The 72,089-nt window shown below is 42.2% G+C and overlaps 1 protein-coding gene and 1 pseudogene across 1 annotated transcript; one reads left to right on the forward strand and one right to left on the reverse strand.

Moving 5' to 3' along the window:
• The first annotated feature begins 20,746 nt into the window (after window positions 1-20,746).
• Window positions 20,747-21,407, forward strand: LOC118851708 (annotated as a pseudogene).
• Window positions 21,408-32,678: 11,271 nt separating this feature from the next.
• On the reverse strand, window positions 32,679-55,565 carry LOC118851634 (diacylglycerol kinase beta-like). The gene is made up of 3 exons (XM_036761143.1): window positions 55,449-55,565; window positions 52,183-52,243; window positions 32,679-34,366 (listed from the first exon to the last, which is right to left on the reverse strand). Exons 1-3 carry the CDS (start codon window positions 55,523-55,525, stop codon window positions 34,259-34,261), a joined length of 246 nt encoding a protein of 81 aa, XP_036617038.1. The 5' UTR covers window positions 55,526-55,565; the 3' UTR covers window positions 32,679-34,258.
• Window positions 55,566-72,089: the final 16,524 nt, after the last annotated feature.

Here is a 72,089-nt window from a genome sequence, read left to right on the forward strand (position 1 = left end):
TGGTCCCATCTGGGCTTCTTCTCTGTTCCTTCTCCTTGGGGACTTTGAAGACTCAAGAACAGTTTCTGTCAGAGATGCTCTTCAGGGCTTTCCTCTGTTAGGTTCTAAAAGCCCATTTCCCTTTAAGGTCCCAATCTATCTTTCCCTCTTCTTTTACATTACTTTCTTTCATGAATGCTAAAGCCTAGCCATACTGGTTTTCTTGTTCTACCTCGTACACGATGCTTTTTCTCCCATCTTCTGAACTTTACAAGGTTTGTTTCTCGTATCTAGAATGACAAATTGTAATCTCCTCAAGGGAAGGGACAGTTTAATTTTTGTCTGTGTATTCCACAGACGTCACAGAGTTCCTGATATGTATGAGGTGCTTAATAAATACTTCTCAATTCATTGATTCATTGGCAAAGGCCTTGTAAAATAGAGGCCAAGTAACAGTATCTAAAATCTGTATCTAAAACCTATAGCTCTAGCTTTTTAAAGGATTTTCTCCCTGTGATTTATGAGGCTGTTTCTCCAGTTATTATTTATTATCTCCATTTTGCAGAAACAGAAATGGAGGCTCAGGATGTAGAAGTGACTTCTTGCCCATAGCTAACAGCTAAAGAAGGACCTGAAGAGGACTTCGAATCCAGTTCTTCTGCCACTGAGTCCAGGAGCCAGTCCAGGGTGGATGGAAGCCTTGAAAGTCTGGTTCCCATTGTTGCCATCCTGACTGCACCTGGGTGGATGCCTGGACCTGTTATTGTGGTACTTGATGTGTAAAATGAAAGTGATTTGAAAAGAGTTTCCAAGGATACTGTTTTTTTCCTTTTATTTTTCTTCCTCAGAACATTTGCTTTTCCTTACAGAGAAATCTTGGAAGCTTCCTATCTAGTCAGAGTTCATCATCTGAGCCATCCTGTATTGTAAAAAGAATATTAGATTCATTGATTTCCTGTGCCCAGCTAGCTATGAGCCTGGAGCATAGTAGGTGTTTAATCAATGCTTGGTGATTGATCTTGCTTCAGATCTTGACAGGAATACTTCATCCCAGACTGTGGCATTCTTATTTAGTATATACACATGGCTCTTTAAAAATGCTATGTTTTCTCCCATTTTATTTGCTAGTGGTAGCGTTTACCATATTAGAGAGTGATTATCAGAGACCAGCAGAGCCAATATCTCTCCCAACAAATCCCTTTCCTTGGGGAGCAGTATAAGAGAAGAGAAGCCTGGAGAATTTATGCCATAAGGAAAATAGTCAAGATAATTGAACAGGGGAAAATCGGTGGAGATCACATCAGTTCTCTGCTGGACACAATAACCAGAGCTTCTATCTACCAAATCTTAAGATCTAAGTATCTCCACCTTAGTATGTAGGTACTTTCTTATTCTGACACACTGTCCATAGAAGGTATACCTATTGACTTCTAAGAAATAGAGGGATAAGTGCCCAGAACATAAACTAAATTGGCTCTGATGAATTTACTGGGGATCCATTCAGTCCTGGTCGCCAAACACAAATGGCCCCTCCCAGGAGGGGTATATAAAGATGTCTGCCCATTTCTCATTTATTGTAGGTGAAGTTTGGCTTCCAGTGTGGTCATTTGATTTAGGTTGCATATCAAAAGGAAAAAGAAAGGTATTTATTAACTCCAATTTTCCATTTACTCATTGTACATTTACATTGCACTCCTGATAAACTTGCTTTCCCAAATATCCTCTAAGGGCAACAGAAATTAATAATAGTGAGAGTGTTTAGAAAGAAATGGGTCTGTGATCATCCCGGCTCTCTTTGAGCTGCAGTAATGGTTCGGCTGCTTTTATTTTAGGATACTGTGCTTAGGCAAGATGCTGAGTGCAGCGAGGAGGTTTTCACTAAAATAAACTTATTGAATTTTGGTGAGCCTTGGGGACACAAATGGAAAGACAATGGCCCATAAAATGCAGAATTGTTATCTTTTGGCTAAGAGGAACAGTAGGTGTCTGAAGCTTTTGAGCAATAAACACTTACGTTTTTAACTTCATTTGTACACCTGCCAAATCTTCTGAGCAGCTGTCACCATTAAGGAGCATGGAAGGCACACGTGGACTGGGAAATATTAACTTCGACTTAACTGAAACACCCAAGCTATCAGAAAGGCTCTCAGATCATTCACTGGGCAGATTTGGTTGGTGTGGACAGTATTCAGCGGGTTGGAAGTTGAATTCTTAAGTCTTTAGGGTCATTCAAAACCAGACTCTATGAAAATATGCATATATGATAAATGAGGATGGGGGGAGTTCAGGAATTACTAGGTCCTTGCTTCCTGGTTCTCGTCATTGTGTGTACTTCCTCCAGCGGTGGAGATGGCAGCCCTTCCTCACCTCCTCATCTTCTACATTTCTTTTGTGTTTCCACGAAAGAGTTACTCAGCACATTGGAGTCCTCCTCAGAGTACTTCATACCTACCAGTGCAGCCCCTAGGCTTAACGTCTCTGATCCCTCCCTCTCGTGCACAATCATGACACCATCTTTTCTCATCACACAGCAACATAGAATAGGCCTCAATCTCCTTATTTATTTCTAGTCCTAGCTGAGCGTCACCTACTCTATGATGGTGGCAGTGCTGATGATTACTGCTACTACTTTGTGCCACTGTTTGCATTTAAGTGATTGATGTGAATAGGTCAAGTCTGCTTGAAGTGAAGACTGCCTTCCCATTGGCCTTGGACTTTGTTTTCTGAGACAGTATTGCTCCAGGATTTGCAGCTGCGTACCATATTGGGGAGAATGTGGGCAGTAAAAAAGAGGAGCTTTAGTGCTCAGGAGAGCCTGGAAAGAGATGTGAACTATTCCCCAAATGCCTGCCTACTCCTCCTGGTCAGTTCTGAACTGAGATCCTCGTCTATTTTCAATGACTACGCAAGAGATCACCCCCTCTGTCTTTGTCTCTTTCTCTTTCTTTCTCTATATTATCTTGATTTTCTATCTATCTATCTATCTATCTATCTATCTATCTATCTATCTATCTATATGTGCATGCACATACAAACATGCATATATACATATGTAAACACACATATATTACATATATACATACATATACATATGTCCCATATAGTCAGCAGCCAATGCAGTTATAAGGCATCTACTATGTTTCATAGTAGATGTATAGACAGGGCTAGCACCTTTGGTGTGAGGTCTTCCTCATACACTTTTGGTGTCCACCTTCACCCAATCTCACTTGTGGATCCAAGAAGCTGTAGCATATGTAGTGGCCACACCCCCTGTAAAGTGTCTTAGCAGACCAGTTAAATCAGGTTGAGGGTAACCAACAGGCCTCAAACCCATCAGTGAGTTAGGGGGATGTCTACCCCTGCATGTGAAAACATCCCCCAGCAGAATGGATAGATGAGAACAATGTCTTTCCCCCAATGGCCATGAAGGCACCTAAAGCAGGTGCTGTGGAACGCTTAGAGCTTGGTCAGACATTGAAAACAACAAGGTCGTCCACTGCATCCCAGTCCATCACCAGTCTCATTGACTTTTGTCCTGCCACTGGACTTTGATGATTCTGGAAGAGAGAGTAAAGCTGATGACTTTTTGAAACTGCCTCATTAAATCCATCCCTGTGATGCCACCGATTTTCTTTGAAAATGAAGGATAAACAACAAAAAACAACTCTGTGCCAAGCACTGTGTTAAGTTCTGGGGCTACAGAAAGAGGAGAAAGACTGTTAAGCCTTTAAATAACTCACAATCTGGGGCAGCTAGGTGGCGCAGTCAGTAGAGCACCGGCCCTGGAGTCAGGAGGACCTGGGTTCAAATCCAGCCTCAGACACTTGACACATGTACTAGCTGTGTGACCTTGGGCAAGTCACTTAACCCCAATTGCCCTGCCAAAAAGCAAAAAAAAAAAAAAAAACTCGCAATCTAATAGGAGAGAGCGTAAGCAAAGAAATGAAAAAAAATAATTAATGAGGGAAGGCATCAGAATGAAGGGGATTGGGAAAAACTTCCCATGATATGTCAAATTTTAGTTGTGATTTGAAGGCAGCCAGAGAAGCTGAGAGTTGACAAAGAAAACAATTCCCACCATGAAGATAGCTAAAAGAAATTCCCAGAGCCAAGAGATGGAGTGTCTTCTTTGTGGAACAGCAATAAGGTCGGTGTCACTGAATCAAAGAGTACGTGGGTGAAGGAGAGGTAGAAGGTGGAAGAAGAGTAGAAAGGTGGGAGGGGACTGGGTTATGAAGGACTTTGAATGTCAAATAGAAGATTTTGTATTTGATCCTAGAAGAAATGGGGAACCACTTGAGTTTATTGAATAGAGGAGCAGGATGAAATGGTCAGACCCGTGCTTTAGGAAAATCACATGCACACACGCACATACATATACATACAAATATATTCACTTTTCTCTCTCTCTCTCTCTCTCTCTCTCTCTCTCTCTCTCTCTCCCTATATATATATATATATAATCTATCTATAGATGATATAGATATATATCTGTCTCTCTCTGCCTGTCCCTGTCCACACACACACTCACACACACACGTGCATGTACACACACACACATGTACATGCACACATGCGCATGCATACATGTACACACACAGACACTGCACACACGTGTGAGACAGAATGTATCTTAGGACAAGAAATGACGGGCTGCCTGTTATGGTTATTATTCAGAAACTGATCTCTCTGGGGAAAACAAGGAAGAATGGCAAGTGAGCCATATCCCAGGTGCAGTCCCCTCAACCACACCAGACAATAGATATTAAGAGCCCAGATGCAGGAAATACACCAACAAAAAAAATAGAAAAATGTGAAAACCCTTCCACATGATCATTTTTCAAAATAAATTTATTCTTTATTTTTAATATTCTTTTCTATTTAAATTTTGAATTCCAAATTCTCTCCTTCCCTCCCACCCACTGAGAAGGCAAGCAGAGTTATATCAACTATACATGTGAAATCACATAAAACTTATTTCCATGTTAGGCATATCACAAAGGGAGGCAAAAAATAAAGCAAGAAAGTTACAGTTCTATCAGCACTCCAAGCTCATCAGTCCTCCCTTTGGACACATTTTTTCTTCATGCCATAGATCCCGGTATTGACCAGAGTAGTCACATCTTTCACAGTTGATCATCGTTATAACATTACGGTTACTGTGCACGCTGATCTCCCTGTTCTTCTCACTTCACTTGCATCAGTTCAGATTGGTCTTGTCATGTTTATTTTGCTCCTGAAACCTCACCCCCCCATCATTTCTTGTAGCACAATAGTGTTCTACCATAATCCGTTCAGCCATTCCCCAGTCGAGGAGCATCCCCTCAGCTTCCAAATCTTTGCCACCACAAACAGAGCTGCTACAAATATTTTTGCACATATAGGTCCTTTTCCTTTTCCTTTCATCTCTTTGAGGTAAAGACCTAATTGTGGTATTGCTGGGTCAAAGGATCTGCACAGTTTTGTAGCCCTTTGGCAATGGTTCCACATTGTTCTCCAGAATGGCTGGACCAGTTCACAATACAGCAACAGTTTATCAGTGTACTTCCCTTCATCCCCTCCAGCATTTGCCATTTCTGATAGGTGTAAGGTGGTATCTCAGAGTGGTTTTAATTTGCGTTTCTCTAATCATAGTGATTTAGAACATTTTTTTCATATGATTATAGATAGCTTTTGGGGGCATCTAGTTACTGCACACAAACACACACACAGAGCACCAGGCCTGGAGTCAGGAAGACCTGAGTTCAAATCCAGCCTTAGACACTTACTAGCTTAAACCTGCCTGCCTCAGTTTCCTTATCTGTAAAATAAACTGGAGTAGGAAATGGAAAACCACTCCATTACCTTTGTCAAGCTCAAATGGGGTCACAAAGAGTCAGACAGGACTGAAGAACCCTAAGAACAACAAAAACCAAAGCAGAGCTAGTTTTGATTCTTCTTCTGAAAGCTGACATGTCCATGTCCTCTGACCATTTGTCAATTGGGGAATGGCTCTTATTTTCATAATTTTATCTCAGGTCCTTTTATACTTAAGAAATGAGGCCTTTATCAGGGAAAATGGCTGTACTTTGTTTGATGTTATTTCATTGTCTATGATATCTTTTAGAAAAATGTAGCTTCCTTAATTATCTCTTTTAATTAGGTCTCCTTTTGTTTTTGCTTTGTCTGAGATTTTTTCATCCATGGTAGCTTAGCCAAATATTCACAATATGTGTCCAAAATAGAAAGAAGTTGTCCCATGGACTCTTGGATCAATCATAAGTAGCCACAGGGGCCCAGGTAGACAGCTGTTTTATCTGCTCTCCTTTCTAATAACCAGAGGAATATTTTGACTATCATGGCACAGCTTGCTTCCTCTGAAATCAGAGGACCTATGGACAAATCATCCTCCTTCCCCCTGTGAGCTATATCACCTCCAAGAAGACATTGTACCTCTGGGACTCAGTTTCCTCATTTGTAAAATGAAGGAATTAGACTAGATGAATTTAGAGGTCTGTTCCAATTCTCAATCCATGACATTGCTATACCCTGGACAAGTCACTCTGTTTTTCTGATGCTCAATCATCTTATCTGTAAAATGGGTTAATAGCAACAGGGGTTATAAGGCTCAAAGAGATAACATCCATAAAGTGCTTTCCAAAGTAGGGAGTGCCATTTACATGTCAGCTATTATTCAGACCAATTCTAAAGGCACCATCCACATCGACAATGTTTGCACCCTGCCCTCCTTTCCTCCGCGCCTATTAATATAATGAATTTTTAATGCCCATTTTATATACTCTCTAAGAAAATGAGAGTAGCCCCCAGCAATAGTGCCTAAGAAAAATGTCTGTTTGATCAGCCATTAGGCATTGTACATTTAATATTCGTCCTCTGGAGGTTACAAGCGTGCTTCAAGTAGGTATTGTGAGAATTCTTTTGTTTAAAATTAGAGGGCAAAGAGAGTGGTTTCATATTTTGTGCTGTATTAGGGAAACATTAGCAAATCAAATAAACGTGATTTGGGGCTTTCTAGCACTTAGGAGCAGATTTCTTTTTGAACTCTAAATTATTTATGCCCCAGTAGGAGACACTTGGTAAATAACAGGAAAGGTACACAAATCAAGTGCAGATTGTGGGATTGCTTGCTAACTTAACACTTGAATCAACAAAACTTATGAGTGACACTAAGTTGTGGAGTCTCATGGACCTCTGGGGGGGGAGTCCTCCGGGGAGAGAGACAGACAGAGAAAGATGGAGAGAGAGAGAGAGAGAGAGAAAGTGAGAGAGAGAGAGAGACAGAGAGACACAGAGAGAGACAGAGAGAGAGAGAGACAGAGAGAGAGAGAGACAGAGAGACACAGAGAGAGACAGAGAGAGACAGACAGGCAGAGAGACACAGAGAGAGACAGAGAGAGACAGACAGGCAGAGAGACACAGAGAGAGACAGAGAGAGACAGACAGGCAGAGAGACAGAGAGAGAGAGAGAGAGACAGAGACAGAGACAGAGACAGAGACAGAGACAGACAGAGAGAGACAAAGCAGGGAGTAAGAGAGGAAGAGAGAGAGAGACCAAGATGTAGAAAGAGAAGCAAAGGTGGCAGACAGAGACAGAGGCATAGCCTTTGCTGAGGTGAGGCAACAGAGGTCAGATGGCTGGCCTGAGTGAGTGGTCTTTCTTAAGGCCAATGATAGCTCCATGTCATCCCGTATCTCTACAGGTTCCCTTGGGCAAACCTCTGTCCATCCCAGCCCTGGTGAGTGCTGACCTGTCTGGACACAGTATCTGGCTCTGTAGAACTCAGAGGATTGTACCCATCATTGCAGGTAAAGATGCACCCCCTCCCCAAGGAGAGAACAGGAAGAGCCTCAGGCAGGGGTTAACTTGACCAGAGGCGATGGCCTACACTGCTCACCTCAGCTTTCACTGTTTTTGGTGTCTACCCTAACTTTACATTCTGTGTGGATGTCTTAAGAGTTGGCATCAAGAGGGATAAATGCTACATCGCCAATGACTCCTGGCTACATTTTCAAGAATTAGGAAATGTCAGTGAATGGAGGAAGCCATTTCTACTACACAGCATGTGTGATGTGCCCAATGGTTAGAGTGCTAATCTTAGAATCAGGAAGAGCTCGGCTGGAATCCCATCTCAAATACTTGTGTCTGGGCTAGTTAGTCACTTAATCACTCTCAGATTCAATTTTCTTCTGTGTAAAATGGGGCTATGCCTAGCCTTGCCTGCACAGATCTGTCGTGAGTCTTGATCGAGACAATCCACACAAAGTAATCGGCCAACTTTTCAGCGCTGTTCCAACAGCCACTGTTAATCTCTCTCCCCACACAAACTTTGGACCTAGACTAGCAGTTCCTATTTCTGACTGCTGCTGCCTCCTTCCCCTGATTACTAACCCCCCCCCAAATTTACCTCGACTTTATTTTGCATGGACTTATTTAAAGGCGGGGTGATTGAGTAAATCAATGATGTGACCGCACCCAAGTTAAAGTAAATGATCAGATGTCCAATCAATCCATCTCAATCAAAGGCTTTAGACTAAGTGCTGAAAGGACTTGGAAGTGGACTGACATTGCCCAGGAAAGATTCAGACTCTTGGACACACCCCAGGGTTCATCCATAAAATATCAAGGTAGTTTAGAACTGGAGTCATTCCAGACACAGATAGGCATGAGCATGGAGCTCTAACTCCTCCCTCCTCCACAAGGAACCACTAGGGGTTTGGGGGTGGGAGATAAGGCCTAATCCTGGACTCCGCCCAATTCTCTTTCCACCATCTTTTTGCTGGGGAGGACTTGGCAAACTTCAGAGGGTCTGGAGGGTGTTGGACATCCCTTATGCCCTTTGGTGTCTTAGCAGCATGCTCAGGTCAGCTGGGGGCAGTGCCTGCTTTGAGAGCCAAGGAGAGACAATGGGTATTTGTAGCCCACAAGAGGCTCAGCAAAGAAAATGTGCCATGTCAAAAGGAGATGTTGAGCACTGCCAAAAGATGACAAATGGACTTCCAACTATGGTGAGTTGTGAGGAGGCTCTTCGCTCCATGAGCTTTCTAAGTTTGAACCCACTTTCCCCTGGTCTCTATGCTCTATGCATTGGTGGGAAGGTGTAACATAGACTTCTTTTTTTTTGGGTGGGGGGTGGTGAGGAAGGTTTTATATCAATGCTTCTTATTGTATGACGCATTTCTAAATACACTGCTCTGAAATTTATATAAGGCTGACTGGGCAAATGATTCTCAAATGATTATACTGGGGAGAAATACACTTACTGATGCTTGGAATAATAGTGTCATAAAATCATCTTCATCTCCTGATGAACTCCTAGAACTCCTGCGGGAGATGTAGTCTTATATATTATATATAGACCTGATACATATATCTATATATCTATATATAGACATATTTATATATATACACATATATATTATATATATATATATAGAGAGAGAGATCTATACACACACACATATATATACACACATATATAATTATTTTATATATATAATATATAATTATATATAAACACACATATACACACATATATACATATCTATATATACACACATATATGTATGTATATATGCCTGTGTATGTATTTGTATATTTATGCGTGTGTGTATAGATAGATCTCTCTCCTTCTACAGCCAGCCAGCCAGCCAGCTATCTATCTGTCTGTCTGTCTATCTACCTATCCCTCTATACACATACATACATACATACATACATACACACACAGGGTGTTCTCTAAGTCTTAGGGCAGCCTGAAGCCTTGAAGCCTTCCATTGCATCTCTGTATAGAATGCCAGCTCTCTGAGGCAGGGACTCTTACTGTTGTCTTTGTGTACTCACTACCAGCACAATGCCTGGATTTGAAAAGTTTAATAAATATGTTTTCATTGGCTAATTGATGAATTGGTCTTTCTTTCTCATTCCCTACTGTTTCTGCCTCTCCCATTGCTTTCAAATAGACATCCTGCCTTTTCTCAGAGTGTTTCTCCCAACTTGTCTCCAGGGTCTCATTTCTTCAAATCAACAGTTGCCCTTCATTGGAAGCATTATCTTAGAACTTTTATGCAAAGAAGTTGCCCTGCTTCCTTTTACGAGTCAAAGCACATTGTCACAAACATAAATTTTAATTTACTTGAGGACACAGACTCTTTTTCATCTGTCTTTGTATCCTGGGTGCCTAGCAAAACATTTCCCACATACTAGTCCTTAAGAAATGTATGTTGGATTTGAGAGAAAGAGAATGATTGACAAGAGAAGGCATCCTCGTCACCTTTCATTTGGAACATCGCGACTGCCTTCCTCCTTGCTTCCTTTCTCCCAGCTCCAATCCATCTTCCACAGAACCACCAAAGAGATTTTCCCAAAGTACAAGTCTGACCACATCACCCTCCTTTTCAATAAACTAAATTGTCTTGAGCATCAAATATTAGCTCCTCTATTTGATCTTCCAAGCCCTTCACAAATTTGTGCCAATTTACCTTTCCACCTTCATCAAACATGACTTTCCTCCCAACACTGCAGGACCCAGACAAACTGGCCTTCTCTCTGTTCCTCACACATGGGTCTGTCTACACCTCCCATCTCTTTTCCTGGATACTGTTTTTCTCCCATGCATGGAATGCATTGCCTTCTCATATTCTTCAAGCACCATCTTCTATGTGAAAACTTTCTTGATCCCTTTATAACTATCTTATATTCATTCTGTTTTAATAGACTTAGGTAGATGTGGACATTTCTCTCCCAATAGAATATTAGCTCCTTGAGGTCAGAGTCGGCACTTTGATCTTTGAATCCCCAGTGGTTAGCACAGTGACCAGAAAATACACGGTGCTGAAAATAATCTGGATCTCATCAAATCTAGGGGTCCCTCCCATGATGTGGATTGCAACCCCCCATGTCTGCCTATTCTGTGCATCTCTTGTCCATGTTCTCCCTACAAGGTCACCACAGGAAGCCCACCCAATGTGCTAGGACACTTCCTCACTTCCTTCTGATTTCATAAGGATACTTAGGGAAGCACTGTGGCTGCTTACCTGTCATTCCTCACTCCCAAAACATGGCCATCCCACCTCTTCTTTCTGGCCCACAGCTCCCTGATTAGCGCCTTGGCTGACATTCTTCTTCAGAGCTCCCCATTGGCTCCATACTGCAGCTGTTCATGTGCACCCCATGCCTTTTCTTGCCCTCTCTGTATTGCCCATCTTCAGTTTTTCAGAGGCAGTGGAGTTTCATGTCCCAGTGACATACAGTAACACTGGTCAAATGTTTGCTTTGGAAAGATTGGTCTTTGTTGCTATGAGAAGCTTGGAGCCAGTAAAAGAGTCTTGTAATTTTTCCAAAGCAGCTCAGCCCCTTTTTATCCTTCTTTTTCACTCTGAGCCCAGCAGTATCACCCATTTCTTCTGTCTTGTCCCATTTACTGTTGGACTAGAACTATAGGGTGTCCATTCAGCTGCATGTTTGAATCTGGGCAAGGCAGATTTCTTATGTACTTGCTGTTTCCCGGGTGGATGGATGGGCCAAACTCTTGGAGTTTTCTCAGATCTTTCAGGAGCCTCTGCAATGTCCTGGGGCTCAATCAATACAATGCCATCTAAACAGAAGCATGTGGAGGACCTCACCTTTGAGAAGAGATCTCTCCTTGAGCTGAAAAATGCCTTGAATCATCTCCATTACATGGGAGAGTAACTTTGGGGAGCAGACACCAAACTCTTCAATGCCTTGCCTGATGATTATTTTTGGAAGATAATGGAATGGAGCTATTTCTTTTGTGACATGTTCCAAGGAATTCAGAATGACATTGATATAAGGATGGAAGACCCCTTATTTCAAGAGCCTGTAAAGGGGAGCTCTTTGTGTTACTGCATCAGATGCTTTTTCGTTGTCAATCAACAAACCAAAACACAATAGGATTTTATATTCTTTACATCCAAATGTCAATTGCAAAGTGTTGCATAGGTGGTCCATTTTTGAATATTATTTGTGAAAACCTGTTTGCTTACTCCTAATAGACTTACTGAGTATGCCTTCAAATCACGTATAAACAGATCTTATGATGCTGGCACAAAGTAGATGCTTAATAAATGCCTACCACTTGATGGAGGACAAGCTCCTAGGGCAGATGGGAGGGAGTAATTATGGTCCCATGTAGAGAAATTGGCTTTGACAAGACTTTAAGACTTTAAGAACTGAGGGCTGCCTCTGTGTCAGAGGAGGCAAGAAAGGAAGAGAAAATGTGGGAGGATGATGAAGGACTTTGAGGTATGAGTTAGGGAGAAGAAGGAATTTATATCATAGGGTCTCTCTTCAGTAAAGTAAAAGAAAGCAAGTGGCGTAGGGTGCTTTGGGAGGCATTTTTGTCATGGACTTGGACAAAAGCATTTGTAAGAAGCTCATCAAGTTTGGCAAGGCCATGGTTCTGGGAGGGCTCTACTCCAAATGAGAGTTTGATTTGAGAGAGAGAGAGAGAGAGAGAGAGAGAGAGAGAGAGAGTGAGTGACAGACAGAGACAGAGAGATCTTGTCAGGTTCGAACATTGGAACATTGGGCTAAATCTAACAAGACTGAATTCAACAGAGATGAATGTAAAGACTTACCCATTGGGTACAAAGACAACAGCTACATGTGTATGATGGCAGAAGTCATTTGTTCTCACAAAGATCTGGTGTTTTGTGAGCCATGAAAGCTCCTTCTGAGTCAGACATGGAATGTGGCAGGCAACAATACTCTAGTAAACTTGGACTGCACCAAGAGGGGTCAAAAGACAGCATCTAGGAGTAGGGAGGTGATAGTCTCCAGCACACTGCCCTTGTTATGGCTCATCTGGAGTTTTGTGTTTAGTTGTCAACATCTTGGTTTAAGAAAGGCATTGATAAGAGTAGGGCAACCAAAATGTTCAAGGACCATTTAAGGGTCAGATTAAGGAGCTGAGCATTTTAGCCTGGAGAAGAGAAGATTGGAGGGGTGTGTGTGTGTGTGTGTGTGTGTGTGTGTGTGTGTGTGTGATTTCAGCTTTCTGCAGGAGTTTGAAATGCTTCTCATGTGAAAGAGGGATTCAGCTTGTTCAATTTGGCCCTAGAGGGAATAAGCAGGAACAAAGAGTAAATGCTAAAAAAGCCAAAATAAAAGAAAAAGAGCTATAAAGAGGCACATCAGGAAGTATCCCACATGACTGCAGGTCTCCTGGTGGTGTGGGCTGCTTCAAGGCTGAGAGCTCCACCCCTCCTTGGAGGGCTTCAGGCAGAGGCTGGAAGCCCACTTGTGGAGGGTGTTATAGTATTAGTTTGTTTCTGAGGTAGAGTAAATGGCCAGCACTTACCCACAAACACACATATCACAGAATCCACACTAGGGAGAACATCTAAAAGACATGACCGAAATGTAACAGGAAGGAGGGCTACTAGATGGATAGCTCCTTTGGGTGATTGATTCCTACGAAATTCATGATACAGTTTCCTAACACATTAAGAGCACCCCCTGGGTTTGATTTCTTGGAGGTAGAGAAGAAGGTTTCTGTGGGCTACAAATTGTACCTTCAGAGAAAGAGCTCTCATAGATAAGATCACAGACTCACTGAAGAATGAAAGTTAGGGGAGAAAGAACATAGACAGACACGTCATGAAATGAACTATAAGGAATCTATAAGGATGGAACAAAGAGCTTCCTTTGAATTCCACTCTCTCAGTGATAATGTGGGAGGGAGCAATTCTACCTAGGGAGGAAGTGTGTGGAAGTGGGAAGGTTTTGGAAACAGAAGACAGGTTTTTGTTGTTGTTTTTATTTCTCTTAAAATGTCTAGGGAATGGAAATAAATACATGTTCATCTAGGGCTCATTGGATACCAATTTGTAAAATTCAGAACTCACAATTCACTCACTGTAAAAAGATGGATGTCATATTTTTCACCTTAGTTCTCTAAAGCACACACTCTAAAGAAAACAAGATGTCACTCAGCTTCCAATGGGCTCTCCCAGCTCTCTCATTTGGGATTTCCCACCCAACTCTTGGGCTTATCTCCCCTTCTTATTGTCCTTCTGCCTCTTACCTTACACTCTCCAAAAGCCATTTCTTCTCTGACACTCTTTCTTCTCTCACATACAGACTTTGAAGAACAAAGCTTGACTTAGCTGTTCTCACTGAGGTCCTTTCTCAAGCTAAACTGCCAAGCATTCAAACTACTGCGGAGAGCACAATTGTGATGAGCTGGCCACATTATTCGAATGCCAAATGTACACTTCCCTAAAAGACTATTTTAGAGAGAACTCATGTAAGGAAAGAGTTCACATGATGGTCAGAAGAAGCAATGCAAGGACACTCTCAAGGTCTTTTTGAAGAACTTTGGAATTGATTGACATTGGAGATGCTAGCAAAAGACCACCTGGCACAGTATGGCATGCCCACATCAGAGAAGGTTTCATGCTCTATGAGCAAAGCAGAAGTGTAGTAGCTCAAAAGAAATGTGAGATGTGCAAATTTAGAGATGTCTCCACTCCAAATGTTTACACAGACCATGTGTGCCTGATCTGTGTTACAGCCTTCCAAACTCACATTGGTGTGATCTGCCTCAGTTGGACACACGTTTTCCTGACTCCAACATAAAGATGGTATTTTGGTCCTCTTCAAGAATGAAAGACAACAACCAGCTCTTGTCCATGACCTCCGGAGGTGGTCTGCTCAGTGTCTAGAGGCATCTTCTAGATGTCCTCACCTTATATAAATATCAGTGTAGCTTTGGAGCTGTCCACTGGTCATCTCTTGCTCTTACTAAATGTTTATCTGCTCTCACATTACTTTATGTATGTAATTCATTCTTGATAATAAGTTCATATGTATGCCCACTGTGGGCCTTTCCATTTCCCTTTGAGCAACCTATCATTTCGATTTGTTGCACATTGTTATATTCGTTGATTTGTGGCAATCCAGCCTTATATAGGAAGCATGCTGCTGTTAAAAAGATAGAATTCTCTTTCAAAGAGAACTTGGGGTCATTAAAATCCCGGCACAATTTCCAAAATTGAAAATCAAGAGACTTTCATTTGGATTGTACAAGGGTCTGGTTCCAAGATTTTCTGTGTTTCAGGTATTTGCTGGAAGTTATACATGGATTTGCCCTAAAATATTTCACAAAATGCTCAGTAAAGTTTTTAAAAATAAGTTCAAGAAATGGTAAAATTAAAAACTAAATGTTTTCTCCCAATAGATCCTATGTTAGGGATTGGAAATAATGGTGTTCCAGAACAATGATTCTGTCTTGGGACTATATACATGCCCCGAGACTGAAGAAAAACAAGTAAGAGTTTAAAAAACAAAGGCAACATTTAGTGGGAAATATCACTTTTGTATTTAGTATAAAAATGCTAATTGTATTAAAATACAGCTATATATGCACATATACATGCATCTACATGGATTGTATGTGCATGCATACACAGGTGTGTGTGCAGATACACGCGCCTGTGCAAACATGGATACATGTGTGTGTATGTGTGGGTGTGGGTATGGGCATGTATGTGGCTTATGTTCATAGACCCCAGGTTCAGGACCCTGTAGCTGAAGTGAGGCCACTTTCAGCTGTATGTCCCCGGAAGTCCTGAAATACTGAAATCAGTGCCTTTAAATGATGGGTTTAGCATTTGAAAAAAGACAAGATATAACTGAGAGGCCGTTCATTCTCCCATGAGGAAGAGGAGAGACAGATAGTAAAGACAGACAGAGGCAGAGAGAGATACAGAGAGAGACAGAGACAGAGACACAGAGAGACAGAGATACAGAGACACAGAGAAAGAATGGGCAGAGGGGAGGAGAGAGAAGAGGAGAGGAGAGTGGAGGGGAGGGGAGGGGAGGAGAGGAGAGGAGAGGAGAGGACAGGACAGGACAGGACAGGACAGGCCAGGACAGGACAGGACAGGAGAGGAGAGGGGACGAGAGGACAGGAGAGGACAGGAGAGGAGAGGAGAGGAGAGGAGAGGACAGGACAGGACAAGACAGGACAGGACAGGACAGGACAGGACAGGAGAGGAGAGGAGAGGAGAGGGGACGAGAGGACAGGAGAGGACAGGAGAGGAGAGGAGAGGACAGGAGAGGACAGGACAGGACAGGACAGGACAGGAGAGGAGAGGGGACGAGAGGACAGGAGAGGAGAAGAAGGGAGGGGAGGAGAGGAAGGGAGAGGAGGAGAGGGGAGGAGAGGAGAGACAAAGCCCCAGAGCACTATGTGTCTCTCTGGAAAATCACACTCACACATTCCATTTTGGAAAACCTCTCCCTGCTATAACCACTTTTAAACAAATGCCAGATATTTAGAGCTACATATGTGAAGGTAATCTAAAATATTATAAGCCAAAACACAACGAATTCTTCCCGGATATGAAAATAGAACTCCCAGCATGGAGTTACTAAAGAGCAGAGGAAAAGTTACCAATGTGTATCAACATTTTGCAAACATGATTTTGCCCATCTGCAGCTTTTAAATTCTAAATTCACTTTATTCTTTCTTTCTTGCAGCAGTCCTGCAATATAAGCTGCTATTATCATTTTAGTAGGACTTTGTGAAAGAAGTCCATTCATCCCATGCCTGAGTTTTCTTCTACAAGCCTGTGGGGGTGGCATTTATCACTGATATGGTCCCTAAACCTGTAGGAGAGGGTTGAGGATGGGGTGATGGTGGTTTTGGGGGTGGTGTGTGTGTGTGCTTTGAGAGACCTTTGCATGACTTGGGTAGCCTTGAGTAAAGTAGGAGAAGCTGCCTTCTGGAAATCTAATCATTCTTTCAAGAAATATTGAATAAGTAGCTGCCTGCAGAGCTCTGGGGAAGATACACAATTCGAATAAGAGAAGACCATTGTCATCTCTTCTCTTCTTTCTTCTCCTCTTTTCCCCTTCCCTCCCTTTCCCTCCCTTCCCCTCCATCACTCTGAGCCCAGGAAAGGATGAGAGGGGAAGACTGGGAGCCCAGAGCAAATGGAGGAAATCAGAGAAAGGAGGAGACTTGCCTAGGGTTACATAGGCTAAAACTGTCCATGCTCTAAATGTGCAAATAATTATTTACATAAGATATGCATACAGAATAAATTGGAGGGAATCTCAGAGAGAAGGCACTAATGGTGGGAGAGACCTCTTAGAGAGCATAGAATCTGAACTGTCTTAAGTTTCTTCATTTGCAAAATTGAGATAATAATACGTGTGGAAGCTACATTGTGTGTTGGTAAGCAAAATGGGCTCTTAGCACTTAGTTCAACCAAGTGCCCTTGAATAGTTTGGCTTTTGTTTCCTTTAAGTAATTCAGTGTATTTCATTGAGTCTTACTAGGTGCTAAGCCCTAGGCCCAAACCCCTATTAAATGTAAAACCTATGTGGGTGTGGATTGGTAACTAAGGTGGGGCCCAAGGTGGGGCTAACTAAGGGGAGGTGCTAACTCCAGAGCCAATCATAGGAGCCTAAGTTCTGGTCATTCAGATGATGTTTGATGATGTCTGAAATGCTTTAAGAAGAGAAGACAGAGCCATTTGCGAAGGGCTCTCACTCGCAGTGGTGCTGATTCCGAGACGCCAGTCAGCTGTAGCTAAGAGCCCTCCAGCTTGTAACCCATATGCTGAGACTTTGTTAAACTCCGCTAACTATGTATTGGGATTTGAATCAGACAAGGTCTGTCTGTTGATGTTTGTAGTTTGTTTGTATTTGTTCTGAGCTGGCTTTTCCCCCTGAACTAAGTGAATGATATTTGTGTGATGAATTAAAGTAAGCTTGTGAACCTCTTCACCTTGCTTTCCTTAGTTAAGCAGATCAAAAGAACCTGTGCTTTCGCAGCGTGCTGGTAGCGTTCTTGTTGCTGGGCTTGTGTTGGTCTTTCACCTCCACAACAGCTGCTAGCCAGATTGTTGAAACACCCGTGTGAGAAACAAAAGAGTCAAAACGAACACTTTTCAAACTTTAAAGCAAAATAGCAACGGGAGCTTTTTATAGTGGTGCATGGTCTGGGTTTTCTTTTCCAGACCCCACCTTCATTGGTGAGCTGGTTTCCAGAGAAAGGCTCCTATATCTTAGAGCTCATGAACCCCTGCCAGTTTTCTGCCCTTTGCCGTGATTATTAGTTGATATCAACTAGTGAGCCAGACGATTAGCTTTTATAAATGGCTAGAGCTGGTTCTATATGTGAATACACACACACATATATACACATATATGTGTGTTTCTATACTCATATACAGAAATTCACATGTACACATAATATACATACACACATATACACATACACACAGCATGCATGCATATGCATATATGTACACACACACACACACACACACACACACACACACAAAGTTCCTCAACCAACCCCAACAGACTTCCTGCTTCAACTAGTTACAATACCTAAGATGTCCATGCTTTTTTCCAGTGCTAGTCAACACCTTTCATTAATTGACTGAATAGCTATGTGTTTTCACCTGATAAAGTTGCCAGGGTTAAGTGGGATTGGATTAGTAGATTGTTGGCTCCACCCTTCTGAATTTATTGTTACCATTCTTCTCATTTTTTTTTATTCAATGGAGTTTAGACAGAAACAAAACGATCCAGGGATAACTCACCATCTTCCTGTTGTTATTTTATAATTAATCTTTGGAAGCCTGTTGACTATATGTATAATGGGATTTTTTCCCATTGTTTTTGTTGAATAAAAGTGTTGCGATGTCAGTGTATCCCTCATGGCTCTCTGAAAGCTTCCCTGGCACCATTCCTGGAGCAGACGAGATGACATGGAGCTCACTTTCTTCCCACGTAGTTTCAATTTCTTCTACAACCTATATGTTTTTAGAGCTTTTCATTTCATGTAGTTTGGAAGTTACAAGTATTAGTCATGGAAGCATTGATTAAAATATTGTTCTTAAATGCATATGTGTCAATGTTATATCCAAGTGATTCTGGGCAACACTTGTGGCTATTACAATGCTCTGGGTTCAGTTCAGGGATATTGGGGGGTGTCACATTTCTTGTTTGGATATATATGTCTTTTGTTAGTCTATGAAGGACAATAATCTTATGGTGACTAATTATGACCAACTAATGGTGTCTTACTATGTATTCAGTAGGAGCTAAATTTTTGCAACCTCCAGTGATACATTGTACAGACTCTGCCATTTTCTTGCAAATCCATATCGATTCATCAGTCTAGGCTCCTTAAAAATGAACTTTCTCTTATTTCTGGTGTATCACAACTCAAAGCTCCTCTGTTTCTGTAAACAAAGCTGTATGACCTAGTCATTTGCTCAAGGCTTTGTCGACACACTGTTAGCTAAATTCTTATCTTCATTATCCAGTTGATGCAGCCACAAATACTTCTTCAGGTCAACTAGATTCTCTGCTTATTAGTAATGGGAGCTGACTAAGCAGCATAATAGAGCCTGGAGTCAGGACAGCCCTCAGCCCCAGACAATTGCTAGCTGTGTGACCCTGAGCAAGTTACATAACTCTGCCTACCTTAGTTTCTTCTACTTTAAAATGGGGATAATAATAGAACCTATATCCCAGGGTGGTTGTGAGAATAAAGTGTGACAATATATTTAAATCACTTCATGCCATTTTAAGGTTTTATCTCCTAGAGAAAGGGTCAGTCTGTGACATTTCCAGCCCATGGAAAACTTCAGTAAGGTGAATGGCCCTTTCTACAATTTCTATTGGAGCCCTGCACTAACTGCTGTGGTGTGGAACTTTAACCTGATTGAATGACCATCACTAGGGCTGCAGTCACATTTTGTTTTCACACTAAATTAAATAGAAATCAGTGCTGGAAAAATATACTTGTAGAAAAACATGGCCGCGTGGACTGATCTAGAGAGCGCCATTGTGCATTTCCAGGGAGATGTGGGGAAATTCAGGGATTCTTCTCCTTTTCTTTGATGTCAAGCCTTTTACAACCGGATGGGTGAGTTCACTGGTAAGTTTTCTTGATTATTTAATATGGTCACAGACTTTCTAATATGTAACAATATTAGGGAAAAGCAATAAATATTGAGTGATATTAGTGAGGAAAAAAACAAAAATTATGGTCTGGGTGTCTGACTTTCATTTCTGGCACAACTTAATAGTGACTTACTAAAAGGATGGTTTGTGAGAATGTAGAAAGGGACGCTGTGATCACTAGGAACCAGCATGGCTTCATCAAGTACAAATCTTTTTGACAGACAATTTCTTTGAATAGGCTTACTAGACTAGGTTTCCTGAGGGGTTGGCAGAAAATACTTGGGTTTTCACAAAGAATTTGCTCCTGACTTTAATGATACCCACTTGTTAAGTTTGTTGTCTTGAATTCATTTTTTAGTTATGATTAGACTATGTGGAGCCTGAGATCCCTTATAATTCGGACATTCAAAGATACCCATGAGCAAGCTGGGAAAGTAATGACTAAGTGAGAGGCTGTCACGTAGAGGCAGAAAACGATGTGTTATGGAACCCAGGGCAAAGGTATAGACCTAGAAGGAAGTCTCTAGTGGAGGGCCATAGGTCTTTTACCTTGATTAAGTTCCATTCTGCTTTTGTGTAAAGGCTAGATGGCATAGCTAGCATGTTTGTAGCTGACATAAGTCAAGACGGGACAGGTGTCATGCCAGATGGCAACAATCAAAAGACCTTCAGCTACTTCCTAGAAAATGTTGGATAGTAAGCTCAGCATAATTCAACAATGCAATATGGTAGCTAAGACCACTCATGCCACAATAGCCACATTAAGAAATAAAAACCGCTCTTTATAGCAAGTCCAGAGCCAGACCATGCGAGATGGGCCGAGCGATCCGTGGTCAGAGGAAGGGTGCAGGCTCCATCTTCCACGCTCATGTGAAAGCACAGGAAAGGGGCTGCCAAGCTCCAAGCAGTTGACTTCGCCGAGAGGCATGGCTACATTAAGGGTATTGTAAAGGACATAATCCATGATCCAGGCCGAGTGGCTCCTCTTGCAAAAGTAGTTTTCTGGGATCCTTGCCGATTTAAAAAGAGGACAGAGTTCATTGCTGCTGAAGGCATCCATACCGGCCAGTTTGTGTACTGTGGTAAGAAAGCTCAGCTCAACATTGGCAATGTCCTCCCCGTTGGCACTGTGCCTGAAGGGACCATAGTGTGCTGTCTTGAAGGACCGGGATAAGCTTGCCCGTGCACCTGGAAACTGCCACGGTGATTTCTCACAATCCTGAAACCAAGAAGACACAGGTAAAGCTACCTTCAGGCTCTAAGAAAGTGATGTCTGCCAACAGAGCTGTGGTTGGTGTTGTTGCTGGAGGAGGTCATATTGATAAACCCATCCTTAAGGCAGGCCATGCCTACCACAAATACAAGGCCAAAAAAAAACTGCTGGTCTCATGTCCGGGGTGTGGCCATGAATCCTGTGGAACATCCCTTCGGAGGAGGTAATCACCAGCATATTGGAATACCATCCACTATTTGAAGAGAGCCCCAGCTGGATGAAAGTTTGGTCTCATTGCTGCCAGGGGTACTGGTTGACTTCAGGGTACCAAGACTGTACAGGAGAAGGAGAACCAAAGTACAGAATCCTGACATTAAAATTATTTTGGAAATTGTATTAAAAAAAACAGTGTGTGTGTGTGTGTGTGTGTGTGTGTGTGTGCATGCGTGCGTGCGTGTGTGTGTGTGTGTGTGTGTGTGTGATATAAGCCTGTAATCAATCCCTGTTACCAGGAAGGCAGAGGTTGAGGTATTTCGAGCTCAGTAGTTCTGAGCTGCAGTGGGCTAAATTGATCAGGTGTCTGCACTATTTTGCATGGATACGCTGATCCCCTACAATTACTGGGATTCCAACAAAAGGACAAACAGGCCCAGGTTCACCCTGGAGCAGATCAGAACTCCTAAGACCCTCTGGCCTGGAAAAATTGAGGAGATCCAGGCTGGGGTAGGATCTGAGAGGCCCAGTAGCCTCTGTCCAGGTCCAGCCCCACCTGGCATCTGGTGGCCAGTTCTGGGAAGCCCATTTTGGAAAGGCCATTGGTAAACTGTAGGATGTCCAGAGTAGGGTAACCAACCACGCGGATGTGAGGACTATTGACTGTGTCATTTATCAAAGGAACTGGGGCTGTTTGACTTGGAGAAGCAGTAGCCTGGGATGGGGGAGGGAATGAGTACGTCTTCAAATTCTTGAAAGACTTCTGGGAGAAGAGGTGTTAACTCTTGGTCCCACTGAGATAAACCAGGCATGATCAATCAATCCATATTTATTAAGCATCTCTACCACCTGCTAGGTGCTGTGCAAGGTACTGGATAATGAGGTGTGGAAGTTGCAAATAGACCAGTTTACAGTGGAAGGGGAGGAGGTTCTTTTCAGTGAGAATTGTCCCCAAATAGAATGAGCTGCTTTGTGAAATGGTGGGTCCCCCTCCATTTTCCCCCCACTGGACAGCTTTAAACAGAGGCTAGATGGTCACTTGTAAGGGACAGCACCACTTAGGCACATGTGGGAGTGGCTATCCCTGAGGCCCCTCCCACCCTGACATGCTGTAATGTGTGGTGGCTCTCTAAGGAGGTGACCTGCCTCCTGCCTGGAAAACACTGATCTCTCAGGAGACCGCAGGTTTAGAAAGTCCATTTACACTTGAAAATGTTTGCAAAGTGCTTAATTCCCCCCTCCCCCAAACACCTAGTAATTCACACATGAGCCAGTTTACAGCTATTAGCATCTGACAAGCACACCCCTTTTCAAATGCCTTCCTAGTTTGCCTTATTAGCATACCAGACTCACATGGCTGTCTCTGAAATGGAACTTTGAGGTGTCTCCCAAGAAGAAGTGGGGAACCAGAGAAGAGCTGAGAAAATGCATCTGCCTTCATTGCAAAAGTGGGGTAACAGTGGGGATTAGGTAATATACTGCAAGACTCAACGAGCTGGCTGATTTTCATCAGTCAGTCAATAGGTCAGTCAATTAGCATTTATTAAGGGACTACTATGTACTAGGTATTGTACTGAGAATTGGGAATACAAACGGAGGCCAAAAAGAAGGCTGCTCATAGTCAAACGGGGGATACAATGTGCAAACGCCTATGTATAAATAAGACACATGTATGTGAACACACATGTGTGTATACATAAACACGTACATATATGTTTATGTATACATTTCCATGTATATATACATACTTAGGTGGCGCAGTGGATAGGGTACCATGCCCGGAGTCAGAAAGACCTGAGTTCAGATCTGGCAAGTCACTTAACCTCTTTGCCTCAGTTTCCTCATTTATAAAATGAGCTAGAGAAGGAAATGCTACTACTTCAATATCTTTGCCAAGAAGACCCCAAAAGTGGTTATGAAGAGTAAGACACAACTGATAATTGAACAACAACATGTGCACATGTACACGTAGACTATATATGTATATATAATAAAATACATCATATGCATTGTGTACACATAAATACACAGTGTGTATTTATGCACATATACACTAAATTGAGGGTGGTCTCAGAGGGAAAGCACTAAGAATAAGGAGACTGGGAAAGTCATCTTGCAGAAGGCAGAACTTTAACTGAGATTTGAAGGAAACTAGGGAAGCCAGGACATGGAGGTGATGAGGAAGCACATTCCAGGAATGAATGAGAGCCAGTAACAATCCCCAGAGAAGAGATCGGAGAGTATCACGTGCAAGGAAGATGAAGGAGGCCAACGTCACTGGATCAGAAATAAAGTGTAACAAGACTGAAAAAGGAAGAAAGAGTGCTAAAAGTCAAACAGAATTTTACATTTGATCCTGGGGGTGATTGAATAGGAGGGTGATATGGCCATACATGCAACTTAAAACTATCAATTTGTTGACTAAGTAGAAGGTAGATTAGAATAGGAAGAGATTTGAGGTGGAGAGACAGATGGGCGTCTTACTGCGATAGTCCAGGTGTGAGATGATGATGGCCTAGACCAGGGTGGTGGCAATATCAGAGCTAAAAAAGGGAATGTATAGCAAAGGTACTTGACAATCGATCGCATATGGGAGGGAGGAAGGAATGCACACACAAACACACTCAGAGAGATAGTCAGAGAGAGACAGAGATAGAGACAGTTAGAAAGAGACAGATAGACACAGAGACAGAGAGACAGAAAGACAGAGGAGGAGAAGAAAGAGGAGGAGAAAAAGGAAGAGAGAGAGAGAGAAAGAAAGAAAGAAAGAAAGAAAGAAAGAAAGAAAGAAAGAAAGAAAGAGAAAGAAAGAAAGAAAAAAGGAAAAGGAGGAGGAGTTTAGGATGACATTTCAGTTGTGATTGTGAACCTATATGACTAGGAGGATAATAGTACCCTTTATAGATATAGGAAAATGCAAAGTAGGGGAAGATGATGAATTAAGTTTTGGATTTGTTGAGTTTAAGATGTCTATGGGAAATCTAATTTGAGATATCTAATAGGCAGTTGGGGATGTAAGACTGGAGGACATGAGAGGGGTTAGGGCTGGGCAAATAAATATGAAAGTCATCTGCATGAAAATGATAATTAAAACCATGGGAGCTGATGAGATCACAAAATGAAATAGTATTTGAGGGAGAAGAGAAGAGGACACAAGATAGAGCCTTTGGGGATATCCACAGTTAGCAGAGGTAACATGGATGAAGATCCAGCAAAGGAGATTGAGAAGGAGCAGTCAGAGAGGCACAAGGAGAGCCAGGAGAGAGCAAGGTCATGACAGTACAGGGAGAAGAGAGCATCATGGAGAAGAATGAGCTCGATGATGGCAAAGGCTACATTGAGGAGAGCAAGGTTTGAGGAAAGACTTCTATTTGGCGATTAAGAGATCACTGATAACTTTGGAGAGAACAGATTCATTTGAATGAAGTTGGAATCCAGACTCCAGTTAAGAAGAGAATGAAAGGAAAGGAAGTGGAGGCACGTATTTATCATCATCCTTCTCAAAGAGATTCACCAAAAACCATAAGAGAGATATAGGAAATAGAAGGTACTAGATGGAAGGATCAGGTGATTTTTTTGGAGCTTTGAGGAAATGTGGGAAAGTTTGTAGTCAGCATGAAGGCAGGTAGATGACTGTGGGGTGAGGACTGGAGATTAGTGAGAGAGTGTGGAGGATAGAAGACATGATATGATGCAACAAGATTCCTTTTGTATGTAGAGGGGTTTGCTTTGGAAAGGAGATGGCCACCTTGTTATGTGAGTTAGAGATAAAGGAGGAGTTTGTGGCAAAAGCCATGTATCTGAGTGAGAGATGTGGAGGAGCAGAGAAGAGAAAGCTTCCACAAATGACCTTACTTTTTCAGTACAATATGAGGTAAGGTTCTTAGCTGAGAGAGTGAGGGGGAATGGGAGCCATGAGAGCTTGGAAGAGGGATGAGAGAGTTTGGAAAAGCCCCTGTGGTAAACTGCTTGGTTACTCCACTGGGAAGTATAGAAGTGATGCTTTGATGCAGTGAGGGCCCGGTTGAGAATCTGTAGCCTAAACTTGTCATGGATCAATATGGGTTTTGGAATTTTCTCTAGTTTCATTTATCTGTAAGTGAGCAGGAGTCAAAGCAGTAGATGGTGGGAGGGATCCAAGGCTGGTGTTTGGTGAGGGATGATCTCCATGAGGTAAAGCTACAAGAGACTTAGAGAAGGGCACACTATATATACAACAACTTCCTTCCTCTAAATAAATATTAAATAAACAATGGTCCTTAATTAGGCAGGCAGCTATCTTCTTCACATGTGGCTAGTTAATACAAAGACAAATGCAGGAAAAAAAAACCCAATAACTTCTTTAGATTCTGGTGTAATTGATTCTTTTGTAGGTAGAAGTCCGACCTACTTATTCCTCTGCTCCAAAACCTTCATTTTCTCCCTATGTCTATTGAATAAAGCTCAGATTTCTTGACCTGGCATTCAAGACCCTAAGCACAGCACTTCACACACACTGAAATACTCAGCCTAAAAAGAAGCAAACAACAAAAAAACTTCTATACTATATTTATTTGATTTTCTCTCTACCAGAATGTGAGTTCCATGGAGGCAAGGACTGAGCCTCATCTAATCTTTCTATCTCTTCACTCTAGCTCCACATTCTGCTCAGAGTAAGGACCCAATGAATGGTGGCTGCACTGTGGTTGAGTGGTTAAAGGTAGGAGCTGGGAACGTACCTCATGGGCTGTAAGGTCATAGCCAGTGAATTTTTCTTGTTGGCTACAGTGGGGATAGTAGCTAAGGATGGATGCCTTCTTAGTTGATGCTAGGATTCTAGATTCATACTGCTCTCTCTCCCATTGGTCACATCAGAGAACTGATGGCATGATTTCTTTTTTTGTATGTTCTTAATAAATATTTATTGATTGCTTGAACTTGGATGATTGTAATGAGTAACCATGAATCTCAAAGACTTATAAGAAAGTCTAATCCTCACTCCCTGACGGGGAGGTGATGGACTCGGGGTACAAAATGTGATGTATATTTTTGGATGTGGCCAACTCATCATGGATGTGTTTTGCATGATTGGCTATATTTGCTTAAGGTTTTTTTTTAACCTGGGGAAGGAAATATGGAAGGAAGTAGTGATAAGTTTCCCGAATGGAAAAGGAAAGAAAAGAAGGTCATTGAAACTTTTTTTTTCAATGCAGAGAACAGAAGAAAATGCAAGCAAGCAGGCAAACTTTGAATTCATAATATTTATATATATATATATATATATATATATATATATTTTATGTATTGATACATCATTTGATGTTGTATGATATAATACAATATTATGCTATATATACATATATACATATACATAAATGTAAAGTTATACATGTGTTAATTATGCAAAACATTTCCATAATGCTCATATTGCGAAAGACTAACTGTATTTCCTTCCATCCTATTCCACCCCTCATTTATTCTATTTTCCCCTTTCACTCTGTCCGTTTTCAAAATTGTTTGCTTCTGATTACCTCCTCCACCAATCTGCCATCCCTTCTATTATTCCCCCCTCTTAAACCCTTCCCCCCTACTTTCCTGTAGGGTAAGGTACCCAATTGATTATTTATGTTATTCCCTCCTTAAGCCAAATCTGATGAGAGTAAGGTTGATTCATTCCCTTTCACTTCCCCCCTCTTCCCCTCCATTGTAACAGCTTTTTCTTGCCTCTTTTATGTGAGATAATTTACCCTATTCTATCTCTACCTTTCTCCTTCTCCCAATATATTCCTCTCTTACCCCTTAATTTTATTTTTTAGATGTCATCCTGAAGGCATGATTCCTTTAAGATCTGCTGACTTCCCAGATTTAGCTAAGGTGGTGTTGCAGGAGGACAGGAAACAGTGACCTATAATTTCTGCTGTGAATTCCTCAGTGATCAAATGAGTCCCTTTAATGCATTAATAAAGGTAAACTGGAAGAGCACTGGGGTCATTTGGTGAAGGGAGTACATCTTTATTTTGGAAAGACAGAAGGACATCAGGGTTGGGGTAAGACTTCATCAGTGCCTCTGCCCTTTGCCTTTATGGCTAAGAAAGTCCTATCTTTTGGTCCCAAATCAAATGATCCTTCCTTTATGAAACCCCTTAAGTTTGACCTCCCCCTTGAAGGTCACAGCTCCTCTTCCCCTTTGTTATTTTTTGCTGTTCCTTAATGAAATCAGCTTGTAATATTCCAAGCTATAGTTATGGGGTTGGTGTCTCATCTCTCTACCAGACTGTAAGCTGCATGAAGACAGGGACTCTCTCATTGAATATTTTCTTCCATGCCTAACAGGAGTTCTGTGCATAGTTAGTATATGTTTGTTGAATGAACAAATGAATGAGTTAGAAGAGGCTGACAGTGAACAGATAAGGCAAGCATAATGGAGTGGACAGACCATATTTACAGAGTGACCAGAGCAGCAGAGAGCAGGACAGTCAACTCTGTGGGAGCTGGTCACTCCAACAACATCCCAATATGACAAGATTTTCAGGTAGGGACCTGGAGCAGCTGCAGCTGCTGTGGATTGCCTGCTACAGCACAGATCCTTTCTGCTGAAAGTCAGGCTGTTGGGCTCAGCCCACCAGCCTATTGGAAGGTGACAATGTATTATTACCAAAGAAGTGTTGGGCTCCAATCAGGGGTCTGGGACTTGAGTCATGTTCTGCCAGGATTAGCATCCTGACTATGGGGGAATAACTCAATAGCCTTGGGTGCCTGGTCTGCCCCAGAAACCAAGAGAATAGTGGGGCTCCCCCAAGAAAATGAAGTGGACCCTTCCTACTCCAGCAGGTTTCCCAGTGGCTATAAATGGCCCTCTTCAAAGAAAGAGTCACAGGCCACTTGATCAAAATTTCTGCTGGCTCATATGAGACAGGCAAGCAACCTCCTCACCAGACCAGTGGACCAGAGCTGTACCTCTAAGCTTGCCATGATCAGATCAGCCACAACATCAGGACAGAGAGACTAAGGAAGCCAGTGGGTCATTTTAGGGCATGAACTCCCTCTTAGCAGGATAAATAATGAGATGCAGAATGGGGTATAATGGGAAGGTTTAGGGCTTGAGATTCAGAAGGCCTGGCTTCAAATACTGCTTCTGCCTATGTGACATTGCTCAAGTCTCTTCATCCCCAGGGCCTCCATTTCCTCATATGTGAAATGAGGGACTAGATGTCTTCTGAGATCCCTTCCAAATTGAAATCTATGATTTGAAATCGAGTTCCTGAAAATAGAAAGGTCCTGTTTATTAAGAATTTCATATCTCATTTCTCATACCTGCCTATTCTTCCCCTCAGTGTGTTTTAATGTATCAGAAAAGGTTCAAGTTTGGCATTCTGTTCCAAGAATCATAACCAGACTTCCTGGCCCTGGGAAAAATAATGATCACCACTACTAAAATATAATAATAAATAGCAATAACATATTTATTTAGCACATTAAGGTTTACAGAACACTTTACATATGTTATCTTGCTTATCAACATATTGCAAGGTAGGTGCTTTTATTATCTCCATTTTACAGATGAGGATGCTGAGGCAAAGAAAGATCAAGTGACTTGCTCACAGTCCTACAACTACTAGGCATCTGAAGTAGAATTTGAACTCAGGTCTTCTGGACTCCAAGTTAGGTGCTCTATCCACAGTGTACACTTCATTGGGTAAATGGAGACCTTGGGGAAGAGCCCTCTGACCTGGGGACCCTTGTGTGTATGGTTTTTGTATCACCTGCCAGATGAAATGGTACCTGTTGAGGACAGGGACTGTTTCTTCTTGGTCTTTCTTTCCCCAGTGCACAGCACAGTGCTTAGCATCTAAGAAAGATACAAAGTCAGTGCCTGCAGAACCACTGCGGGGGCAGATGGATCACTCGATTGGGACACTGCCTGAGGTGAGAGATAGAATGAAGAAGCACCGACTGCTTATTCTGTACTGAGCACTGGGCTCAGGCTACATAATGAAGGCAGCCCCTGAAATCAGAGAGACACACCACAACACAGAGCCTTCGCAGCCATGGAGGAGAGTTTGGGACTGAGACATACAGGAGTGAAGACTGGGGCCATAGGGGCCTGGACTGATGCACCATTTCCAGCTGTAATAGCAGTATTGGTTTGGATCCAATGCCAAAGCTCCAGAACAGTGGGGGAGGGGGCACTCACCTGTCAGCTGGGTAAATGCACAAAGATGATCAAGATGGAAAAGGGACGATGGCAGAGGCAAGGGAACCCTCGAGGTATCTGCCAATCTAAGTAGCACAGGCCCCAGAGCTCGGGTTCCAGAATTGAGAGAGTTAAGTCCCCCAGGAGGGTGCAGTAGCAGGCAGAGAGGACAGCAAGATAAACGAGGTGGAATTTGAAGTATGGCTGGATATAGTGAGTTAAATAGCTAAATATAGACAGAGACCCCAGGATCCTTTGAGGTCACTGCTGAAGAGGTGGCATTATAGAAAAAAAAAAATAGGATCTCACCCGGGGGTGAGAGAAGGGCAGGGGAGGAAGCACCATTTTTGGGCAGCTTCCCATTTTAACTAATTATCTTTACTAATGAGGTGGGAAATTGCAACTACACTATTCCAACCTGCTGAAAAAATACCAGAGATTTCAGTACCCAGTAAATTTCTGGCCCTTGGGGCAAAAATTCACTTGTTTACACTAGTTCTTGCTCTGTCTTTTCCTTCAGGAAGCTAAAATTCATTTTAAAGTAAATCTGCATTGTTAGTTATGGAGAATGTGTTCCATTTTTGGTATGATATTTAAAAGTCAGTCAATTAGATGGATGAGTAATCAAAGAGATAAGATTAGTCAGAGAGAAAGGAAGAATAGGTCATGGAAGAAAGAAAAGAAGGAATTTCACAAAGGAGCAGAGGAGTAAAATGCAATACAAATAAACAGAAAAAAGATGAGACCCAAGAACACAGGCTTTGAGTACATCTGAGTTTGCACCAATGAGCACCATCACTGGCACAAACATGCAGAAGACCTTTAGGTGCTAAGCCCCAAAGCACCTCCTTTTCCTACTGTACTACAGACTGTCACACTTGGAAAGGATCTCCATGACTGCTTAGTCCCACCTGTCCCTCCCAGAACTCTCCATGTAGCAGCTTAGACAAATGGCCATTCTTGTTCTGCCCGAAAGGGCCAGTGAGGGGAACCCAGAAGATCTTGAAGAAGCCCATCTCCCTTCTGTGCGGTATTAGCAAGATTTTCCTTCATCAAGATCAAATTAGCACCTGGGAAGGGCTCCATGGCTTCACCAGATGGCCAAAAGTGTCCTACTATAGACCCAGAATGCACTTTTTGAAAGTTATTTTTAAAGGAAATTACATATATAACTCCTATTAGGTTTACCAGTCATTTTAGAATTATCCCATGCATTTTAAACACCGGAATGATAATGATGAAATGATGGTCTCTCTTTTCTCCATCTTGGGTGGAATTTTCTTCAACTTGCTGCCCTGCTTGGTTTCAATTCCATGGAACAAGATGCTTCTCTCAGAATAAGGGCACCACTTCTAAACTCACCATGATGTTGCTACCTCAACCCTTGATTAGCTCCATCTCCCTCAAATTCCTCTCTCTTCTGATTGGAAGACTGGAGGGCAGAGCACTAAACTCCTTCCAACACCTTCTTTTACGCAGGGTTGCAAATGGACTCTCAGATAACTCCACCTTGCATTTGCTACCCTGCCTGGTTTCAACACCATGCTTGGTACCTCCTGATATCTCTTTCTGTACTCCTTTCCTGTATCTTTTGGTGTGTTATCTCCCCTTTTAGATTATAAACTCATTGAAGGCAAAACTTGCCTTTCTTTTTATTCATTGTAAACTCAGAGCTTACCAGAGTGCCTGGAATATCATATGTGCTTAATAAAGGTTTATTGGATATTGGATTGGAAACCACCTGCCAGGAAGGCAGGTTTCTTCTCTTGCCCTTTCCCTGACTACAGCCATGACACTTCAAGGAAATTGAGCGGAACTCAAAAACCTCAGGAGGGGTATAAACCGTCCCATGAAGAAAACACTGATCCCACTAAATGTTTAATGGCCTAGCAATCAAGTTAGGATTGACTCTAACCAGCATTACAAAGGAGCCATGTTCTACTGCACTGGAGACTGACAGCTCAGAGAGGAGGAAATGTTTCTTGCTTTCAAAACCATCAAAGCAGATTTAAAAACAGAAAAGAGAAAAAAATAAAACTATTCTCCAACCCCCAGGAGGAGTGTGATTAGAGAGCACACACACCTCGACAACTAAGAAATAGGTTTTTGTAAAGTAAAGATGGATCACTATTAGTAGGGTGACTAAGAGTGAGTCATCAAGTGTAGGATTGTGACGAGCATTAATTGGGGTGCCATTAACATGTTGGAGGGAAGCTTCAGCCCCCTAGTTATGGCCATTAATATTCATTATGGAGGCCTTGTCTGCATGGTGTTTAGTGTATGTCCCTAATGTTGTCCACTAAGTGTTTTCCTTGGGCCCATCATTAAGAATGATTCATAAACCCTTGTGGCATTTAAAGCAGAGCTCTGTAAAAAGTAATGAAGAGATAATCACATACTGCAGGGAACACAAAGGTTGTAATTTCAAAATATGGCCCTACACCAAAGACCTTCAGCCTATGGTACATCATTTTGTCAATTCATGTGAAAATATTTATTCCCTGAAACCATCATTTTGTAAGATCAGTGTCCACATCAGGAAACCTCAGACCAACAGGGACATTTGCTTTTTCTGTTTATGAGACATCTTTTCAGCAGGATAGTTGTGCTAACTCCTAGTCTAAGTTACTTTTTGGGGCTCTGCTAGGGCAGGCTTGCAGGGATGTTGGTCTTAGGAATGTTGGATTATGTCTAAATTTTTTGGAAAAAAAAACCAACAACATCCTCTTTCAAGAACCCATGAAGACATTTTGTTTATTGTTATTTGACTTGGAAGGTTCTAGGACATTGAGAGAAGGGGCTTGGGTACAAGATCTTCTCCAGCATGTCAGCCTAAGAGATGGGTGTGGCTTAGGTCCAGGGTCCAGTAGCACTCTGCTGAGTAGGCCTCCAACCAAAGCACAGAGATGAAAGCGGTGTCATTGGGAATCCATAAATCCATGCACACAACTGAGTTCAACCAAATGACTAAATGTTCTTTGTTATTCAAAGATGAATTCAATCAATACAAAATAGCACTGATAAATCATTAGCACTTTAATGCAGAGAGAGAGAGAGAGAGAGAGAGAGAGAGAGAGAGAGAGAGAGAGAGAGAGAGAGAGAGAGAGAGAGAGAATCATGCGTTTTAAACATTTTTCCCCTTGTGGCATGTTTGAAGACACAAAACATTCAATGATGAAATGGGGGTCAGTAGGAGCAAGCAGTACCTTGGCTGTTCATGGAAGCATTTGCATCGTGTCCTTAGTTCAATGCCACATGGGGGTGGGTACCATCCAAGGACATGCCTCAGGTCACTACAGGGGTTAGACATACCATGCAACGCTCTATGTCATCAGGTGTAAATAGTTCTGAGAAATCTCCCAGAGGCAAGAACCAAGGACATGCATGATTCATACTCCTCTCACCTTAACATTTGAAACAAATGGAGGTACCAACATTAAAGAGAAGGGCCTGAGACCACCTCTGGTTTCCTTTCTCAGATGCACTTAATTGAAACATGGGACATACATTTATGCATAACAAGGAGGCCAAGAAGGCCCTTCTGGAACTGGGATTATGTATTTTGGAGCTCTGTTTATCAAAGGTGAGCATTTTAATTATAATTAATGGACAGTTTATCATCTTCTGGTGTTATTTCAGCCATCTCTAAAGGAATTCAAAGAATTGTAAATTTCCTGGAGTGGATTGGCTCCCTAGCGCCTGATTGATTATGCATTAACCCATTTCTCTCAGGCCTCTCTCACTAAATCTTTGGTGGGAAATGCAGTTGATTAGGCACATGGTTTACAAAGTCCACTTGGTTATTGGTTACATAAGCCATTATGAGGTGCTCTCACAGGGGTTCAGAGGGGGGAAGATTTCGGGTTTGTCTCAGTCACCAAATTTAGTTCAGAGTTAAATGCGTTCATGTTTTCTGGAAGAAAGAACTTGGCTTTCCATTTTCCTGGAAGTACATGCCTTCTGCTAGATTCACCAGACAATCCATTCCCCCTTTTCAATCATACACACAACAGAGTTAAGCTTGGAAGAAGAGGGGAAGCACAGGACAAGCCATGAGACAGGACAGATAACTGTGTAATGAAACCTGTGGTTGTAAAGGCCCCTTAGAAGTCAAGGTCAAAGACCATTGATCTGATATTTGGTTCCCAAAGAGAAGACAGCAACAACAATAATTTGAATAATAATGATGATAATCATAGCTCACATTTAACGAGTGTGTTTAAAGGTCTACAAGGCGCTTTACATCCATCATCTCACTTAAGCCTCTGGCCAGCCCAGGGTTAGCATCCTCACCTTGGTGTTACTCATCTGGGCTGGATAATAAAGGGGATCACACTGAGAGTATCAATTTCTCCTGGCAGTTCCTTTTTCATGTTTCACAACAGGCTACTCCCACAAGCTACTAAGCAGGGGCTGCAGAAGCCGGGCAGGGTTAGGGTGGGGGTGTATATGGAGAGAGACATAAAATCCATGGGAATGCATGCCACAGATATATGCAGTATCACTTTATGGAAACATCTGCTTTCTTCATGCAAAATGCCTCTAAAACTGGGACAAGAAATGTTCTAATAGCAGAATTGTACATTAGCTCAGGCACAGACACTGCAGAACCAATTCCAAGAGTTGGCGGCTTATACAGACGACAGAAACGGTTCGAAGCTTTCCAGAGTGAATGTTCGCAAGCTGGAGGATGCCCGTTTGATGGCCAAGACCCAAGCAGCTGGGCTCACTCCTTGCTGCGGTTCCGTGTCCTCCGGACGATGGAGCAGAAGAACCCAGTTTTTGGCGGGGGTCCCATAAGCATTGGCGCTTGGTTCTTGTGGGTAATTTTTATCTGGGGAAAATGCATATAAATATACATAAAGAAAGAGTCAGTGCTAGATTCAATCATTTTTTCTGAAACTCTCTGCTAAGGTTACAAATATTTCATGAGCAGCCGAATGGCCGCAAATAGCTGCAGTTCTGGAGCCACTATTATTATGTAAACTTCCCCCACCCCATCATTTTCCCCACTGCCCTGACTTTTTTTTTTTTTTTAAAGAAAAGACATGAGAATGCATTAAAACACATTTTATTACACAGGATACTTTAAAAAACCATAAAATTAATCGAGTTCATATTTTAAACATTATGCTTTCTGTAACCACATACAGCAGAGCTCAGGGCAGCACTGGGTCGCTTAGATAGTTGGCTGCTTCTGACTTGGCCATTGGGTATTTCATCTGAGCACAACTGAGCAAGATGCCCAGGCAGGAAGGGATGCTCCAATGTCATGGAAGACTGGGAGAGATCTGAAAGCCTATTGGGTGGTCACCTGTCCCTGGGATACTCTTAGGCTTTTTCCCCCAATAATCCCAAGCTCTGGGTTCCTCTTTGTTTACCTCACCTCATTTTCAAAATAATCATTGGAAGACAAAGTCAAATAAAACATGCAGAAAAGGTCAAAAATGATGAACTAGCTTTCTAATTTGTTAATTAGTTGCTAATAGAATAGAATCAAATATTGAAAACTCTGTTTCCCAACTCTCTAGAAGACTGTTTTAAAGCTTTCTGCTTCCCTTTCTTTGATATAGAACGACGAATCACCTTAGATGCGACAACCTCAGAGTAGATTATGTCGGCAATTTTCTCTAATTCCAGCCTAAATTAGAGAAGACATTTTATGAATCTCGGCTATGCTCACAGCTAATTGAAAGCAATTATCAGAGTGGCATTTTGTCTGTGGCTTTAAGATACATTGTAAGATAATAAATGATTCTCATTATGTAATAAAAAGGTCACGTCTTGCCTTTGGGCTAGTGACGCCAAGAGTTTTTCAAAAGCAATCGGAGACATTTTCTTTAGCGAGCTGCGCCTGATCCAAAAGCCATCCCTTATTAAATATCAGTTGTCACCTGCACACTCCCCACATCAGAAATGAGTATTTCTTTCAAAAAGAAACACCGTCTCATTAAAAACGGCAAAAAATATATCTCTTAAAGTGCATAGCTGACATTTCCAAGTGAAAATGAATCTCCTTCACTTGTCACTCACTAATAGCAATGAAACAAAAAGATGTGTGTCACATGGATGGCATCATTAAAATGGGCACCGGGCCCAGGCTGAGGGTTGGGGGGAGGAGCCCTGACTGGAGGAAACACCTCAAAAGAAGGAGCACATTTGCTGAGCTCTAAAGGAATCTTAGGTCATTCTGGATGCAATCAGGGAGCTTCTCCCCTGGTTAAAAAAAAAAGAAAAAGTGGGGGTAGGCTGGTATCTCCTGCCACTCATGATCTGAGTCTCAGGTTACCCCAAAACATTTTTGGGTAAGCCAGATTTAAAAAAAGGAGCCTTCAGCCTTTCCTCTCATGCATACATGCAGGGCATGATGAGGATATGTGGGAGGGGCTCAGGAGAGGCTCCCAGGAATCACCTCAGACAGGTGTCTGATCAAACATTTGCATTTAGTTACGATATAGTTATTTGTCAGCCAATAAACATTGAAGCGCTGAATCTGTGCGCTCCATATTTCCCAAGGTGTAATTTACATTCTATTTAAGACAGATGCCATATGTCCTTCTCATCTAGATCACCTGGTAAAAAGTAGAAGGGAAGCTGCTGGCAGGCAGGAATTGTCTGATTGTTATCGTCTTATTTCTAGTACCCAGCAGAGTAGCTGATACATGGTAGCAGTTTAATATATACTTGTGCATTGGTTGATCGATAAGGATGTGGGAGACTTGTTGTTGCTGCTGGGAGGATGAGAGAATGGTCTCTTCTAATCGCATCTTTTGTTAAATGCCTACTGTGTGCAAAGCACTGTGCTAGATGCTGGGGATACAAAGTTATACAAAAACAATAGTGCCTGGTCTCAAAGAGATTCCAATCTACTTTTTTTTCCTGGGTTATCTAGAAATGTTTTGAAAACTACTAGCTCAAAGAACTAGCTTTGTAGATAACTCAGAAAGTATATTGTGAATACCATACAAACTTCCCTTTTTTATTGTTACGTTTGTGTCTCTAGTCCAATCCAGTCCAGACTAATATAAGTTATTACATATGATATTGAATGGACTTCAGTGGCATACAACGGATCTCAAGGGTCTAGTCAGACCTGTGCATGAAAAAAAATTCGCTCTCCAAGACATATACCGAAGTGGTCACCTAGCCCCTGAGTGAAGACTGCAAGTAAAGGAGAAGCCACTCAGCCACTCTCTCCTGAGGCAGCCCCATTCTCTCCATATAGATGCGTATACACATACACAAATATATGCATATATATGTACTATTTACATATTTATGTCTTTATATGATAAGTTGGATGTGTGTGTGTCAAGGAGTCAACTAGCATTTCTTAAATGCTTACTATGTTTTAGGCACTGTGCTAAATATAGTCAATAAATGGACTGAATAAAGATATCTACTAAATATTCTTTGAGAGTGATGATGAGAAGCACAGATTTCAGGACCTGGTAGAGAGAAAGAGACATATAAATGACTCTAGTCCAATCATCTCATTTTATTGATGTCCAAATTGAGGCTCAGAGACAGGGCAGGACATGCCCTTGGCCACACAGCCAAATAATGGCAGAACTGGGAGTAGTACCTGTGTCTCTTGACTCCCTGTCTAATATCATTTCCACCCTACTACAAAAGGAAAGCCTGCCTGTCTTAGAACCCTCACTTTTAACACGGGAAAACTGAAGGTGAGCTAGCAGCCAATGCCAGGACTTCACTTTCAACAGACCATGAGCAACACAGTCCAGGAAGTACAGATGTCCCATGGATTCTCCCTACATGAATTGCTCTATTGACCACACAGACCTAAGGGAAATGGTGACCAAGGACTGCTGATTCTGCCACAGAACATGGAGATGGCAAGGCAAGAACACAACACAGTTTCAGAGTGCAGGTAATGAGTGAATTTTTAAGAGTCTACTTCTCTCATGTTCATAGACCAAAGAGTAGGGGATGGCCATGCATAAGTGTTTCATCACTCTTTTCTTTGGCAAGTCATGTCCATTTTCCTTTATGCTGGGTATGAGTCTTCCAAAATGATGCTTAGGTTTGACGGGCTGCTGACTTTGGAGATGAAAGCCTACATTTCTTGACTTCTGACATACCATATTTCAAAATCTTCTGTCATTTCTTGTTTTCATATAACAATGTTCGAAATTTGGAGTTTTTTGATATGTTACACATTGCATCTTTACTGTTCTTTTCTTGGATAATAGTTGTATCAGTATAGACCTGCATCTGGAAAATGATCGGTTGAGATATGTTGAATTTGGGACTCACTTCTGGCATCCTATGAATTTTCTCCACATTTATTTCATCCCTCATTTTATAATACATTTTAGGAATAATTACAAACAGTTTCTTTAAATAAGAGTCAGATGATTTATTTTTTTAAAAGTTTAGAAAGTACAATAATTTTAATATTCTTTCTTTGGGGTATATTCTAGATATTTTGCTTTTGCCTGATTTCCTTCTAAATCCTTTTGCATTTGAGTAATTTTCTAGGTTTTCATTTCTTTCCCCCCTGTGCTTTCTGACATTCTGTCCTCCAATATACATAACATATAATAATATGTATATGTCATAATAATGATGATGATAATAATGATAGCCAGCATTAACATGCTTTTTCAAGGTTTGAGAAACATTTTACTGATATTATCTCATAACAACCCAGGGAGGTATTTTATCATCCTCATTTTAGATTTGAGGAAACTGAGGCAGACAAAGGCTGGTAAGTGACTGAGGCTGGCTCTGAATATAGGTCATCCTGCCTCCATATCTAGTGACATAGAGAGAAGGAAGCATGATCCAAAGAACAATATCCACACCACCTCCAACTAGAAAAATAAAGAGCTTTAACAGCCACAAAATGTGTGTGAAATGTCTGGGCTACTGTGTTGATATCCTTTTAAAGTTCATAGACACGTATTGAATTTGTTAGTAACTAGTGAATCATAGGAGCATAGGGTTACATAAGCTATCATTTGCAATAGTGATTAATTTGGCTTTCTTTTTTTTCTATTCATATATTTGAGTACTTATGGAGGAACATTAAAATACATGTTGTCATAATTAAAAGAATAATAGTCGTTCCAGTAGCCACCATTCAGACCTGCTCTTCCTATGACACCTCCTGAGGTTTTCAAGAACACTGTCAAAATTTTGCCTTTTGGGTGCCAGGCACCCCACCATTTAGCATCCAGCCTGATGCTGTACATCTTCTGTGATCAATCAGGAGAGTATGAGATGACCAGAAATGAACATGTTTTACTTAGACTATTCTGGAGTATGTGTGTGTGTGTGTGTGTGTGTGTGTATGTGTGTGTGTGTGTGTGCATGCATGAGTGTATGTGTGTGTGTGTGTGCGTGCGCGCGTGCGCACGTGCGTGTCTGTGTGTCTGGCTCAGATGCTGGGCACTTTGGGGTATAACAATATCCCCAGCTGCTTCTAAACATGAATGTCTCAGCACTGAAGAGCGTGAGCTTTGAGAAGATGGGCTGGAACCTTTGAAAATGGAATGACCACGTCCCTGGTATGATTACTACGTCAGCCAATCCACTGGGGCAAGTACATTTGGTTCATTTTTCCATATCCCCAACTCTGGAAAGTTGTCTGTTATTCTGGACAGCCTCCAGCGCTGTGCTTTCAGCTCCTTCCCTGGGCCCAATAGACCACTCAGCCTTCCTATTAGGGAGATTCGAACCTCACCATCACCCGCGTCTTCTGTGTCTCAGCTTTTTGCACTCTTTGTAGAGATTTACTCAGAGCAGGCACAGGTCTATGGTTAAAGCTGGGAGAATATTTTTGGGAGCTTTGCAGTCAGCAGGGGAGCAAAATTAAGAATTATGTACTTTGATTCACATCATTTGCATTCAATATCTCAATCAAAAAGCTTTTATTGTCTAGTAAGTAGCAAACTTTAGGTTAGACTACTCCTGACTTGGACCACCTAAGATTATTTTAAAAAAAATTCTTGCTACCTAAAATTCAGAATAACTCCAAGCATTTCTGGGTGAGCCTTCTGGGCAGTCAAAGAGGAATAAAGTGTTTTTCATTTGTCTAAATTGCTATGTACAACAGTAAATGCTGATAAACTGTGTAAATTCTCTTTAACCCCAGAGCTAGCTGTATTTGAGCAGTGGAATAGAACTGTTTTTTTTTTCTGAATCTTTGGGATCAAAAAGACTCCATGAATATCAGATGTCCATGTAATTACAGTCAAGTACTGAATAATTAAACCCAGAAATGTAAGGTCTATAGTGGAAGTAGCAAATTTCAAATTAAAATCATGCTAGTGGGTCAATGTCTAACAGGTCAAAAGAGATTAATGAGAAGCAAAGTAATTAAAATGTGGCATCCCTTCTCTGTACAAGGGACTGTTATGCAGAATTCAGTCTGTGAAAATCCTGAATTAGAATATGTACGAACATCCTCAATTTTGGTAATAGACTGAACTGCTGCGGGTTGGCATCATGCAAATGCACTTTTTTCACTTAATCTCTTGGTGACTTGTGACAGGAAAATCAAATGATACCACAGGGTATGGAATCGACCCTTTATGGATAGGCTCATAGGAACTCGTTGAGGTGGACTTTCTTTGCTTTTTTAAAAAATTGACATTTTATCTTCGTCGTCATATGTGTCGATCTCCAACAACAATTCAAAGAACTTTCACATCTAACCCAGCAGAAAAGGTAATTTTCCCTTGTGTAACATTCATTGGGGCACTTGCCAATCACTGAAATTGCCCATTTTAGATTCAGAATAGATTGGCCTTCCCAACTAAAGGATGCTGGGAGCCATTTGGTCCCAGGTATGGAGCAGAGCCATATGGATGTAAGCATAAAGTGTGAGCTAAACTCTGTAAGCCTAGGACCGCCAAGAAGCTGGGAAATGCAGCACAGAATTTGCTCAAGTCCTCTTGCCAGTGCCTTTCGCATTCAAGGCCTTATTTTCTGGAACTGACATGTCAGTTGCAATTTCTAAGTTTAATGTAAAAATCTTTTATCTAACATCAGACTGAGAGAAGTCTTCAAAAGGATCTTTTTTCAGTCTTCCAAAAGGAACTTGAGATGTTCCCTTGCCAATGGAAGATGTAGACAGTTAAATAAGGCAAAGTCTTGAAGAACGGAGAGGTGGCTTTCCAAAGCACATTAAAGGACATTCATGTGAGCATGATGGATGACACACTTTTGCATGACATGTTTTTGACCTGTGGATGGGAGCCTATTTCTTTGTACATAAAGCTTATGTCACCCTCCGGATTGAAGTTGTTATGAAGTGTGGTAAACTCGGGACGTTTGGATACTATATAGAGTTTTCTAGTAAAATCTCATGTAGAGGAAAAAGGTACCATATTTGGAGTATGTGAGTTCAAATCCCAGCTCTGACACTTAGTACCTGGAATTTTTTTTTCTTTCTGGACCTGTTTTCTCATCTGGAAAATGCAGGGTTTGGATAAGATGATATACAATATGCCAACATTCTATAATGAATTCACACACTTAATTCAGTAATCTCTTGACTGTGGCTAAGTCATTGGATGGTAATCCATTGAAAGTTGGTTTGGAATTTATCACCCGGAAATTTCAATTAGCCTGTAATTTATCACATCTACAATGAAAGGGCAATTAATATTCCTCCTGAAAACTCTAAGGGACTGCTTAGTCCAGAAGTGCCTTCTGAATCCTCAAAGATGAAGTATTAAACATTAAATCGTCCTTATGACAATTTCAGTGCCAAGTAAACTTCATTCTACTCTCATTCTTGTATAATTGACCATCACATGATAACTCTCTATTAACCTGAATATCTCGTGTGAAAGGTAGTCTGATATAGCGGAAAAGCCTGGACCTGGAGTGAGGAAGAGGCTGAGCTAAAATTCTGCCTCTTACACTTTGTGAGAGAGAGCTCCTCACATAATTTCTCCAATCTTGTTTCCTTACCTTTAAAGCGGGCTTATTATTTGTGTTGTATACAATGCAAAATATCGTCATGAGAATCCAATCCAATCCAACAAGCCCTAATTAAGCACCCACGTGCAAGACATTTGGCCTAGGGCTGAGGGTTAAGACAAGGAGTGCACCATATAAATGGAATTTCCTATTATCAGAGAACCCAAAGACCCTCTTCTCTGACCAGGCTAGACAACAGAGCACTTATGATCTCTGGGGGCAATGTCATGCTTCACTGTTTTACTTTAAAGAGCTCTGACGGTATTAGGCATATCATCAAATGCTTATACCTCAGGTCGGGTAGCATTATACAGATGTGATTCAAGGTAGTAGGAAAATTGTAGAGAGGGGTGAAAAGAGGTCTTGGGTCCTGCTCAGTGTTCCATCTCCCTTTCCCTGCCTTGAGAGGAGATTAGGCTGCATGAGGGAGGCCCAGGGATGGGGCACCCTATTTCTAGGCCACATGGAGCCAAAGAGCACAAATCTAATCCTTTCTCCGTAGGACATTCCAGAAAAACTTAAAACCAGTTCTCATAGCTCCCCGAGACTTCTCTTTTCCATGCTAAATATCCCCAAGGCCATTTACTGATCCTTGTATAAATGACTTCCAGGTCATCATTCTGGTTGCCCTCCACCAGACCCTCTCCAGGTTAACCATGTCCTCACATAACAGCTCTGGGAACTGAGGAGACAGGAACTTTGGAGGGTCCCAATGAATTTCACTATGAAAAATCAGCAAACCTATAATTAGCCATTTTGATACTTGGGACAAGTGGAAGGAGGGTGTTATTTGGGAGATAGGGAGACTAACAAAAGATGAAATGGGGGCATGTCGCTGAAGGACTTGGTGGGCAGGACTCAAGTAAGTGACTACTGAAGGAAGAGGAAGTAAGCCAGGCCAAAGGATAAGCACATCATGCTTCTCACTATGGAGACGAGTGGCCGGATGAGGCATGAAATATACCCACAGAGGATACTTTTTGCACCCTACATTTCCCATCCTGGGGGAAAACCTATGGTCACTATGGCTTAGTTACAATTTGGGGTGTAACATTTCAGTTATATTTTTTACATTTGCCCTTTGAGGTTATAATGAACTGTGTCCCAGTGAGGCTTGGTGTGTCTAATGTCGTTATGGACAACAAAAATACTGCTGGTACTCTCTTCACAACTAAAATGTTTTCTAAAATAGAAGAAATGAGCCCAGTGATTAAGAATTGAGGTTCTGGCAAAAAAGAACTACTCCAGTTGATGTGAAAATATTTAAATCCTCATGTATAAAAACGAAGGACAATAATAAATTAGTCTAATTGTAAACATAACGTTTGGAGTGAGATTTTACATGACAGTTTAAGAAATTTCTTTAAAATATTATTGTGCAAGATGCAATCCAATCTAATCAGTTTGGCATTAATTAAACTCTAATAATGTACTCTGGTGTCTTTCCTAAGCCATGGGATCTGTTTCCCTGCCATCCAGGTAGGCTAGAGAACATTATGGTGTCATCATAATTTTTAACATAGTAAGAAAATGACAGAGCTGCAAAATTATAATAAATGATTAATGGTATTTTTTTGTGTTTTGTACTAATAGGTATCAAGGAGTCTTTAAATTAATAGAGCTGTCAGGCTCCAGCTTGTTCAAGATCCCTCTTTGAACTCGAATGGAAATTGTCTATTCCACAGACACCTGAAGATGACACTCTGGAATCTTTTACATTTTAATTAGTAGGTGCAATTGTTTGGCTCCCCTGTAACCACCGAAAATTAATTGGAAATTAGTCACAACTCATTCTTTTCTCAACTGCCTGAAATCATGGCAAGATGGGTGCATTCCATCCTGGCACCCTTGTCTGGAAGCAGAAAGCACACACGCGGCAAATTGCATTGTCAATTATGAAAACAACTGCTGGGAAATTAGGAAAAATTATGCACAGGTAAACAAAAATCATTAATGTTCCGAGTAACTGGGGAACGAACCAAACCATGCCCAGCAAAGCGCTCCCCCAAAGACTGAGTACATACAGACAGAGGGATGGCAGTGCGGCTGGCAAGCTCGCCTCATAGAAAGACTGTGAACAGGGTTACAGGTAACTCCCCATTCAGTTTCTTCACTGCTTCTTTCCCTCCTTCTGCTTGTTGCTCTAGAAAAAATAAAATGACTGGGAAATACAGGAATTTGTGGAACTTGGTCTTGGGATGGTTGAGAGTTTCTTGGAGTAAATGTTCTGGAGTGAATTTCAGGAATTAATTGCGTCTTGGAAAATGAGAGGTGACGATTATGATTTAGGATCAGGAGAAAACAAAATGAGGCTTGCCTATTGGAAAGGGACCAGTGTTGGTAGAAAATGGGGCTCCATGGCAGAGAAGGCAGAAGTTATTGGGCTTGGTGAGGTCCCAGGGGCCTCCAGATCATTCCCTAGCCTCCCTCCTAGATTGTACAGAGCTCTCTACCTGCCTCCAATTTCCCTGCCCCTCTCAATTGAGTTGTTTTAGCAGCTTAAGACTCTTGAAAAAAACAGCATTTCTACCAAGTCAGTCAGTGTTACATTAGCAACGCTACATAGGTTGTAATGAGGAGAGAATATTCTTAGCCAATTCTCAAAACTCAGCTTTGTTCTTGCATACTGAAGTGGATGAATTTTAAAAAAATGATTTCATGATACTTGAAGTTAGAAGTTAATCAGTTCAACACAGGGGTCTTTGAAGATTCATTACAATTAATGGACCTGTCTGGGAAGAGGTGAGCTCATGGACGTGGCCCTATCCATCCCTGTTGAGATGAGCTGGGATGAGATTCTTTTCTTCACTAATTATCTAAGATATGCAACAAAAAATGATATTAGGACCCTAATAAACCAAAAGGATCCCCCTAAATGATGCTGAGAAGTCAATAAAAGGAACGGTTTTGTCCAAACTTTAAAAATGTGGCAAACTTTCTCTCCAAGCGAAAAGAGTATCATTTGAAATATTAATACATAATCGACAACTAAAGCTCAGTCCCTCTGACCAGAGGATGGGGCCAAAGCTGGTACCAATTGTCCCCACCATCATTATACTACTACTTGATGTCATAAATGTTACTAGTAGGCAGCCAGATAGCTTTTAATAAACACCTATGGTGTGCCAAGCACTGTGTTAAATGCTGGGGATACAAAAAAGACAGAAGGCAACTCAAAGGGCATTCCATGGAGAGGGGGATAACATTCAAATGGCTATATGTGAACAAAAGATACAGAGTAAATTGGGGGCAGGAGCAGATGGGAGGAACAAAGATTAATAAGGGTAAGGAAAAGGTTAGTACTAATATAGTGTGCTAATGTTTACAAAGCACTTTATATGTTTTCTCACTTGATGTCAATCAATCAGTCACTTAATAAAATTTATTAAGCACCTACTAAGTGCTAAGCACTGTGTTAAGTGCTGGGGATACAAAAAGAGGCAAAAGACAGTGTGTGCCCCCAATGAGTTCACAGTCTAATGGAGGAGCCAAAATGATGCAAACGATTATGTGCAAACAATTTAGAGTCAGGATGAATTGGAAATAATCGTCAGAATCAAGGCTCCAGGACTAAGAGGGATTAGCAAAGATTTCCTCTGGAAGGTGAGAATTTTAGCCTGGACTTGAAGGAAGCCAGGAGGCTGAGATGAGGAGGGAGAAAATTCCAGGTATGGAGGGTAGCCAGATAAAGCACCAGGAGCAGAGATGGAGCAACTTAGTCTGAGGACCAGTGAGGAGCTCAGTGTCACTGGATTGCAGAGTTCATGGGGTACAAAAAGGTAATACGTGAAAAGATTGGAAAGGCAGGTGGGTAGGTTACATGTTAAACACTTACTGTGTACCAGACACTGTCCTAGGAGATGAGGCTATGAAGACAAAAGTCTTCTTCCAAAGAACTTAACTTCTATTTGGGGCAAACCCCGTGTACATGTGGAGGCATAGATATAATATACACAAAATTAATAAATGGGAGTTTGGGGGAGGGAAAACACTAGTGACTGGAAACCATGGAATGCTTGATGTAAAGGGGGGTACTTGAGCTAAGTCTTGGGAGAAATATGGGATCTTTGAGGCAGAGAAGAAAGCATTCCAGAAATGAGGGGGGTGGACAGTTCAAAAAAAAGAGTGTTTCGTATTAGAAAGCATGAAAATGTGAATTTGATGGCACCATAGAGTATGTGAAGCAAAATGATATATGACAAATCTGGAGAGGTAGGTCAGGACTACATTGTGAAGAAATTTCAATTCCAGATAGAGGCATTTACCTTTGATATCAGAACTAAGAGGGGCCACTAGTGTTTACTGAGTAGGACTGTGCATGGTCAGGTCTGTACCTGTATTTCAGAGATCCCTTCCTGAGATGTGTGAAAATTGGATTAAAGTTGGACTTTAAAGTCATTGAAGCTACCAGGGATACTATTGCAATAATCTTAATATTAACAATAGTCCTTTAACGATGAGAACCACAGAGGAGAGACAAGGAGACCCTGGACTGGGAAATCATTTACTCTCCATTTCCTTATGGGTAAATGAGGAACGTAGAGCCGATGATCTTGGAGGTTCTTCTAGCTCTAATTCTATGAATATGTGGGACAGCAAGTAAAAATTTTGTCTGAAACAGAGAATGCATCAAGGTGAGCAGTAAGGGGTAAGCCTGGAAAGGAAGTTTAAAATGAAGTCAAGAAAAGGCATTGAATGCCAGGTTCAAGCACCTGTATGTGACTCAGTAGGTAATGGGGAGCCAATGAAAGCATTTGAGCCAGGGAGAAGTGAGAAAAGTGAAATCCAGGAGCCAGGCAAGGAGTTGGGAGGCTACAGTAGTACTCTAGGTGAGGCTAAGGAAGTAGCCGGAGTAGAAAAAGATCCTGGGGATAGGACAAAGAGAGCTCTTTTGAAGGTCAGAAAAACAAGAGAATTTAAATTGAGGGGAGGAAGGAGAGGGAAGGTCCAAGGATGAAGAAGGCAATGATGAAGAGTGTTGGGTCCCAGGCCCCCCTCCCATGATGGACACATTTTGTCCTTAGGACACATCATGTACATAACGGTCAATTTCTCTTTAAGCCCTTTGCTGCTCATCACCACTCTGACGACCATTCCCCATGAAAATTGACACTAGGCTTGCTGCTGAGGACAGGGATCCAACTGCTTCCAGTGGCTTCTGGCTAGAGTGGGACAAGCTTGCTCACTCTAATGGGATGCTTTTCTACTTTACTTCTAACTACCAGGAGGCTTGCCTTAGCATGCTTTTTCAGCATTACAGGCAAATAAACCAAATCTCCTTCCATATTCCCCAAAGATCAGTGTGTGTCCTCTGATCTCTCCCACTGGCTGGATTTGCCTCTCCTTTATCATGTCTAACTATGAATTAGAAGCTTCTTACCAAGGTACTCTCTTTTATTACACATGAGGTCCTCATTGTGACAGACATTCTATTCTAAAAAATGTGCGAGGTAGTGGAGGAGGAGGAAGGCAATCCTCAACTGTACTGTATTCAGAGAAGAGAACAGAGCCAGAAACCAATAGTGACCTAGCTGGGTCTCCCTAGGATGTGAGGGCTCCTTTGCCTTCCCTTCCCCACCCCCAGGAGTATTTCCCTTGGCAGGCCAGCAGTCTTTCTATGTGTTCTCAAAGACCCATCGCAAACCAAACCTTCTTGCCCCATCATAGCTTTTGCTTCCTGGCCAGGCTTGTTGTTAGATCAGAAGGCTAGACTGAGCCAAGGTGCTAGTTGAAGTTACTGTATCCTGACTCATATAATCCTGCTGCCAGCATTACACCTGTATTCCTTAACTCAACACTGTGCATGTCAGAAGCCATCTGTAAGGCTGTATTTCAGCCTCCGCTGAACTCTTCCCCTCAAACCCCTAAGTGGAATGTGATGATGGCAGGTCCAGAATTGGAAACGTATGCTAGAAATGGTCCCAATTCTACCACCAACTTTCCATGGGACTTAGGCCAACTCACTTAAACAACTCTGTTTATCATATGCCTTCCTAGTAAATTCTCTGTTGCTAGCAGGTCCCTGCCAGTCTCAGGAATGCCTGGCAGGGATATCTTTTTCAGAGAGCCTGCTCATAAAGGGCACTTTGTGAGGACACCGGGATGTCCCAAGTTAACTTGTCTATATCTCTTTGGATGAGAGAAATAACCTGGAAGCCTTGCTGCGCTCCCATCGGGTAACGCGATCTGCTGGCTGTGATTTTTGTCCAGGTCTTCCCTTCCGCAGTTAAGCAGGAAGAGTGCTCGGGCTACGCAGGGCTCTGCTAGGACACTCTGTGTGTGACCTTGGTCAGGGCACTCAACCCCGTCTGGAAAGTGAAGGCCCTTTCAATCTCTAAAGCTAGAACCCTATACGAGGTTCTCATGCATGATGACACAGACAAGCCAAGCAGGGGGTTATGGAATTCTTGAATGGCATTGCTTTCCTAGTGGTTCCCTTGTGCCTAGTCCATGGATACCTGTGATGACCAAAAAACATTCAATCCACATGCATTTGTGAAAACCCTACTTGGATAAAGTCTGTGAGGCAACTAGATGGCACAGTGGAGCCAAAGGCACCTGAGTTCAAATTCTGCCTCAGATATGCTAGCTATATAAATCCAGGAAAATTACTTCACCTCCACCTGCCTCAATTTCTTCATCCGGAAAATGGGATAATAATAGCACCTCCCTCCCATGGCTGGTGTGAGGCTCAAACAAGACAATATTTGTAAAGCACTCTGTAAAACTTAAAATGCTATATAATGCTAGCTGTATCATCCCCATCATCATCATTGTAAAAGCATGGATGCTACGGAAAGTAAGTACACAGACTGCATAGATTAGAGATGTAGATTCCTCCACTGCACTGTGAGGTCCTTGAAGGCAGAGTCTGTTTTTCCTTTTCTTTGTATCCTTAGCACTGAGCACAATGACTGGTGAACAATAGGTATTTAATAAATGCTTGTTGACTGGACTGGACTGGACAGGACTTGTAGAGCTGGGAGCAAAAGCTTACTATAATTAGATGACAGAGTAAAGATCCAGAGAAAGACTTCAATTAATTGGAACACCAAGTCCTATTTTGTGCAGTCCAATCTAACTGGAATAGTGGAAGGGGTCTCTAAAAATGAACCTCAAAAGTAAAAGCGGCAGGGGAAAAGGGCAATGAGCCTTTATCTGCACATCTGTAGGGGTTCTTGTGGACTGATAGCTCAATATGAATCAGCTAACCCTAATGCTGTCTGCCTCAGTTTCCCCATTTCTAAATTGAGCATGATAACAGTACCTATATCCTAGGGTGGTTATGAGGATCATTTGGGATAATAATTGCAAAGCACTCAGTACAGTTCCTGGCACATAGCAGACAGTATATAAATGATAACTCTATTATATTAGCTATCATTATGTGACAGTAAAGAAAGTCAAATTTTCGGTGGCTTTGTGAGAGGCATCATATGTAGAACTAAAGGGGTGATGGTACCATTTTACCCTCCTTCTCTAGAGTACAGTATTCAGATCTGGGGGCTGCATTTTGTTAAATACAATGATAAATAATGTTGGGCATTTCCAGTGGAAGACAAGAAGAATGGGGGAGGGACATCAAATGAAGATGGATTAAAAAAAATAAAATCTGAATGTTTGTTCTAAAGAGGAGAAGACTTGAGGGTGCGGCATGCGAGCCATCTTCAAGTCACTAACTATGAAAATAGAAAGTGTGAATAATGAGTATATGGATAAGAAGAAAAAAGGAAAGAAAGAAAGAGAAAAAAGGAAGGAAGGAAGGAAGGGAGGGAGGGAGGAAGGAAGGGAGGGAGGGAAGGAGGGAAGAAGGAAGGGAGGGAGGGAGGGAAGGAGGGAAAGAAAGAAGAGGAATCTCCTGGTGCTGAAGACTTACCCTGTATCAAAAAGAATGAATTTGTTAATAGTGAGAATTTTTCCCTCAACCATTTCAGGGTCTATCCTTAGGGAAGCACTGAGCTAAGGTGTAAACAGAAGCACTTTTTACATACATTTAAAGATAAAAATGTGGGTGAACTGCTGGCTAAGTGATGGCTTGATTCAGAGACAAGAGACACCACAGAAAAATGGGCTTGTGACAGTAAAGCCTTTTAAAAGGAGGATCTCAGCAATGCCTGCTCTTTAAAAGGAATGAAATTTTGAAAGGTGGAGAGGAAGTGCCACAGCTTTTAAATGACCTAGAGGAGATTCTGCTGTTCCAAATGTGTAGTCAACCATCAATCCCTGCTTCTCTGATGTGGGGATGCTGGGGTGGGATAAGCATCCCTATCATCCCTTCCCAAAGCCTCTTCTGTGACCCCAGGCTTTTCCCGAGCACAATGAAGGTGTTGGACTCTTAGTATTTGAGAGATAGAAGCACCTTGGAGAGTGTCTTTGCCAACTTCAGTTTACCCAGCAAACTGACACCTAGGAAGACCTGCCCATAGGAGATACTTGAACACAAGGCCACTGTTTCTGAGCTCAGAATTCTTTCTGTTATACACCTTCTGCCTCTCTCAGGTTCTTTCCAGCTTAGTCTAGGATTCCTTCTCCTCTCCATCCTTTATATCCCCCAAAAAAGAAAGAAGCCATTGAGTTAAAGGTCACTTAGTCCAAGTCCTTCATGCCTGAGGCTCAGGCATGGTAAGTGTTTTGCCTAAGACTGGAGAGGTAGTAAGTGTCAGAGATAGGATCTCAGACCAGGTCCTTTGAATCCAGAGCCAGAGCTCTTGACTGAGAAGTCTTTGTGTATCAAAGTTGGGGGTTGGGGTACAGACTGAAGAGAACCTTCCTCCCCACCCATCACCTATTAGTGCCCTTTGAAATGAACCTCTGTTTGCTTGGTATATGTTCTGGCATTTATTCTTCTATGTCCATGTTGTTTTCCCAAGTAGAATGCAAGTCCATCGAGGACTCATATTACTTATCATTGCATCCCCAGCATCCAGGACACCTGGAACACAGCAGGTGCTTAGTTAGTACTCATTTAGGGAATGAGTCAATGAATGAAGAGAAACAACAAAACCACACCCTGGCTATGAGCCTAAAGAGAATTCTATGCATTCCTGTTTGAATGCCCTTTTTCTGGCTATGAAGCTAGGAAAGAGGAACTATTTTCTACATGTAGAGTCAGGAAGACTTGAATTTGAAGCTCTTCTCAGGGACTGACTAGTTCTTTTTCCCCATGCAAGGTACTTCATTCCTCTGGGCCTTGGTTTCCTCATCTGTAAAATGGTGAGGCAGGGACTCAGTGGCTGCTGGGGTCCTTTCAGGTGCTACTCCTTTAATCCTTGAGGTGCAGAGCAGGCACAGGATTCCCATAATCCCTAAGGACCCCAGTAGCCACTCCATAACCAGGAGCTGGGGTTGGGGATGAGATATACTTATCAGGCAGGCTGCCTGGGAGAGGTGGAATCCAAGAGCCCTTCAGGGAAAATCACTGTGGAAGCTTGAGGTCATGGGTCCCTTTTCAGAGTTCAGGCCTTTTCCTGCCCCTAAGCCTTGAGTTTGACGAATGGCTTTATAAAAGATGTTTATTTTTAAATCATCATAACTCTCAGGTTTTAACGTTTGAGGAGAGGAAGGAGGCTGCCTTGGTTTGGTTTTCCATTTTACATATTCCACCAGGAAAGAACAAAGTGAGCTCTGGACTGGCTCTAAAATAGTTTTTAGAGTGGGCTTTCAGAATTAGATGTCAGCTCAAGTGCATCTCAATTCAGCTGGGAATGCTGGCCTTGCTTATGTTCTCATAAGAACACCGGAGAATTCCATGAAGATCATGTTGCTACAGGGTTGCTTTAGTTCAGATCTTGTGTTGGAGAAATGCAGAGCTTGGTTTTTCTGGATTTAGACAAATGCACTCATATACACCTCTCTGGAATGGGAAGATGAATCAAAAGGTACAGGGATGATCAAGAAGCACAGGCAAAGTTGGACATGTTATGTTTATAGAGTCTGTTAATTGTCCCACCCATTCGAGAAGGATATGTAACATTTGATGTGATGGCAGACATGATCTGTGTTTCACTTGCCATGAAGAGGGGACCAAGGCTTGCTGGGGAGGGTGGGGAGAGGTAAGTACGAAATAACTGAAGCAAGTGTGCAAAAGCCACGGGTTGGATGCAGAATTACAACTCCTAATCAGAATAAATCTCAGAGGTATTGACTGAAGGCCCTTCGCTTAACAGTGAGGCCCAGGTGAAGTAAATTATTTGTTCCATGCCACGTAGAAAAAAATTAGTAGGACAGCAGGGATTCGAACCCAGAGCTTCTCAATTGAATAGCAGTCACATTTCCACCACACTACATTTTATCTCCACACCCAAAGACTTTTTTATGCTTACATTTTGTTTTCTACCTATCTGCTTGTTACTTGGTCTAATGGATAGGTCCCATCTGATGTGTGATGAACAGGGTACAGGGCTCCCATGGTAACTATGTTGCAAATCCCAACAGACCTTGGCCTGGGGGCCAGAATTCCTAGTTACCACCGCTTTGCTCTTACCACTTAACTTTGAAACTCTCAGGGTCACCTCCACCTCACAGGGAAACACTGAAGGAAGCTCTTGGTGCAACAGAGCAAATGAAGGAATCAGCTATTCTGAAAACATCTCAAAATAACCTCCTTCCCTTCCCCTCTCCAAACAAGTATGAACAAAGTTGTTATTCCTAGACAGGCAGAAGATCCCCAAACTGTTGATAACAATGAGTACTCACAGTACATGGGGTCTGCATCCATGGCTCCCCATCAATCTGCATCGGCAGGGATTTGCTTGTCCTGGAAGGAAACATTTTATCAGTAACACAAGTATTGGTGAACAACAAAAATCACAGTCAAGATGCAGGCTCAAAAGGACAGATCCAATGCAGGTGGGCAGAGAAGGAACTGACCCAGTAAAGTCCATGATCTCAAAGTCATGAGTTTCCTCTGCCACCAAAAGGGACCTGCTATTAGGTGAGTTGCCCTAGAGAAGGGCCCTTGGCCAACCTGAAAGGAGCCCTTTGCCAATCCATGACTCTCATGGTAGCCAGGGACCACTGAGAACATTTGGTTATGACATGGGAACTGTGGGCCAAGGAGATAAATTCCCCTCCTGTGGATATAAGGGGTAGTGTAGTAATGAATGAGGTAGCAGGTCTCTAAGGCAGGAGACCTGCAAGGCATCATTTCTCAATGCCCTAGGCCATTCTCTAAGACCAGAAGTGGAAGAAAGGATGCCAATCTGCAGCAGTAGATGGAGTTTCCTCACCTGGGCATTCTTTATGCCAATGAAATCAGAGGTCCCTTCTCTATGCCACAGACAAGGAGCAAGACAGACAACAGGGTAGGTATGAAGAGCAGCTGTATGAGAGCCTGGGTGCCAGGGTCCGAGCCAAGGCTTTGCCACTTGCTAGGGGCAACTCATTTCTTTCTCTGAGACTCAGTACCCTCATTTGTCAAATGAGGAGTTTGGGCTTCATGGAATCTAAGCTTCCTCTTCTGCCCAATGTAGCAATCCCAGCTGCCACTTCTGTAGCTCTTGATGGTATCTAGAGAGATTCTTGACTGGAATGCTTGATCCTCCCAGCAACCCCGGAGCAGATCCATCTTACACACAAGGGAAAGGAGACTTGGACCTCAGCATTTGTGCCAGTCTAGGCCTCCTGTACTCTTCCCCACTATGACCTGCTGCCTCCACAGTGCAAGTGCAAAGTGATCTACGAGATCAGCTGGAATCTCAGGCCAGGCCAGGGCAATGCTTGAGGCATGGCTGTGTATGTATACTTGCGTACACATAGATGTTTGTGTGAATATGTGTGTATAATGCATACATGCATGTATAGTCACCTATGTGTGCATACACACAAACATGCATGGCGAGGAATGAAACAACCTGGGAATATCCAGGGGATAAAATAATTCCTGCTCTGCTACTAAGGTCAATTAAATGACACGTCAGCCATGCCATACACACATATAAATATTTACATCTACTTATAAATTGATATCTCTACATATTTATATATACATATATATATACATACATGTATGTGTGTGATCTCTTCCTGTCCTGGCCCCTACCTACACACACATACACACTTCTCTCTAATGAGAGATTCTCTATCAGGAGAGTGAGCATCTGTTGTGAGCGTCTCTCTAGGCGCGACCTTCTGCAGGATGCCTCTCCCTTGACAAGGGCGATTTCTGAAGGACTCCATAGTCACTGTTGTCAGTGTGCCAGTGGGAAAGGAAGGGCCTTCCCGCTCCAGTTCAGAAAAAGCTCACTTATGTATCTGCAACATTCTGGGGGAAGCGACAGGGTGAGCGGAAGTGGGGGAGGGAGAGGAGGAGGGGGAGGGGGGGGAAGATGAAGAGGGGGAGGAGGGGGAGGAGGAGGGGGAGGAGGGGGAGGAGGAGGGGGAGGAGGAGGAGGAGGAGGAGGAGGAGAAGGAGGGGGAGGAGGAGGAGGTAGAAGATGAAGAGGGGGAGGAGGAGGGGGAGAAGGAGGGGGAGGAGGAGGGGGAGAAGGAGGGGGAGGAGGAGGAGGAGGAGGAAGATGAAGGGGGGAGGAGGAGGGGGAGAAGGAGGGGGAGGAGGAGGAGGAGGAGGAGGGGGAGGAGGAGGAGGAGGAAGAGGGGAAAGAGGAGGAGGAGGGAGAGGAGGGGGAGGGGGAGGAGGAGGAGGAGGAGAAGGAGAAGAGGAGGAGGAAGAGGGGGAAGAGGAGGAAGAGGGGGAGGAGGAGGAGGGGGAGGAGGGGGAGAAGGAGGGGGGGAGGAGGAGGAGGAGGAGGAGAAGGAAGAAGACTAGGAGGAGGAGGAGGAAGAGGAGGAGCAGGAGGAGCAGGAGGAGGAGGAGGAGGAGGAGGAGGAAGAGGAGGAGGAGGACGAGGAGGGAGAGGAGGAGGAGGGAGAGGAGGGGGAGGGAGAGGAGGAGGCTGAAGTGCAGTAGGTCATAGTTGACCCTTTGTCTTTGAACTGACCCATTTAAATTTCTTTTAACTTTTGGGTGAAACACACTGGGAGCCTAGATGGGAACCTCAGCATCATGGGTAACGTTTCTCTGGGACAAGGTTTTCCACATCCCAAACAAGTGATTTAGAAACCAGTTTCTGAAAAACAACTGATTAGTAACTGAATGGCACTTCCTGCCTGTTACCTACTTATTTAACTGGGCTTTGTATTTTGTTGTCAGCATCGGCTGAAATGATACACTCAAACTGGCAGGAAACTAGCTTATTTAAAGCTATCTGCCCATCCTAGGTGGAATGCCCTGGTCCAGGGATGGTAAAAGCTTCCAGCCTTTAAATAGCTCTTTTTTCATTTTTAAGGCTTGGCTTCCAGGTTGAATACGTGTTATTTCCAGGAATATTTTTAACCTATTATGACTTTTGGAAAGCTCTTCAGAAGTAGTGAACTCCTTAACATTTTGAGGGTCATAGATTTAGAGCTTGAATGACCCTCATATATCGAGTCCAGCTCTTTCATTTTACAAAGGAGGAAACTGAGGCCCAGAAAAGTCAATGGACTTCTCCAAGGCCACACAAACAGTAAGTGATAGAGCAACCTCTACCAATCCTTACTCATTCCATCTTGCTTTAATAATTGCAGTCAATCAATAAGCATTTCTTAAGTGCCTGCTGTCAGCCAGGTACTTGGCAGCATGTTGGGGATACAAAGGAGAACCAGCTCAAACCATCAATGAGGCAGCAGCAACTCTTTGCCTGATTCTTTTGTTGGTATTTTAGAAGAGGGAAGATGGGCATTAGTGAGCTGAATGGGTACCTTGGTAACCAAGAAGGACTGCTGAGGTCATTAGCCCAGGCATACTTCCCTATTTCTGGCCCATGATTCAACAACTGATTTGTATCACTAAAGAGGATCTACTTTCCCTTCAACCCTTGTCCTGGGTCATTCAGGGCCATGGACTGGCCAGGTTGACAGATACTGCCAGATGGCCATTGAGAATGGGGACCATGAAGTGTTAGAAATGGAAGGAAAATTACCTAATGACCACAGAGGAGCACTGAGCCAGGCGGCGACCAGCACTCTTCAGGCCAGTGTAAATCTGTCCCATTTCCATGGCTCCTTCTAGACCAACCACCTCCAACAGCTGATCACTCAGATCTGAAATTAAAAAACGAACAAACAAACCTTCCATTAGGTTCCAGGTGGACCTGGTTGGCCCAAGGACATAGCTCCATATTTGGGCATGGACATGGGGGGCTAAGACTAAAAAGAGTATTTTCTGGCTAGGGGAAAAATGAGGGGCAGGAAGATACCCTCATTTCTTCCTATGACTGCCAGCTTACCTGAACCCATGAGCCAAGGAGGCCCCACTCACCCCGATCACCATTGATCCTGAGTCAAGTGAGACAATCAGTAGCCTGATAATGCCAAGAAAGTAGACCAGGAGTAGTTTTTAATATTAACCAACAATATTAGTCACAAGAGTAGCAAGAAGACCTAGTGGGTGCTGTGCTCACCTGGGAGGCAGAGGACTTGGGTTTGCTTCCTCTACCAACCACTCACTCATGAATTGTGTAATTACTTCACTGTGACTCAGTTTCCTCAACTGAAAAATGGGGGTGACAATATGTATATTGCACAGGGTTGTGGTAAGGAATGGGCTATACAAATATAACCCTACTTTGTAAAAGGTGAGCTCTTAATATGTGCAAATTTGTGTATATGTATACGTCCCCAACGTTAGAAATCTGGCAAAAAGCCATGAGTTTCAACAGTAAAAACCAAAGGTGAAACATACATCGTCATCAGAGAGGTCCACTTATGTTGCTGAATTCTTAGAGCTCCTCTGTTCTAATGTCTTAGTTTTACAGATAAAGACTCTCAGGCCCAGAGAGTATCAGGGATTCACCCAAGGTCACACACAACAGAAACTAGGGCTAGAATCACAGCCTCCTCCCTCCCCTGTGGTTCACAGCTTACTGCTCTGTTGGGACTACCACATTTGGAACAGTAGAGGTGTCTTAAGACCCTCCCAGGCTCTTGCCCGGGTCCTGCTTCCTTCCCCAGGGATCCCAACCAAAGGCTTTGTAAGAAGGAGCGACTCGGAGATCCTTCCTTGGTGTCCAGTCATTAGGAAGGTTTGCCTGGGAGGTCTGGCTTCAGACAATCAATAACAGTAATGAGGATGATGGGGATGAATGACAGACAGCTGGCCTTTTCTCGGCCACTCATGGTTCACTGAGCGCTTTATGCTCACTCACAGAACTCTTTTCAATTCTATTTTTCTCCAAAATAAATGTTTCATGTCTGGCAAGTATAATTAGTACCAGCAGGGCATTTACAGATGACTCATTCATACATTCATTCAATAAGCATTTATTAACCTCCTACTATGTACCAAGTACTGTGCTAAGAGGTAAGGATGCCAATAATATACATATACATACATACATACATATATACATACATACATACATACATACATACATACATACATACATATATATATACATATATATATATATATATATATATGTAAGATCATTCTCTAGTCTGGAGGAGCTTACATTCTGTTTGGGGTTGAAGATGAACTGAGAGGTAAATGCAAATCTATCCAAGGAAATTCACATATCCAGTGGGAAGGTTACTGGTACTAGGGAGGAAAAAGGTAAACCTCACAGAGGAGAGGAAGCTTGAGCTGAACCTTCAAGAAGTCTAGGGATCCTAGAAGGTGGCAAGCAGAAAGGATGCATGCCAGGGATGGGGCATAGAAGTGCAAAGTTATAGATGTGGGAAATGGGGTACCATGTAAGGAGAGAAAACCGACAGGCTTGCATAGGATGTAGAATCTGAGAAGTACCATGCAATCACCCTCAAAAGGTGAGCCAGAGCCAGATTGTGAAAGGCTTTGAATGTCAAGCAGAGTACTATAGAAGTAGTAGAAGTACAGGAAGCCATCATTATTTTCTTTAGCCAGGAATGGCATGAATGGTAATTTCTGATAGGGGCTAAGTGGAATATTGTTGAATGAATGAAATAATGAAATGAATTTAAATTCCTATATTGTAAGGAGGATTAGATTAGGACAAGCTCTCAGATCCCTTCTAACTCTCCATTCAGTCATTTTTTCACTCATATCTGACACTTGGTGACACCATTTGGGGTTTTGTTGGCAAAGATATTGGAGTATTTTGCCATTTTCTTCTCCAGTCATTTGACAGATGAGGAAACTGAGGCACATAGGATTAAATGACTAACCCAGGGTAACACAGCTGGAAGTGTCTGAGGCCAGATATGAATTTGGGGAGATGAGTCTTCCTGACTACAGGCTTAGAGTTCTAGCCACTGTACCACCCAGGTGCCCTTCTAACTCTATTATTTGCCTTTCAATAATACAACTGTACTAATACCTATAATGATATTTTTAGAGCTGGAAGTGGCTTTCTATCTAGTCTAAATCTCTAATTTTAAATATTATAACCTCCCTAAAATACATTGCCATTGTGGATTCTACCTCCCAAAACATCTACTTTTCCAATCTTCTTGCGAATTAACTCCCCACCAAGCACTCATCAACACGTGGTCCATTCAGTGCCTCTTGGCCGTGTCCATATTTCCTTCCCCTGACAGGCATTTTTTTAGGCTGTCTCTCATGCAGGGAACTCTCTCTTCCTCTTCCACTCTCACTACTGACATCCCCGGCTTCCTTTAAGTCACAACTAAAATCCCACCTTCTAAAGGAAGCCTTCTCTAATCCCTCTTCATTCTAGAACTTTCCCTGTTTAATTCTTATTTCTCCTGTGTGTAGCTCATTATGCACATTTGCCTGTTGTCTCTCCCATCAGACTGAGAGGTCCTTGAAGGCAGTGACTGTCTTTTGTCTCTTTTTGTATTCCTGGAACTTAGCACAGTGCCTGACACATAACCGGTGCTTAAGCTTATTGGACGACTGACATCTCCTATTTGTCCACTTCTCTTCCCTAACCCCAGCCACTGCCCTGGTTCAGGGCCTTAGTACCACTTGTCAAGACTGTAGCAATAGTTTCCACATTGGTCTCCCCACATCCAGTTTCTTTTCTCTCCAATGGGTCCTCAAATTGTTGCCAAAATCATCTCCCTAAAGCACAGTATGTGTCAACCACCTTCAATGGCTCTGTAGTGCCTCTAAGTTTAGCTTTTAAAGTCCTTTGTCACCTTCATTGCAGCCTCCCTTTTCTAACTTATTCCACATTACTACCCTTTGCATTTTATTGATTTTTTGTGTGTTTAAAATCATAGTCATTTCCGTCCACATTCTGCACAGTGAGCTTCTGATTGTATCAAAGGAAAGACAGTCAATCAAAGACAACTCATAGAGTGATTGTGTATGAAAGTGAATATGGGACACTATAATTATAGTCACTCCCTCCCCCACATCTGTACTCCCTAAATAGAAGCCTCAGGGATATTGCACCATGGTGGTTGGCCCTGCAAATGACTCCGTTTTGCAGACCACGGGATATTTGAGGAACTGGTCCTCAGCAAAAGATGGCTCCAGTAGACAGCAGTCATCATTGGCTGATTTGTGAAATACCTTCAAAGCAGACATGTGTCCAAAGTACATTCTTTTGAAGCGAGCCTGTCCCAAGATAATGTGAGATTCCACCAGGGCATGTAATAGTGTTTTGAAAAAGGAAATGACCCCTTCTCTCTTCCTCTCTGTCTGAGAGCCATCTTCTAGCCCTTGAAGGCCCCCTCCCCATCATGAGGGTTTGGAGATTCCCCCCATCTCTCCTAGAACTGATTTAGGCTCATTTCTCATGAAACTTGTTCTGTGTCTCTCATAGAAATTTATGCTGCCAAGAACAGATGGACAGGGAATGGAAACATATTCTTTCAGCTGTAGCCCGCATCAAATGTGCCTCGCTTTATAGGCTGGCTGTTAGTATCGGTGTCTGTTAGGGATACGGCAGCCGGAGCGCTCCACGTGGGGGCTGTCAGGCCCCCAGATGGGAGCCCATGTGAGACCTAGCAAGCCAGCCAGAGGGGCGGCCAGGCCTTCCTTGTTGTCATTGAGCTGAAGTTAGCTTAGGGAGCCGGTCTTCAGAGAGTCTGAGCACAGCCTCTGGAGAGAAGATGCAGTTGGTCTGTGTGCCCTGACTGTTCCGTGAATCACACAGGGAGTCTGCTACGCCCACACCAGATTGCCACTGTCTAACACCCTCCTTCTCATTTCTTCTTTCTTTTCATTTGCCTTTGTTTTTCTCCCTGCTAAAATGCCAGGGAAATCAATTACCCATCCTGGTTAATAAGCAATAATGAAGACAGCTCCTTGTGGGTTTACAAAGTTCTAAACTTCTCCATCTTTCTTCAGTCAAATAACACGGAGAACATGACAAGCAGAGGGAACATTTGAAAGCTTCTGGCAGGACGCTGTCCCCTCCCACTCATTGGGTGACCAGGAATCTTTTTTTCCCAAATAACAAATTACTATACTCTAAACAGATCTCACTGCTGATCACAAGCCACAAATCCTCACTTGGCCATAAATGCAGGGAGGGCAAACTGACTTTGGGCTATGGGAATGTCTCCAAATCTGAGTGTAGCAAGCTATGAGAGAGGATCAGGTTCTGTCCGGAGGACAACAATCTCAGGGCTCCTGAACGTGAAGCTGATAAAAGCATCAGTCCTTCTCGCGCTCTGCCAGAATCCAGCCTGCGGCTAGCTTCCCATTTCAGTTGAGGTCTGTCTGTGCCAATTCCCACTCCAAGAATCTTCACCAGCTCCTACTGCCTATCAAATATATACTGCTCAGCTTGACATCAGAAACCCCTCTCGGCCTGGCTCTAGTCTGCCTTTACGGACCCAATCCATAGGACTGCCCTTCCTGAACTCTGCCCTCTGGCCAAATCGGTCTATTTGATGGTCCCAAACATGACACTCCTACTGCCTCCTTAGCCTGGAATCCAGCCCTCCTCAAGTCTGCCTCTCAGACTCCTTGTATCCACTGAAGGCTTTGCTTGAATGACGCCACCTACAGAAAGCCTTTCTGAAGAGTCCCGATTTTAAGGGCTCTCTCTCTAAACATTGCCGGGCTTATCGGTTGTTATTGTTTTTGAGTCTTTTCGGTTGTGTCCAACTCCTCGTGATCCCATGTGGGGTTTTCCTGGCAGAGATACTGGATCAGTTTCTTGTTTCCTTCTCCAGTTCATTTTACAGATGAGGAAACTGAGGCAAACAGGGCTAAGTGACTTGCACAGGATCACACAGCTAGTAAGTGTCTAAGACTGAATTTGAACTCAGGCCCCACAACTCCATGGCTCGTGCTCTATCCATTATGGCACCACCAAACTGCCTCTGCTTATTTAATTATGTGCTGTATCTGCCCAGTAGAATAAAAGGCTTTTTGAGGCCAGGAGCTTTCCTTGTCTTTCATTTATACCCTCAGTGCACAGAGTAAGGCTTCAATACATGGTTGTTCAACAGGATTAGTGGAGCCCCAGATCAGGCAAGTCGCCCTATGAAATGGGTTAATTTGCTAGGTGTTCATTTCAGACATTAGGAAAACCATTAAGTCACTGAGTACCCTGGAGGATCTCCTGGGCACTAAGACCCTGGTCCTGAAAGCATCTGAAAGGCCTTGGCACTCATACAGATCATCCAGGTGCCAATCAGGTCTCTGTGTTGAAGATTGCCTCAATTTCCTTCAATGAACTATAGCAGGCATTTAAGGAGTAAATGCATTTGTCCAAGTGTCCCAAGGGACTCAGAACCTAGACTCTGGAGCAAAGGAATCTCTCATCTAGTCCCACCTCCTCAGTTTACAGATCAGACAACTGAGGCCTAGAAGGGGAGGCAGCTACTCAAGGTCAAAGCCCACCCTGACAGTAGATAGGAGAGTGGAGATGTCCAACCAGATCTTCTAATTCCAAGAGAAGTGGTCACCCAAGGGCCATGAAATGCATTTGAAGGAGAAAGCAACATCATGGACCTAACATTTGGGTCATGCTAGAAAACATGATCTGTGTTTGACTTTGTAAATACCTCCTCACTGACACAACCCCTTGCTTGTCCCTTTCAGCACTTCCGTTCTCTTCATCCAAAATCTCAATAGAGAACCTGACCACTAGGGGCATCATGACGTTGACCAGAGCCCTCCCTAATAATTGTATTTAAGGCAAGAAAATGAATAAATGAAGCAGGATTTATGAAGTACCTACTATGTGCCAGGTACCACACTACACACTGTGGATAGAAGTACAGAAGAGAGACAGGGGTACAAAGTGTGACCTTGATATATGGCATGAAGCATTCCCTTAAACCACCTAAGGAGGTGGAGACTTGGAGACTCTGGGACACAGCAAGCAATGGCATAAGAAACTTCCTGCTGGTGTTTGTATTTGTAGGAGAGGAAGCAGGGCAGAGCCTGGGGGTGGGGAGGAGCAGCTTGGCAGATATTTGCCTTGACCTTACCCCAAGGCAGAGGAAAGAAGCCGCCGATCTAGCTGTTTCCTACTTTGACTAATTATTCTTTGTATTTAGTTGCTGGCTCATTGTTTCTGGGTGCGAGGAGGACCAGCAGCAGCCTCTTACTTTTCAGTGCCCATGAACCCTGCCTCAGCCTTTCCATCGATGTTGTGGGGCTTTGGTAATAGAAAATGTTGCCATAGAGAAGTGTAGAGGGTGAACACTTCTTCTCTGGTGCCATCACTTGACTTTGCCAGTCCAGCAGTCCGAGATAATTTCTCCTTCTGTAATTGCTCTAGACTGCCACATGCAATAGAACAGAAGAGGGGGCCTGGCTTAGGCAGACTGAGTGTGGGCACAAGCATCTTGTGGAATGTAGCCTGGCATTCAGAGAACAAAAAGGCATGACATGCCCATGCTGCCTGATTTCTATTATGGAAGAGCCATGTACCCTGGGAAGAAGCACTGAGCTAGTCAGATTTGGCCACCACAGACTCTATAAACACCAGATGAAGGAGATTTTTTTTTCAAAGAGCTTACCTGCTATTCATTCATGATTGCCAGATTGGCCCCATCTAGGTACCACCTCCTCCATGAAACCTTTCCTGATTTCTCCAACTGAAAATGAGCTCTCTTCATTCAAGTTTTTGTAGAAGACTCTATATGGATCTTGGCAATGCCTCATCACAATTACCTGTCATTATTCAGTGTGTGTATTCTATTGAGAACTGCCCAGGAAACTGGAAGACATATTCTGGACTTGTGACTCTGGGCATTTCATTTTGCTTTTCTCTCACTGAAGAAAATGAGCTGATAATTTACTGGGAGAAGAAGCTTCCTTGCCCAGGGGGTTCTCTGCAGCAATGAAATCCCAGACCCTGACCCTGACCCATTCCCATTTTTCTCCCTAGTTGTAAATAGATTTAACAGGGCCATGATGGGGCCATTTTAATCTTGGTTGATCCATCACCTGACTCCTAGGAGGCAAGTTAAAAAGGTTTGAAATTGTGTTGCACTGAATAACTACTATGTGGAGATCCGGGACACACACATACATATACACTCACATACATTCACACACCCAGAGACACACATTAGTGCCAATACTCCTCAGACAAGTGTTCCATAGCACCTGGTGTCAAAGAGATTATTATCAAATGGAAATTTAGAGGGAGGTAGGTAGGTAGGGGACTGAAAGAGGCAACATCTCCACAGTTATATCTGCAGCAGAAATATAAGGAGGGCTAAAAAGAAGCAAGTCCCCCTTCTTGAGGGGGCAGACATTCTGCCATCACTATGAGATAAGCCTAACAGCAAGTGAGCAAAGAGAAGACTCACAAAGAGGAGAATAAAATACTACACATACTATTCAGTGGCCTCAATAAGCTTGAGGTGGGTGGGGCCAAGGGCTGGCCTGCACCACAAGCCAGTGCAGTCATGGATGAATCATAAGACCAGGAAAACATAAGCACCACAAGGGTAGGGGCTTTTATACTTCTGTGACTGTAGCCTGTCCCAGTCCTGTGACTGTACCTGGTCCCAGAGATGGTACAAAATTATTGCTTAATGAATTGAATTGAATCAAATTGAATTGAATCTATGAGATTCAGAAGCTATGTATGTTAGGAAGATTTCCACAAGCATTGAGTATGAAGAGGGTTGTTTGAAATGGGATGCCCATCAATTGGTGTATGAATGGATAGAATACTATTATGCTGTAAAAATGACAATAGGAATAGTTTCAGATAAACTTGGGGAAATTGGTATAAAATGATATAGAGTGAAGTGAGTAGAACCAAGAAAACAATTTATATAATAATAAAACTTTGTAAAGACAAACAGCTTTGACAAGCTAAAGAACACTGATCAATACAATCACCAAGCATAATTCCAGAGAACTGATGGTAAGGCATGGTACCCACCCCAAAAGAGAGGTCCTAGATTCAAATGCAAAATGAAACAATTCATATAGCAAATGTGGAAATTGGTTTTATCTGACTCTGCACATTTGTTACAAAGGTTCTCTTTCTTCCTTTCTTTCTTTGTTTTATATTGGGATGGAAGAGATTATTGCATATTGATTGAAAAATGAAATAAAATGAAAGAAAGAAAAAAATTAATCATGAAATACTCCCACTGACATTGCATACCTTATTCAAGGAGAGGGTTGGGAGAAACTTCACAAAATGGGAAAAAATAACGTCCCAACCAATGAACTGGATACTACTTCAACAGATAAGAAATATTTACTTACTAATATAAAAATTGTGTCCAAATTAGTCATTTGAATATAGTCATGCAATAGCTGGTTAAAGCAAAGATAAAGGTACGCATGAAACAAAGAAATAATTGGTGGATTCTCTTTAAGATTAGATGGTCATTAAAGTCCTTTCTAAATTTGAAATTCTGTGAAAAAGATAATAAGAAGAGACATGTGATGCTACTTTAAACTGACATGTAAACAAGAAGACAATGCTGAAAATGAAAAGTGGGATGGAATAATACATAGCATGTCATATAATTGCCATTTCCTAAGCAAGTTCCACTTATGTAAATCAATCAACACAACAAGGAAATCAACTGTCTAGAAACCACTTTGTCTAGCAAACACCTGACCTTCTTGACAAGTGATAAGATACAGCAGACAAAGATATGGTATGGAATGTAAATTAGATTATAGAATTGTGTAGAGGAGGCTGGTGGAAGGCTATTAGTAATACTGACTCATAAAACATCCAGAAACAGTGAAAAAAAAACAAGTTCACAGAAAGCTTTGCAAGTGAAATAACTAAGCAAGCATAGTTACCACAAGGACACTGAAGGATTAGATGTGAAGGGTGAGAAATAGATTGAAAATGGAAAAGATCTGTCAATATTTGTATAACAAACTCTATTTGCCATTAATGATAGTAATGTCACTACAATTAGACTCTAACTTGGCAGTCTTAGCAGAAATGGAATGAAGGAAAATGAATATGGGGAAAGTAGCTGAATAAAATCAAGTATACATCAAGAAAGTCTGTACTCATGGCAACATATAATCTTCAAGGAATCAAGAAATTGATTCTCGAAGTATCTGAAAGGGAGAGGAAAATGAAAGTCATGGGAAAAAATTGATCTAATTCTCCCCTGCTCCCCAAAAAGTAACCAAAAGAATGTAAGTAACCACCAACCCATGTGCTACTGTCTTATTGCCACATTAAAAAATGCGATTTTATATTTGATTTTTGTGGAACTAAACATCCCATTAATGGCTCCCTTCTGTCCTGGTGTCTCTCAAGAACACATAAAAATCCTACCAGGAACCTCGAAAGATTGTTTGATGACCTTCTGATGAATAATATCAAACATGGCATTTAAATAAGGCTACCATGTTCACCAAAATGTTGGCCACTGTCATGGCAATTCCAGACTCTTGTAAGAGCCTCCTAATTCATATCCCTGCTAGAAACCTGGATAAGAGATGTGCAAGATGAGGAGGGGTGGAAGGGATGTTATCTTTGCCATTTGATAAAATGAATATTGGTGAATTCACAAAGTCATTGACATTTTGAAGTTCCATTAGAAATAATTAACATAGAAAAAAACACATACATATATTGTTGCTTTGTAAGGGAAACTCCAGAATTTTTTTGGAAAAGCCATTAGTATAAACTGTAACCGAGCAGCAGAATTGCATTTAATAATTGTGTAGAGGATAAGAGTACCAGATAACCACCACCACAACGACAGCAACAGAGACGTATCATTTACATAGCTATTTAAGGTTTCCAAAGTATGTGCCATTTTATATGTGATCATGTATTATGTCATCTGATTCTCACAAGAACCCTGGGAAGGAGCTGTTATTATCCCCATTTTACAGATGAGGAAGTAGAACAAGAGGTTAAATGGCTTCCTGAGGTCCTGGAGATAATGAGTGTCTGATGTAGGATTTCAACTCCAGTCTTCATGAAGCCAAGTTCAGAATTTGAATCTCTGTATCACCTGTCCAGCAGATAGATGAGATATGACTATTCATGTATGCAGAGAATGGATGGATAAATCGTTTATTAAGCATTTACTATGTGTAAAGCACTTGGAGATACAAACAGGAAAGTGATAATACCAGCCCCTTTGTGTCTTTCTCTCTCTGTCACTGTCTCTCCTCCTCTGTCTCTGTCCTCATGTCACTATTTTTTTGTCTCTTTGTCTCTGACTCTTTCTGTTTTTCTGCCTCCATCCCCCCCATATATACACATACACTTTAATATGGGAGATATCACATATAGAAAGTTGCACCTGCAAATGAGATGGAAAAATCCCATTCAAGAGACACAGAAATGTTTTAAAACCCCAGGGTAAGTGGACAGTACTTGTGACACCAGCAGCATGGGTTAAAGGGTGATTCTCATATAACAGATGTGACCATTTGTCCGGAAAGTGCCAGCAATGTTGTGGGTAGTTAGGTCTCACCCCAGACTGTGATTCAGCTCTTCCATAAGTAAATCTTATGAAGGGGGTACGTAGATGACATTGGGTTAACTCCCCAGAACTAAGGCAGATTGGCAGTTAAGGCTAGCCTGGGTCCTAGAATACCTCAACAATCTCCTTTCCTAGAGAGAAAATGCTGGGAATCCTTGTTTAGGTTCTTACAAGTGTCATGGGGCAAAGCAGTTGCTTCCACCCTAATTACGTTGCTCCTGGGTCTATTACATGGATATTCTATTAATACGGAAGGAGCTGGTGGGGGAAGGGTGGTGTGGGCCATCAAATACTGGTGCTTCTGCATCTTGGGCAAGTTTGTTCATTAAGCTTTGTGGAAGGGCTGAAGGCACTTGCTTGTTTCCTCTGTGAATGGGCCATTCGAGTGTGTGGGAATGTTTTCACAGCACCGCTCCTCTCCTGCTCTCTTCCATAAACCCAGCTACCTCACGTGTCTCCTCATATTAGCACCATCAGTCCACAAAGCAAGCTCTCATGAATGGGGGCTGATGTCAGCAGTTCCTGAATAGCCTGTGGAGGGCATCTACCCCCTCACCCTCATTCCTGGGGAGGGGATAAAGTCACTAGGGAGATAGCCAGTCCATGGCTGCCTATCACTTAAGCAGTTCCAGTAATGCAAAGAAGGAGGAAAGGAAAGGAAAAGAATGGAGAGGAGAGGACAGGAGGGGACAGGAGGGAGGAAGAAAAGAAAGGGAGAAAGAAAAAAGAGAAAAAGGAAGAGAGAAAGAAAAAAGAGAGAAAACTAAAGGGAAAGAAAGAAAAAAGAAAGGAAGAAAAAGAAAGAACAAAAGAAAAGAGAAAAGGAAGAGAGAGAGACAGAAGGAAGAAATAAAAAAGAAGAGAAGAAAGAAAAGAGAGAGAAAAAGAAAGGAGAAGGAGACTGAAAGAGAAATGAGAAAGTCATAAAGAAAGAAATAAAGAGAAAGAAAGAAGGAAAGGAAGAAAGGAAGGAAGGAAGGAAGAAAGAAAAGAGAGGAAGAAAGAAAGAAAGAAAAAGAAAACACAAAGAAAGGAAGAAAAAAAAGAAAGAAAGAAAGAAAGAAAGAAAGGAAGGAAGGAAGGAAGGAAGGAAGGAAGGAAGGAAGGAAGGAAGAAAGAAAGAAAGAAGCAAAGAAATGGACTCTAAAATTCATTTTATATGGTGGACAATGTCTGTAATGGTCAGGCCATTTTTACATCAATTCTCAGGAACACTTGAGAAATGGGCTGCCTTGTAATGAGATGTTGACACTGTCCCTTTATTTCAGCATCATTGAAGTATTCAAAACAAATGGGAAGTACCATAATACATTCAGAATTTGTTTATGAACTTAAAGGCTGAAAATTAAACTGAGGGGAAAACATAGTGATTAGGAAACATGATTTACATTGAGAATCCCCCCACCCTCTCACACCCATAATGCAGCTCTTTTGGATATCCAATTTATCTTGGTAATATATAAATATTGCACTCCTGGCAAGAGATTGAAAGACTCTATTATGTTGGGGGTGATTGCAGTCTCTCAGAAGCATTTGCATAAAAACACTGCTGGCCAGTGGTAAATCTGCCTCTCTGGGCAGTTTGTCTTCAGAAAGAAGAGGCTACATGAGGAAATATAATTAAAGCCCAGTAATCATCATGCTGGGACTCTTTAGTGCCAGTTAAAATATAGGATTGGAGTCTCAAATCTGGGGCCTTGCCAGGGGTCCCTAGAAACCTGCTGAGCTCAGGGCTCACTGCCCACCACGAATGCCTCCGGACTGGCTTAGAACAGAGGGTGTCTTCAACCCTAGCTTGCCCATTATGCAGGAATGCAGGGTTGCTTTCAGGGACAGAGACAAGAGCAGCAATGGTCTCAAATACTGAAGACCTGCTTGATACCCTCATTGCCTGCAGGTTGTTCAATGATGAACAGTTTTTGGTTCCTCAACTCTTTCTTTGGAAGAAATGCCAACATAGAGCAGGCTGCATATCCTCATCTCTCATTTTTCCTGCCTTTTCACAGACACACATCATTACTTAATGGGCTTTTGGTGATCAAGTTAATCAACTGGCACCCAGACAACACACCTGGATTGTCACATTCTGTCTGGATTCTGGCCTTTTCTGTAAGCCATTGGATAATTTTATTTTCGTGGCCATATGGTCACAGAAAGGAATTCTATTACTATCTTGGGTTACCAAACAGAATTAATGTTGACATAAGTAGTTTTATTTGGATGAGATTTTCAAATTAATGTCATTTGTAAATGCGTATATGAAATACAATCTCCTTTGGCCTACGTCACTTATGAAGTTAGTCGAGAAATTCATCCCTTGCATGAAATCACTTAGAAGGTAGTACTCACAACCTACTTACTACTGTACATGAGAACTCTCCAATTGTATTCCCCTCAAGACTGTTATTAATCATGTACTGACAAGTTTCCAAGGAGCTGGGATAATAAAGGGAGAGAGAGAGAGAGAAAGAAAGACAGAAAGAAAGAAAGAAAGAAAGAAAGAAAGAAAGAAAGAAAGAAAGAAAGAAAGAAAGAAAGAAAGAAAGAAAGAAAGAAAGAAAGAAAAGAGAATAAGCCCCTGTCCACAGGCATGTTGGGAAGGATGCGGACAAAAGGGGCTCTGTGAAAATCTCAAGACCATGTCATTTTCACTTTACAAAAGCACCACATTGATATTAATTGGTTGTTTTAGTTTGGAAACTTTCATGACAAATAGTAACGTGAAAAGCAGAAATGGAACATTCAAATTACCCTCATCCTTAACCATTCCTGAGAACACAGGAGATGTTCAAATGCCATCTTTTCACCGTTGGGAACCCGAAAGTTTCATCTCTCCTTTCATAGACTCACTATGGGGAGAGGCCCAAATTCTCTTTTATTGGAAGCCCGGCTGACATCATGGATTCTCTCTCCCTCCTTTAAAAAATAAATAAGAGACATATTCTTCTCACAATTTGAAATACTATCGCATTGATCTTGCTGGTGCACAGAAAAGTGTTCCTTTAAGCTGTGTTCTTTTAAAAGTTATTTGTTTAAAAGGGCTCCACTGTCTTGGTCTTATACCCCTTCACCCAACAGAACAAAAGCAGTTCTATGAAAGAAGTCTAAACTTGGACAAATTGTAAAAAAAGCAAAGTTCCTCTCTGTTTTTATCAAATTTGATTGCTGCAGCTGTTCCCAGTTTCTGTATTTTAAAAATAGCCTTATTCAGTCCCTTGTTGGCTAAAGGCCAGAGTACCATTAGAACATGCTGTACGGAAAACCTCTATTCAGTCACAGAAACAGAAATATATTTAAGATCAGTGGGGGTCATCTGCAGCAAACACTTGTAGGGGAAAATAGAATCTTAATGTGCTTGGACTGATCCCTACACTTAACAGATATTTAGAAACTCTTCAATGGACGTACTTCTCCATTTTTTTTGTTTGTTTCTCTCAGATCACTAGGGAAAACATATAAGTAGAAAATGAAGCACAAATAATTTGAAATAAGATAAAAAGGTCTAATTTTCAGCTAAAGTTTGTATGGGCCCTGACATATTACAAAGGGCCCCCACTAGTGGTTTATAGTCTGTTGATCATAGCAATCCATTTAGTTACTTAATTCTTGTACCAAGTGAGATAATATTGGTAGAAGACATCAAAATAGGTCATCACTTTTCTTTGTACAGGTCAGTGATCAGCAAATAGAAAGGGAACAACCTGGAGAAGAAGACGTTTCACTTGGACTATTTTAAATAACCTTCTAATTAGATTTCCTACCAAAAGTCTTTCCGTACACTACTCCATCCCACACACAGCTGCTAAAGTGATTTTCCAAAGCATTGCTTTGACCACGTCACCATTTCTACTCAATATAATCCATTGGCTCCCTGTTAAAACTAGGATCAAATGTTTACTTCTCCATTTGATATTTAAAGCTCTTTGGAACCTGGCTTTTACCTGTTTGGTCTTTTCGTGACAACTGTCCTCCACACAATATATTCCACAGTCCAGTGCTACCGGCTTCCTTGCTGTTCCTTGTATAAGATGCTCCCCCATTCCTGGACCACTCTACTTTCCTTTCTAAATGGTCACTTTTAGTGACCATAGTCTGTTCAAGTGCTATCTTCTGCATGAAGCTTTTATTGGCTCCCATCGAGGCTAGGGTACTTCTTTATACAGCTACCTTCTATCAACTCTGTATTCATTTTGTATGTACTGATCTATTTATATGTAGCCTTCCCTATTAGAATATAAGCCCATTAATGGTAAAGACTGATTTTATTTTTGTATTAACATGGTGACTAGCATATAGCAAATGGTGAATAAGTTTTTATTGACTGACTAATGCTCTAGACTTTTAAGATCTTTTGGGATACTCACTCCGTCAACCAACATGCAAGCTCTCCTGCTTTGCATTATCCGGAAATGTTGGTGGGCATGCCGTTGATACTCTTATGCAAATTATTGATAAAAATGTTAAATAGAATACGATGGTAGCCCCATGGGGCACTGCAGTAAACACTTCCTTCCAAGCTGACATGGAACTATTAACCTGCCCTTTACCCATTCAATTGGTTCATGATTCAACAAATTAATAGTTTCTAGTCCATTTAGCTCCAAAGTTTCTCTAAGAAAAACTGAACATCCCTGTCAGGTTCTTTACCAAGATCTACGTAAACTATAACTATGATATTCTCTTGATCTAACTTCCTGACAAGCCTTTTAAAAGTTGTGGAAAATCATCTTTAATCTTTAATTAGTTAATTAATTTTGTCTATTAATATATATGTGCTTAGTAATTAATGAATTTATTGCTATGACCCTAGGCTTGACTTTTGTGATCACAGTTCCCTCGACATCCCTTTAAAATGTCAATGGAATTATGACCTAATCAATAGAGGGGTTCATCCAATAGTGTAGAGGGTAGCTCATGCATGGCTTCTTCTTTGGTGTGACTGTGGCCCAGATCCCCCAGTAAAGCTCCCCCAAGGCTTCTCAGGGTCTTGTAAAGCCCTTCGTGACCTAGCTCCTTTCTACTTGTCCGGTCATCTTACACTTTATTCCTCTCCATGTACTGCATGATGCAGTGACACTGACCCCTGGGCTGCTCTTCACACAGGACCTTCCATCTCTAGACCCTGGGCCTCTTTACTGGCCGGAATATTTCCCAATCCTCTAATTCTTTCTTTCTGTCTATTTCCTATCTTCTCTAGCTTCCTTTGAGTCCCAGATAAAATTCAACTTTTGAAAGGAAGTCATTCCTTTCTGCTAGTCCAGGGGTAGGGAACCGGCAGCCTCATGGCCACATGTGGCCTTCTAGGTCCTTGGGTGTGGCCCTGTGACTGAATCCAAACTTCACAGAGCCTAGGATCTAGAAGGGCCATGTGGCCTTGAGGCTGCTGGTTCCCCACCCCTGGCCCTTCCCTCTCTTATTATCTCCAATTTATCCTGTGTATATTTTATTTGTATCTCGATGTCATAGGTTGTTGATATTAGACTGTCAGATCCTTGAGAACTGGGACTCTCTTTAGCACATAGCACACTACCTGGTGCATAGTAGCACACTACCTGGTGCATAGTAGGCATTCACCAATCTCCTGGCCTCTCTCTCTCCTCTCAAATGGGCACTAATGGAGTCTTGGTGGTGGCCAGCCCATACGTTCCTTCTTGCTGCCTGACTGCTCCATCTCCTTTCTTGATGATAGACCTTTTTCTGCTACTGGATCTGCCCAATTCTCAAATCTGTTGATCTCTTTGCCCTCCCCATCCTGTGTCACCAATTCT

Source organism: Trichosurus vulpecula, chromosome 5 (genome assembly GCF_011100635.1).
Source record: "Trichosurus vulpecula isolate mTriVul1 chromosome 5, mTriVul1.pri, whole genome shotgun sequence".
NCBI lineage: Eukaryota > Metazoa > Chordata > Mammalia > Diprotodontia > Phalangeridae > Trichosurus > Trichosurus vulpecula.

Bases quoted from the DNA above. Each gene is read 5' to 3' on its own strand.
- LOC118851634 (XM_036761143.1), bottom strand. From the start codon at position 55,525: ATGGAAATGGGACAGATTTACACTGGCCTGAAGAGTGCTGGTCGCCGC. The intron at 52,244-55,448 runs GTAATTTTCCTT...GTTTCCTTCCAG, and splicing joins TGCTCCTCTGTGGTCATTAG to GACAAGCAAATCCCTGCCGA. The intron at 34,367-52,182 runs GTGAGTACTCAT...CATTTTCCCCAG, and splicing joins GGATGCAGACCCCATGTACT to ATAAAAATTACCCACAAGAA.